The 72089-nt window shown below is 44.5% G+C and overlaps 1 protein-coding gene and 1 gene segment (V, D, J or C); one reads left to right on the top strand and one right to left on the bottom strand.

The window, feature by feature from the left end:
• Positions 1-23816: 23816 nt before the first annotated feature.
• On the bottom strand, positions 23817-59017 carry LOC144480936 (Ig heavy chain C region-like). The segment is given in 7 exon segments: positions 23817-23931; positions 24647-24729; positions 26965-27092; positions 45185-45505; positions 46205-46436; positions 47256-47569; positions 58954-59017. Coding segments are annotated over 7 exon segments (1257 nt in total).
• Positions 59018-66343: 7326 nt separating this feature from the next.
• LOC144480935 (putative G-protein coupled receptor 139) lies at positions 66344-69257 on the top strand. Its single transcript, XM_078200558.1, has 2 exons — positions 66344-66413; positions 68356-69257. Exons 1-2 carry the CDS (start codon positions 66344-66346, stop codon positions 69255-69257), a joined length of 972 nt encoding a protein of 323 aa, XP_078056684.1.
• Positions 69258-72089: the final 2832 nt, after the last annotated feature.

Here is a 72089-nt window from a genome sequence, read left to right as displayed (position 1 = left end):
TGCTTTTTGCCCCCAGGAGAGGGCAGGACACTGAATTAAGTTCAATATCGGAGCGAGTGTCTTTGTTGAAGAAAATCTGTTTGGAGGAACAAATGAGGAAACGGAAACATAATTATAACACTGATATCAAACTTGTTATTTAAAAAAATATTCTTATGAATTTTCAATGTTGCCATTCCTGTTGTTATGTAACAAATATTCGATAGATAGACCAGTTCCCATTACACAAGTTCCTAAATTATCGAACGATATTTTAGGACTAACATCTGGGCCTTCTTCTTGTCACACCAGGACTGGTCACAGTGTGGAATAAAACTTCAGCAAGAATGAGAGGGGAAAATACATTGCAATCGTTGGATAGTAGAATAAACGAGAGTTGTAAGCTCTCCCGCAATAAAAGGTCTATAACAGGAAAGAGTAAACAACTGTTCTCATTTGCAACTATCTTGTGAATTGCAACTTGTCGACAGTCCAAGTGAAGAAGTGCACCCTGCAACTACCAGCATGCACCAGCAGAGAGCAGTGTGAGGCATGAGAAATATTTAATCTGGGCGGGTCAGGTGAGTGCTTAAATGCTGTGTGAGCTGGTATCAGTGTTAAGCGCTCAGTGTAGATGGTTAAAGGAGAACCCGCCTACTGTTGTTAGTTCAACAGAAACACGGCACTAAACTGGACACGAAGAAAGCATTTACCTCCCAGTTAACTTTCATCTCCTGATTCTAAGCTGATCTCGGTGTTGCGTGTTAACGGAGAATGCTCAAGATTTGCATCGACGTTTTGTTGTTTTTCACTCTGATCTGTACGGGGGTGACCGGAGAAGCTGAGTTGCTGCAGCTCCCTCCACGGATGGTTGTCAGTGAAGCGAGAAATGTATCCATGAACTGCACCATCTCCATTACGTTTGAGATCCTGCGTTGGTACAAACAGCTCCCGAATCAGTCACCCCAGCATCTGGTGATGGCCACAAGAGGAACGGATCAACATGGGAGGATCACTGCTTCGATCGTTGAAAGCAACAAACTCAGCATCCTGACTGTGAGAGGCGTACAGGTTTCAGACGCTGCCACCTATCTTTGCGCCGTGAGGCACAGTGTTGCAAACACAGGGAGATCTCGTACAAAAACCTGCACCGTTTTCAAAACACGCTCCGCCATGCCTGAATTATCAGCAGTTTAAGAAGCGCGGTATTAAATCCCCAGGGTGAGGGGAAAGAGGAAAACATATCTTGCATCAGAAAATTTTAAAAAGATTAAAACGAAGAGAGCTGGAACTGCATTTGAAGAAATGGAAGTGATTACATGTAAGTCAGAATGAGTGGGCGGCACGTAGCACAGTAGTTACTACTGCTGCCTCACAAAACCAGGGACGCGGGTTTGATTCCCTGCTTGGGTCACTGAGTTTGCACGTTCTCCCCGTGTCTGCGTGGGATTTCTCCGGGTGCTCCGGTTTCCTTCCGCATTCTGAAAGACGTGCTGGTTAGGGTGCATTGACGCCCAACAGACGCCGGACTTTGGCGACTAGGGGAATTTCACAGTAACTTCATTGCACTGTTAATGTAGGCCTTACTTGTGACTAAGAAATTAACTTTAAGAAAGAGAAAGAGTGCAGTAAGAATACGTAAAGAGCACAGAAAATTCGGAAACAACGCAAAAAGAGGAAAAAGTCAAAAATAGCGAATGTGATGTGATGCATTTTGGCAGGAAGAAACACTTGTTAACTAAATGGAGAGGGATTGCAGAGGTCATAGATTCAGAGGGATCTGCGTGTCCTAGTGTGCGAATCATAAATGCTCTTATACAGGTTCAGCAAGTAATGAGAATATTGTCGTTCAGCTCACTTGGTGGATGTCTGGTTTTTGACGTTAAAGCGGCACTTACAGTACAGGTTCAATTCCTGTACCCGATGAGGACCTGCATGAAGTCGCCGTCATCTCAACCTTGACCCCTCTCCTGAGGTGCGGTGTGAGCCTCAGGTTAAATCGCATCCAGCCTCTGCGGCTGTGGTGACTTTACCTTTATTGTTTCTGTCTCACGGCGTGAGGGCGCCCTCTGCTGAGCACTAACTGGAACACATACTGTGGGATTTTTGTCTGGGACCAGCTATATCTGTGCCTAAGACACATAAATATACCGCCATCAGCGTGTTGCCGATCATTAGCTGGGATATCTCGGCAGTTTTATTTAATGTAGCTGAATAGCGGTCGCTGATGTCGGTGTGTCTGTACAGCTTCCCTCCCAGAATACGAAGCATGTAGTGTGGAGTCTGCCTGGGACTCTGATTGTACCAGCAGACATTAGGATTGGAATCGTTTGTCTTCAAGTTGCAGGTTATTGTGACATTACTTTCCCCTTCAGCTGTCGTGTCAGCAACTGGCTGCTCCACTGTATCTAGGTGACTTCATTATGACATGAAATAATGTTAAAAATGAAAACAATCAGTATCAGCCAAATATTTCAAAAACAAATTGTCATTAAAACGATCATTATCATTTGTCAGCAATAAAATCTGGCTTTACAGGAAAGGAAATACATAAACACATGGAAGATAGGAGCAAGAGTAGGCCGTTCGGCCCTTGGAACCTGCCCTGCTATTCACTGTGATCATGGCTGATCATACACTCAAGAACCTGATCCCGGTTCCCCCATATCCTTTGATCCCCTTCGCCCCAGGAGCTACTTACTGAGAAGTGAGATAAAGATGAGGTTCGGAGTGAGATAGTTCACCATGACCCTCCCTGAGTTTGTAACTCTGCAGTGAGAGACATCCTCTGTCAGAGACGGAAATGCAGATGCCCGTCCCACTGCACTGCTGATCCAACCAATGACAGGAGTGGAGTAGCGGCAGCAATCTGTCCAACCACACAATCGGTTCAGAGTGAGAGCAGCAAACGGAAGTTGTGGCCAGGAATACTGCAGAATCAATATTGAGTGCGGCGTGCAGTGACTCTCAGCTGCTCTCGGAACTGATGGAGCGGAAATAGCGCCGGTTGAATCTACAGAAGCCTCTAAACATCCTGCACCTGCTCGCTGTTCAGGTGTCTAACAATAAACAGGGCGGGAAGGACATGAAGCAACGACAATCATTGAAGCTCTGAGCGCCTAATGAGGCCAATCGGCCTTTCTATGCCTCCTTGGAGGAGTTCTCCAATTCATCTTTCAACATTTCATCATTCAGCATTTTCCACATAGGCAGGATTTGCTTTGCTGAAGATAGATACAATTTCCTTCTGAACGTTTCCGTTCAATATCCTGACATTATTTGAGGCAGTTTGTTTGCAGCTTTGAACAAAGTGCAGTGTAATAAATGAGTATGATCTCTCTCTGCCTTTCTTTCTCTTAAACTGGCATACATGGATCGTCGATGGTCCTGGCGGTTGAAAAAGTTTTGCGTGATCTATTGCATCAAACCTTTATAAATTGTTAGTGCTAAATTAACAGTTTTCATTCATTATTTGACAAAGGAAGAACAATATGTTTCATAAGACATTTGATCATTGAATGCCATCACCCCTAGGACTATTCCAGTGTACTTTTTCAAATATCTCGAAACAAATGTCTAACCAAATGACGATTCCGTGATCCCTAAACATTGATTTATCATAGAAACCCTACAGTACAGAACGAGGCCATTCGGCCCATCGAGTCTGCACCGACCACAATCCCACCCAGGCCCCACCCCCATATCCCCGCACATTTTACCCACTAATCCCTCTAACCTTTGCATCTCAGGACACTAAGGGGCAATTTTAGCATGGCCAATCAACCTAACCCGCACATCTTTGGACTGTGGGAGGAAACCGGAGCACCCGGAGGAAACCCACGCAGACACAAGGAGAATGTGCAAACTCCACACAGACAGTGACCCAAGCCGGGAATCGAACCCAGGTCCCTGGAGCTGTGAAGCAGCAGTGCTAACCACTGTGCTACCGTGCCGCCCACTGCTACCGTGCCGCCCACAAATTTATATACGTGTAACATTTCTTAGGCATCGCCTGAACATCAACGAACAAAGTAATTCAGTTTGACCAATTCCAATTTAAACTTCTCGAAAGAAGGTACTTGATATTCGTGCTTTGGTACGTAAATTAATAAACCTGAAATCCTCTCAGTGACACATTTGCTCCTTCTTTAGGGCCTGCTCCACAATTTTATGAGGTCATGGTTGATCCACCACATCAACCTTCTCGTACTACCTCCATATCCGCTTTTTCTCTGAATATCCACAAATATATCAACTGCTTGGAAGAAACTAAACGAATGAATAACTATCGCTCTCTGTGACACAGATAGAGCATTAAAACGATTGTTGGTCCTTTCACGCTGTTAATCTTTGAGATTTGACTCTGAGGCTACTATGTAATGTTGGGATAACAGCACCAGAGTCTCACATTGATAGAGCTGCTCCCAAACCATGACAATTGCTAAAACGATTTTACATCTAATTTAGCACCACGGAAAGTGATTATCCGGGTTAGTTGCTCTTTGTAATATTGTTTTGTTTGTATTAACAATTCACAATCCAGGTCACAGATCTGATTCTGTGGGAGGAGACAAGAGTGCCTTTGATGGTTTTCGTACGGACTGGCTGTGCCTTTGTAACAGTCTGGGGCTCAGCGCATACACGGCAGAGTCAGAGACACGGACCCTGGTGATATTTAAAGGAACTGATTTCTTGTCTTTGTCCAAATCAGCAGAAAAGCAGCCAGGAAAATTGCCAGGTCTTTCCCCCAATCCCGTGTTATATTTCTTCAGTAAATATCTCGGACTTTTCCCGGTATAGTAGATGTACCAGAAAAGAGTTAATACAGTGCTTTTTATTTGTGTAACTACAATTCAATATTCCGGTCTGTCCTTCCTGAACCTCAGGTTAATTCAGGTCGCTCCCGGGAAACTGAATCTTGGCAATTGGTTCCTGTAACAACATACAGAATGTGAGAAATCTGGCACTAAATATAACCCATGAAACACACACTGAGGAGTTGAGTTCAGGGTCACACGTCTAAAAAGAACAGTTGCATCCTCAGGGTGGAGGACTGTACAGTGAAGAAGAGTGTCAGGCAACAGTTCAAACGCAGTACAAAACCCTCAGTGAGCAATTACAGCTCGGATCAGTTTTATTTCATGCCGTTGTGCAGAAATGCTTTGATCCAGGGTCTACTCCAGCGGAAACGGACAGGTCTGTGATCACACAAATATAGTGCTATCTTTGCTCATGTTCAGGACAATGGAACAGCAGTTCAGAGAAATCTTATCACCATGACGCAATGTTTTGGTAAATGTAGCCCAGAATAATGATGTGCCGGCAGAGATAATAGCAGCTATGGGATGTGGAGTCACTATTAATATATCAACTGACAGACTGTTATTCCAGAACCATTAATTCGGGCGTACCAGAAGATACTGAGTGTCAGCCACCAATTACGGTCACAAATCACAGAATGCGTCAAAGTTTGCTGTTGCGTGTAACAGATGAAATGCACCACAGCAATTTCAATAGATATTCCCTGAATAACACGACTATTCCGATCAGACAACTCAATGGTGGGCACATGGTGTCTTGTTTAGACTTCCATAGAATTGTGTTAACAATAAAATTTATCAAATGGAAGAAAGAGACAACCAAACAGTTGAATGAGGAAATGTGGGTGGTGCATGAAAAAATGTCGTCTGTGATATATGAAGCGATGTACGTGATATAACGTTGATATTGTGTAATTTTAAATTAATTTAGTTGATTGACTTGGGGTTGGCGTTTCACTTGCATATGGATTTGGTAATGGGTAAGTCATCCATTTTGCCTGTGGCTTCAAGGATCAAGAGGAGGGATTGTGGCTGAATGGTCTTCAGACTTTAACTTTGGATATGCTTAAAGATCTTCAATCAAGCAAACCTGATTTTTGGTTAAAGTTATTTTTTCACTGTGCTGGGATTTCTTGTGGCCAATTGGGCCTGGAACATATCAAAGGACGCAAGGTGTCAGACATAAAAGGGGAGGAGTTGTTTACAAACGTTTGGAGCCAGTGTTCCTTTATGGGCATTGGAATGTAAACTGTATGCACTTAAAGGCCGAAACAAGATGGAGTCTGGAGTGACCAATACTTCTGTCCTGGCTGAACTTGATTGGTCTAATCGAATGATGCAATTGGGGTTTCTGATCAATTCATTGGCTGGTTGCGAAGGAACTTTTGGAGTTTAACTATGCCAACACAACGAGCTTATTCAAAAGGCAGTGTGAAGAACCCAGGGACCAAGCTCACAAGGAGAGACAACCTCTGGAAGAAGAGAACAAAGGATTTATTCCATGTGACCATAAAGTCCTTGCCAGATTTTAATGTGCAAGTGGAAATCAACCTTCAGTTAAGTAGCAGATGGTGAGTATTTGGTTTATGCATCGCAAGTATTTACTGTTTAAGGAGTCACAGAATAAAGGAAATTGTGCTTAAGTATTGAAAGTCGACCTTTTGTCTCAATTCGCTGCAACGGTTAATACACACAGGTTTGTACAACAATAGGAAATAAACTTTTCAATTGAAAACTATTTTAATATATCTTGACATTTCTTGCCGAATGACGACTAGTCGCCCAAATCAGGCTTGACGTATTGAGCGATGAAGATCAGTGTTCCAGGGTGAGTGCTGTAATATTCCCCGCGCTAGGACAATTGTATGGTTTAACAATATCCTGGAGGATTGCTGACATTTTCTTGTACGGTCCCTTACAGGTTTCTACCAGACTGTCTCAAGGGAAAAATGGTACTAGTCTTGTGTTTCATGGGCGGTAGAGTAAGTCATCCAGGCACATAACCTCTCAGAGGAGATGTGCACCTTGTTCCATGATTTTTAGACAATAATTATTCATTCATGCCGATCAGAAACAAGAAGATCAGTTTTAGTGTTCGGATGATTTTTTTAAACTCAATTTTTACACAATTCTTTGTGGAAACAGTTCGATGGTGTTTCTGGAATGCAATTTGTTTTCCTCTCAGAGTGTGTTTGAGAGCATGTGGAGGAGCACCACACATTGAGGCTACATCTGTTTGTACTTTGCACAACCTAGAAAAAGTTGCAACTCCGACCTACAACACAAAGTCTTTTTGTACGGGTGTGAGAGTGTTTTCCGTCACTGTGCTTCCCCACCCGAGTAGCACAATAATACACGGCAGCATCAGTCAGCTGCAGACTCGAGATGTTGAGGTTTGTGTATTTAGTCGCTGACTGCACCTCAGCATGAGAAACGTGTTTTAGCAAAGTCTGCTTTGCCATCGTCACCATAAGTATCCGTCCACAGTATAAATTCAGGCTGCGTGTTGCCGGTACCAGCATAAGGTGCGCACTGTCCATGCAGCATTGTAGGTGCAGGTTAGGGTTACAGCTTCTCCTTCTGTCCTCACATCAGAGAAAGCGATACGCTACTACCCCTAACTGAAGAAAAATAAACACGTTCAAATCAGGAAAGATAAAACTAGATGCGTTTTAATTTTAAACTGAAACCTCATTTGTAATGGAAAGAAATATGAAATGTGTCCAGTCCATTATTACCTGTCAGAAAAGGTCCCCATACGACCCAGATGCTGAATAGCTGCATTGTCGCTGTCTGCTGTCTCAAGGGGGACTTGGATATTTGAAGGTACCCGTTTTGCTGCTTTATCTCAGGATGCTCTCATCTCACCTCTTTCTGTCCCTCTGGTGAGACGACTGAGAGCGAACGGATACGCCCTGGATGGGCTGCAGAAAATTTCTGTACAGGGGGAGGGGCGGTGTTTCCGCTGTGACTTGTTGTAACCGGCATGGACAGAATCATTCTTGTATTTAGGTTTTGATGACTTAATATTATACAATTCTTTTATCGTTACCATTAGGAAGCTCGGAAACTTGTTAATTTCGTCATTTAGCACATTGATCACTCAACAAGTAAACTATCAATGGAATTCTATGTTGCGGGAATTCTTTATGGATTCATGACATGAGAGCAATGATGTCCTTTGTTCTGATAGAAGCGATTGGACAGGTATTAAAAATAACTGTTCCTTTTAGATTAGACACCATTTCGTGCTCTCTTGTTTGGACTCTTCACGTTTTAAGTTGTTAATTCCATGTTTCATTGTGTTTATAATTATTTATCGAACCTTATCGAATCTTCATGTTTTGGATTTGCCTCGAGAGACAGAGGGAGGCAAAGAGGGCACCAAGAGGGTCCACAGCCTCCAGTGGGAGGTGTAGTGTGGATTCTCATTCACAAGAACTCAACAGCATCGGAAAATGAAACTCCGTCCACACAATGGGATCACCACAGGATATGGATCACATAAAGAAACCAGCTGTAAGATGTTTCAGTTCGTCTTTAGCTTCTTCATTGATCTCTACAATCAATGGTTTGTATCTGGTTCAGATGCCAGATTCCGTCTTTCATTCACGTTTTTAATATTCCTCTCGTCATCGTCCACGTGTTGCCTCACCTCCCCTACCCGTTTCTTCGTGCCTGGAGTAATTCCTTAGGCAGCTTCATGCTTTATTCTGATATTTATTGCCCGACGTATCTGAAGCAGGTATGTTGGTTCTAACGTTTAAAATTCTATTTGTTCCTAAATTTGCCAGTTTTGTTTTGCCGAGAAAGCAACCAACTCGCTGCCCGGAGCCTGATCCACAACGAATACTGTGACTCGCCGCCATCTGGTGGGCATTCCGAGAAGGTAGAAAATCGACACAATTGATGTGTTCAGAATTTTGTCCTTTTCAGAGAGTAAAATATAGTATTATAGATACATTTTAAAGTCACCTCTTCTCCTTCTGTCTGAAATGCTGAGGACAACAGCTCTGTGACAGAACTTCCAGGGCCCAGGTCTAGAACATAGAACATAGAACATTATAGTGCAGTACAGGCCCTTCGACCCTCGATGTTGCGCCGACCAGTGAAACCCATCTAAAGCCCCTCTAATCTACACTATTTCAATATCATCCATATGTTTATCCAATAACCATTTGAATGCTCTTAATGTTGACGAGTCTACTACTGCTGCAGGCAGGGCATTCCACACCCTTACAACTCTCTGAGTAAAGAAACTACCTCTAACATCTGTCCTATGTCTCTTACCCCTCAATTTAAAGCTATGTCTCCTCGTGTTAGCCATCACATCCGAGGAAAAAGGCTCTCACCATCCACCCTATCTAATCCTCTGATCATCTTGTATGCCTCTCTTAAGTCACCTCTTAACCTTCTTCTCTCTAATGAAAACAACCTCAAGTCCCTCAGCCTTTCCTCATACGATCTTCCCACCATACCAGGCAACATCCTGGTAAATCTCCTCTGCACCCTTTCCAATGCTTCCACATCTTTCCTATAATGCGGCGACCAGAACTGTACGCAATACTCCAAGTGCGGCCGCATCAGAGTTTTGTACAGTTGCAGCATGACCTCTTGGCTCCGAAACTCAATCCCTCTACCAATAAAATCTAACACACCGTACGCCTTCTTAACAACCCTATCAACCTGAGTGCCAACTTTTCAGGGATCTATGCACGTGGACACCCAGATCCCTCTGTTCATCCACACTACCAAGTATCTTACCATTAGCCCAGTACTCTGTACTCCTGTTACTCCTTCCAAAGTGAATCACCTCACACTTTTCCACATTAAACTCCATTTGCCACCTCTCAGCCCAGCTCTGCAGCTGATCTATGTCTCTCTGTAACCTGCCACTTCCCTCCGGACTGTCTACAACTCCACCGACTTTAGTGTCATCTGGAAAAGGGTTGTCTTTGTCTGGAGGAGGTGGAGTAAACAAATTACATTCTCCACCCAAGATGCAGTCTAAATTTGAAAAACAAATCATAAGTAAAGCGCAGTAGAATTCATAATTGCAAATTGTTGAAAGCGAACTATTAGGTGATAGAAAGCTGCACGTTGTAGTTCGATACTGCCACCGCCAGAGGGCAGTGAGATACCGGGTTGGATTCAGTGTCGGGCCGAATTCCAGACTGACAACTGGGGCCACTAACAATTTCGAGAAAATGTACTTAAAAGAGCAAATGCCGCAACAGAATTATTATTTTAGCACTGATAGTAAACTTGTATTGTTTAACGAAACATATTATGATGAATTGTCAAAGTTGCTATTACTTTTGCTGTGGTGCAAATATTCTCGATCATTTTATTTTATATATTTTATTTTATATATATCATTTTATACATTCTAACATTCTAACATCATGCCGCTTGGCTCTCTGCATTCTTTGTGCAGTGTAGCGGGTAAAGTGTACTTTATATAGAAAAGTGCCCAGTCCCAAACAGTCGAGTTAGCAACATTGGGCGAATATTATCCTGGAACATTAAATACACAAACGCCGATGTGCCGAGTTGTTCAAACAATTTACGTTTTCGCCTGAGATGTCTGAGCTGCTTTGGGGAAAACTGATGAGTTACATTTTGGTTGAGCACACACAAGTGTGGGCTAGTTGGTTTAGGGGTATGATTCTTGCTTCGGGTATTTCAATCGACCAACGTGCGACAGGTCCTGGGTTTAAGTCCCGCACGAACCCTGTGATTGCTTCCTCTTGTCCATGTAAGTTATTGTGATTTGTTTATGGGGCAAACGGCGGGATTAATTTCTGCTGGCCAGCTTCGAAAAACAGTCAAAGAATTTTACAGCAAGGAAAGAGGCCCATCAGCCCTTCGGCCGCCGACTATCAGCCCTCAGGACTCGAAAGTTTAACTCTATTTCTCTTTCCACAGGTACTGCCAGACTTATTGAAATACTTCAGCAATAGAACATAGAACAGTACAGGCCCTTCGGCCCTCGATGTTGCGCCGAATAGTGGAACCAATCTAAAGCCCCTCTAATCTACACGATTCCAATATCATCCATATGTTTATCCAATAACCATTTAAATGCTCTTAATGTTGACGAGTCCACTACTGCTGCAGGCAATTGGGACTGGCATCGGGGTTTAAAAAAAAGGGCGGCATGGACAAGCTGGGCCAAAGGGCCTGTCTCCATACTGTAAACCTCTATGACTCTAAGTTCAACACTTATTCGAGGAACAGAACCTCATCTTTCCACGAGGCTCTAAATCTTTCACACCCACACTGAGTTCAACAATTTCACACTGGAAATGCTCCCCTCATTTTGTTTTCCTTTACATTACAGATTTGGGTTTGAATCTTGTTTACATTTGTTCTTTGTTTTCCGACAACAGTTGTTCATCAATCTGTACTGACAGTTTCTCCACGTATATGGTTTGCTTCTTTTTTGCTTCTGTTGCTCTTACAGTGAGCTAGCACAGTCACGACGGCCCGAATGGCCATATTCTCTGATTCAATGTTCACCTCAACCTGAGGTCATGAACAGCGAAGTCTTTCCTCATATAATCTCTCTTGGTTTCCATCCTATCAGAGCCGTCACCCTCCTGGATTTCGCTTGTTTAAATATTCCCACATTTCTAACCTTTCCCGGTGTAAATGAAAGGTCATGGAGGTAAAAGATGAGCTTTGTTTCCTGCCCATGTATGCTGCCTGACTTCCTGTTTTTTTCAGTCATTTTCCAGCTGCACAGCAGATCTGACAGGCTTTGGATAGCAGTAAGAGTATTTTTTTATATAGAAACTCTACAGTGCAGAAGGAGGCCATTCGGCCCATCGAGTCTGCACCGACCACAATCCCACCCAGGCCCTACCCCCATATATTTACCCACTAATCCCTCTAACCTACGCATCAGGACTCGAAGGGGCAATTTTTCACCTGGCCAATCAACCTAACCCGCACATCTTTGGACTGTGGGAGGAAACCGGAGCACCCGGAGGAAACCCACGCAGACACGAGGAGAATGTGCAAACTCCACACAGACAGTGACCCGAGCCGGGAATCGAACCCAGGACCCTGGAGCTTTGAAGCAGCACTGCTAACCACTGTGCTACCGTGCCGCCCTACCACTGCGCTACCGTGCCGCCCTGCTGTATCTTTTGATTCCGTGCAGCCCAAAAGTATCTTTTGATTCAATTGCTGGCTTTGCGTCGGCTCGTTGGTCTGGGGGCATGATTCGTGCTTTGGATGTTTCAAGCAACAAATGTGTGAGGCATCCCGGATTCAGAATCCGCATACATCCTTTGATGTTGTTTTTTATTGGTTAAGTCACAGGTTTTGTTCATTTATTTGTGTTGCAGGGTCCGGGATTTGTTCACATGCGGTTTGGTTTGAAGACGCGAGCGCAAACTGCTGGGAATTTATCAACACAACTCTCGCGAGAAAATGAAAACATTTTCATAAGGGTTGGCGATATAAATGGAGCCCATGATTGCAGGTTCAGACAACTGACTGGATATTTATTTTAATTCGCTCACGGATGTGGATGCCGGTGGCTAGGCCAGCATTTACTTTTCATCACTAATTGTATCTGAGAATGTGGTGATGAGCTGCCTTCTTGAACCGCTGTAGTCCACTGGTTTAGGTACAGCAACAATGCCGTGAGAGATTGAATTCCAGGATTTTGTCCCAGTGACAGTGAAGGAAACGTGAGGCATTTTCAAGATATATTCCGATCTGCGGCATGGTGGCAACAGAGCCAGGGACCTGGTTTCGATCTTAGAAAGAAATCTTAGAAACCCTACAGCACAGAAAGAGGCCATTCGGCCCATCAAGGCTGCACCGACCACAGTCGTGCCTTACTAACCTTATAGAGTTTTTTGAGAAAGTGACCAAGGAGGTGGATGGGGGCAAGGCAGTGGACGTGGTATATATGGATTTTAGTAAGGCGTTTGATAAGGTTCACCATGGTAGGCTTCTGCAGAAAATGCAGATGTATGGGATTGGGGGTGATCTAGGAAATTGGATCAGGAATTGGCTAGCGGATAGGAAACAGAGGGTGGTGGTTGATAGTAAATATTCATCATGGAGTGCGGTTACAAGTGGTGTACCTCAGGGATCTGTTTTGGGGCCACTGCTGTTTGTAATATTTATTAATGATCTGGATGAGGGTATAGTTGGGTGGATTAGCAAATTTGCTGATGACACCAAAGTCGGTGGTGTGGTAGACAGTGAGGAAGGGTGTCGTAGTTTGCAGGAAGACTTAGACAGGTTGCAAAGTTGGGCCGAGAGGTGGCGGATGGAGTTTAATGCGGAGAAGTGTGAGGTAATTCACTTTGGTAGGAATAACAGATGTGTTGAGTATAGGGCTAACGGGAGGACTTTGAATAGTGTGGAGGAGCAGAGGGATCTAGGTGTATGTGTGCATAGATCCCTGAAAGTTGGGAATCAAGTAGATAAGGTTGTTAAGAAGGCATATGGTGTCTTGGCGTTTATTGGTAGGGGGATTGAATTTAGGAGTCGTAGCGTTATGTTGCAACTGTACACAACTCTGGTGCGGCCGCACTTGGAGTACTGTGTGCAGTTCTGGTCCCCACATTACAGGAAGGATGTGGAGGCTTTGGAGAGGGTGCAGAGGAGGTTTACCAGGATGTTGCCTGGTATGGAGGGGAGATCCTATGAGGAGAGGCTGAGGGATTTGGGATTGTTTTCGCTGGAAAGGCGGCGGCTAAGAGGGGATCTTATTGAAACATATAAGATGATTAGAGGTTTAGATAGGGTGGATAGTGATAGCCTTTTTCCTCTGATGGAGAAATCCAGCACGAGGGGGCATGGCTTTAAATTGAGGGGGGGTAGTTATAGAACCGATGTCAGGGGTAGGTTCTTTACCCAGAGGGTGGTGAGGGATTGGAATGCCCTGCCAGCATCAGTAGTAAATGCGCCTAGTTTGGGGGCGTTTAAGAGATCCGTAGATAGGTTCATGGACGAAAAGAAATTGGTTTAGGTTGGAGGGTCACAGTTTTTTTTTTTTAACTGGTCGGTGCAACATCGTGGGCCGAAGGGCCTGTTCTGCGCTGTAATGTTCTATGTTCTATGTTCTAATCCCACCCAAACCCTACCCCCATATCCCTACATATTTACCCACTAATCCCTCTAACCTACGCATCCCAGGACACTAAGGGCAATTTTAGCATGACTGATCAATCTAACCCGCACATCTTTGGACTGTGGGAGGAAACCGGAGCACCCGGAGGAAACCCACGCAGACACGAGGAGAATGTGCAAACTCCACACAGACAGTGACCCAAGCCGAGAATCGAACCCAGGTCCCTGGAGCTGTGAAGCAGCAGTGCTAACCACTGTGCTACCGTGATACCGGCCATGGGAGTTCTAGCGTTCTTGTCGTGTCTGCTTGGTTTCTTCCAGGTCCTCTGTGTTCCTCCCACAGTCCAACGATGTGCAGGTCAGGTCGATTGGGCTGAGTCAGATTTTCTTTTAGAGAGTCGGTGCAGACCCAATTGGCTAAATAACTTTCTTCTACACTGTAGGGAATCAAAGTAAGTATGGCGAGTGACTTGGAAGAGAACATTCAGATGGTAGAAGTCTTGGGTTTGGAAGGTGCTGTTGAAATTGCCTTTGGTGAGTTCCTGCACACTCCTGGCTTGTGTCTTGTAGATGGTGAATAGGTTTTGGGGAGTCAGAAGGTGAGTTACTCGCTGCAGGATTTCCAGCCGCTGACCTGCTCTTGTCGATCTATCTATCTTTCCCTTAAAAAAAATCAATGAGGTAGCCTCAGCTGTTTCACTGGGCAGGGAACTCCACAGATTCATAACCCTTTGGATGAAGTAGTCCTAAATCTGCTCCCTCTTATTTTGAGGCTATGCCCCCCTAGTTCTAGTTTCACCCGCCAGTGGAAACAACCTCCCTGCTTCTATCTTATCTATCCCCTTCATAATCTTATATGTTTCCATAAGATCTCCCCTCATTTTCCTAATTCCAATGGGTATAGTCCCAGTCTACTCAGTCGCTCCTCAAAAGCCAACCCTGTCAACTCCGGAATCAACCTAGTGAATCTCCTCTGCATCCCCTCCAGTGCCAGTATATCCTTTCTCAAGTAAGGAGCCTAAGACTATACACACTATTCCAGGTGTGGCCTCACCAGCATCTTATACAGCTGCAACATAACCTTCCCGTTTTAAATCCCATCCCTCTCGCAATGAAGGACAAAATTCCATTTACCTTCATAATTACCTGCTGCACCTGCAAATAATTGTTTTGTGATTCATGCACAAGGACACCCAGATCCCTCTGCACAACAGCAGGCTTCATTTTATTTTCCATTTAAACAATAGTCCATTTTGCTGTTATTTCTAACAAATTAGATAACCTCACACTTATCAACATTGTACTCCATCTGCCAGACCCTTGCCCACTCACTTAGACTGTATGTATATCCCGTTGCAGGCTTTCAGTGTCCTCTGCACGCTTTGCTCTGCCACTCATCTTCACGTCATCTGCGAATTTTGACACACTGCACTTGGTCCCCAACTGCAAATCATCTCAGTAAATTAAAAACAATTGCGGTCCCAGCACTGATTCCCGAGGCACACCACAAGTCACTGATCGCGAACCAGAAAAAACCCATTTACCCCACTCTTTGTTTTCTGTTAGTTAACCAATCGTCTATCCATGCTAATATAGTATCAAAGTGCCAGAATCTTTGCTGAGTTGAAAATTTGATCAGAGATCAAAGGAATATATTTGCAAAGTGAGGTGCCAGCCAATCCACACTGAGTCTTGATTTCGTCATCTCCCTGAATGTTATTTTCCTATTTCTCCATGACGAAGGCAGATTTTTTTATCGAAGGTGATTCTGCTAAATCTCGTGTCTTTTCCTTAATTTCAGTTGCATGATCACTTGTGTCTGTCTTTATGACTACAGAATACTATTAGACATGTTTCCGGTGGTGATTAACTATGTTATCTGCGTCTGTAAATCCATTAAATTATGTTGTGGAATGAAAGGGCAACGAACATGTGCACGGTGTCAAAACAGGAACATCTTTTTCTTCTCATTGTGTCATGAATATTCAGCACTTCTGATGGTGATGAATGCTTTTTGAGGCCAAGGAGAGAGCAAGTAAATATCCCGGGGACGTACCAGATTCAGTCAAGGTTGGGCGAAAGGACTTAAATTTAACATCCGTCCCTCAAACCGAACGAGAAACATTTGATGCTTCTGCCCAGAGACCTTTCGCCTGTTAGGTCAATGTGATAACCACTACACTACAGAAACAACCGATTGCAGAGCCCACCAAATCAACCTGTCTGCAATGTTCAACTCCGCTGTGTTGCTGCAGGTGCTCATGTTTAGACTGAAAGCCCATGTCAACGAATACAAGAAGACCACTGTTACTTTCAACCCGATGTCTCAATTTATCATGAACTTGAAATTAGAAGAGTTCCTCCAGCAAATGTCTGAGGGAGCAATGATTTATGTTCAATCATCAATGCATCATTCTCATCTTCCATCGAATAATTTCTAACAATTCTAGTCAGTATCTGTTCCATAGAACCACAGAATCGATACAGTGCAGAAAACGCCATTCGGCCCAACGAGTCTGCACCGACCCTCTGACAGAGTATCTTAACCAGGCCCTTTCCCCCGCCCTATCCCCGTTACACCACACTTTTCCTATAGCTGATCTATGTCACCTATGGGGCAATTCATGATGGCCAATCCACCTAAACTGCGCATCTTCATTCAACATTTAATACCAATACATGTATTTAATATGTATTGAATTTAATACCGCTGGAATACACAACATTGAATTGCATACATGACTGACCAACAGAAGAAATCGAGATTCTGGGTAATACACATGCTGTGGTGCTTATTTGAGATTGACCACAGCCAGTTTTTAAACAAAGTCAAATATCTTTAAAGGAAAGAGATTTAAGAATGATTATACTTGATCCCTCTTTATTTATGGTGTGAAACATTCTGGCGCCTAAATCTCATTCATTCATTCAGGTCCGCACTGAGTCTCTATTTCCTCACCTGTCTGAGTAGTTTTTCCTATTTCTCTATTATGATGAATGGTTTTGAAAAATGGTTCTGGTCAATGTGTGCCATTTCCTCTCGTCCAGTTACAGTTTCACTTGAGCCTGTCTTTATGAGCACACACTACTGTTAGACATGTTTCAGATGGTGATTAACTATGTTAGCCTGCATCTATAAAGCCATTAAGTTCTGTTGTAGACTGAATGAATTGCGAATATGTGCGCGGTGTCAAATTGTGAACATTGTTTCCTGTCATTGCGTCCTAAAATACAGCATTTCCGATTTTCCTGAAAGCATTTGAGGCCGGGGTCAAAACGAATTGGTAACCAGGCATTGGTGAGGCCGAATTTGGAGTATTGCGTACAGTTTTGGTCACCTAGTTACAGGATGGATGTAAATAAGATTGAAAGAGTGCAGAGAAGGTTCACAAAGATGTTGCCGGGACTTGAGAAGCTGAGTTACAGAGAGAGATTGAATAGGTTGGGACTTTATTCCCTGGAGCGTAGAAGATTGAGGGGAGATTTGATAGAGGTGTATAAGATTTTGATGGGTATAGATAGAGTGAATGCAAGCAGGCTTTTTCCGCTGAGGCTAGGGGAGAAAAAAACCAGAGGGCATGGGTTAAGGGTGAAAGGAGAAAAGTTTAAAGGGAATATTAGGGGGGGGGGGGGGGGCTTCTTCACGCAGAGTGTGGTGGGACTGTGGAATGAGGTGCCGGATAAAGTGGTAAATGCGGGGTCACTTTTTACATTTAAGAAAAACTTGGACGGGTTCATGGATGAGAGGGGTGTGGAGGGATATGGTCCAAGTGCAGGTCAGTGGGACTAGGCATAAAATGGTTCGGCAGAGACAAGAAGGGCCAAAAGGCCTGTTTCTGAGCTGTAATTTTCTATGGTTCTATGGAATATAAATAAAATGGATGCAATATCGAGATTCTGATAATGTTCAGCAACAAACTTAAATCCTGCAAAAGTCGCTCATCCTTAATGTGAAAGTTTTACTAATGTTTCCAATCGGTTTCAAACCAATGACTTTTGTCGTATAAGGCGGCACGGTGGCACAGTGGTTGAACTGCTGCCGCACTGCGCCTGGGACGTGGGTTAAACTCCGGCCTCAGGTTACTGGTAGAATTTGCAAGTTTTCCCCGTGTCTGCGTGGGTTTTCTCCGGGTGCTCTGGTATAAACCATAGAAACCATAGAAACCCTACTGTGCAGAAAGAGGCCATTCGGCCCATCGAGTTTGCACCGACAACAATCCCACTCACGCCCTATCCCAGTATCCCTACATATTTACCCGCTAATCCCTCTAACCTACGGATCCTGGACACTAAGTGGCAATTTAGCTTAGCCAATCAACCTAACCCGCACATTTTTGGACTGTGGGAGGAAACCGGAGCACCCGGAGGAAACCCACGCAGACACGGGGAGAATGTGCAAACTGCGCACAGACAGTGACCCGAGCCGGGAATCGAACCCAGGCCCTGGAGCTGTGAAGCTCTTACAGTCCAAAGCTGTGCGGGTCCGGTGGTTTGGCCACGACAAGTTGCCCTTTAATGTCAGGGGGATTAATAGGGTAAATACGTGGGGTTAGGGGGATAGGGCCTGGGTAGGTCGGCTGTCAGTGCAGGCTCAATGGGCTGAATGGTGTCCATTTGCACTGTCGGGATTTTATGATGATCACTACACTACAGAAATGACTGGCTACTAGAAACCTAAAGGGACTCTCATAAATTGCGACAAATGTGCCGTCATTCAGTCGCACTTTGGATGTTTGTTTCGGACAACTCGGCTGCTGTAATTAGGAATGCGGCAGACAGACTGATTCAACAATGGTTGAAAATGTCAGACAACAATAAGAGGCCCTACGACCCATCATGTCTTTTTCAATTATTTTATAGAGAGCTAACCAATTAATGTGCCGGTGCGGGTTTGGTGGACCGAAGGGCCTGTTCATGTGCTGCACTGTTCTCTGTTCCAATCTAAATTTCCTCCGCTCATTCCATTCTTCTCAGTTTCACGTCATTGTCCACTCCCCATTTGAAGAAAGAGTTTGTGCGGAATCCATGCGCAGTTTGCTAAAATTAACAACGTTTCCCTGACCCAATGGCATGAAATATTGGATTCAGCTTCCCGATATAGTTTTTGACATAAATATTATATATTTATGCAATTAATTTCATATCGAATTGAGAGAACACGGTTATTCTGATGAAACATCTCCTCATTATTTCTCAATAATATATATATATACTCCATTTGCTTCAGAACCTGTCCAGCGAGGGTGTAACGTATCAGCGGGAAATCATTCTTTCATTTTAACAGCGTCCCGGTTAGATCAAATACTTAATGATTGCTAATTTGGGTTGAGATAATTAGTTCTCTACCGGAATCTAACAGAGGATACATTTGTGTCTTGGTGCTGATCTACCAGAATATTTGGAGGGTGCCTAAATTGGCCCGGTGTGAGGTTTCTGTATTGGACATTTCCCATTGTGTGACTTTGTACCATCGCACTGCAGAGTAACGAACGGAAGTCTCCAATCTCTGCGCTACTTTCGCGATGTCAATTGCGGAGATGTTGTCTCGTTTGAATGCCGCTGTTCAAGTGATTATCCGAATTGGAAACTGTCCTGGGTTCTGCTGACACCCTTCCAAAGAACAAAGAACAAAGAACAATACAGCACAGGAACAGGCCCTTCGGCCCTCCAAGCCCGCGCCGCTCCCCGGTCCAGGATCGAATCCTGAATCCAGGATCCCCGCCCAATTTTTCAGCCTATCTACATACTAATATCCTATCCCCGAGCTGTCCCTCACAGCTATGACGCCTTGTTCATCACAACCTATTAACTCACCCCTACCCCCCCATTCCAGACCATGTGATCTCCAGGGAGAGGCGAAAACCCAGAGTGAAAACCCCAGGGCCAATATGGGGAAAAGAAAATCTGGGAAATTCCTCTCCGACCCCCTGAGGCGATCGAAACGAGTCCAGGAGATCACACTGGCCCTGATCGGAAAATGCTTCCCAACCCTATTCATTTCCACTTCCACGAACACCATATGAATTCCCTGCCCCCGAGACAGGTTCCCAACTATCCGCAGTCTCGCTCTGTACTGGCACCAGCAAGATGATCATAGAATGAAGCCTTGAAACGAGAAACAAAGAACAATTAGCCCGCGCCGCTCCCTGGTCCAAACTAGACCACTCTTTTGTATCCCTCCATTCCCACTGCGAAAGATCTGAGAAGTGTACGGATGAGTGGGTACTCCCCAAAACATGCCTGCACTGAAAGCTAGTTAGCGCCTCTGAAGGACATTTTGGAATCTGGTTAGAGCGTGTGCTGAAATGGATGTAGAAACGAGTCAACCTGGAGGTTTATGACCAATGATGAAATAAGGCAAATCCTAAGGCATGGTGTTGTGATGAAAATTGCGCCTCTCTGCAATTCTTTTAGTCAGCTGTATTTGTAGGAAAACGCTATTTTCTTGAATACTGTTCCTGGCACTGATAAAGGGCGCTCAAGTGGTTCTGCTCCTCAGTAAATTGTACACGGAGCAAACTAGATATTTACACGTGGTTCGTATCACTGTATTATATATAAAAGTGAAGTCTTTGAAAAGTGTTTTATTCATTGCTATTAGTCCTTGCCATTACAATACAATGGATAGACTGTGAAATTTTACTCTTGTTAACCCGTGTTTTCCTTTACAGTGCGCATGGTGCAAAGTTTGGTGGGCGTGCTGTACAGTTCACCACATGTCTCTATTGACTTAACATTAACCTACATCACTGGCACTTCAGGGGAGAGTGAGCTGGACATAATAAAATTGAGTTGTGGCACTGGAAAAACTTAAACATGATATCTTTATCGTTTAATTAATTTTACAAACACGGTAATAGGATATGTCACCACATTCCTGAATTCCTCTCGAAACTTAGTCTGGGTCACAGCATAAATACAAGTGTTTGTACAACAACTCACAAGCTGCAGCATAAAGCCCATTTCCAATACAAACTCAGGAAGCCATACAGATTCATACCCCAAAACCCACATTCGCCACCATACAGAATACACCATAAACATTGTCCAAAATAATATGAAATTTGCTGAGATGACAAATAGCAAAATGATGGATTTCCTTCGGTTTTCCATCTCTGGGTCACTTGTACGCTCTCCACTGCTGTTACCTCTGAGTCTCCTTCGGGCTCTGTTGGCCACTAATACATGTCTGATGGTTAAATTGTTGAGCAGCAAAATCAGAACAAATGGGACACACGGAGTAAAGATATTATGAAGGAATTCGATTGTTGCCCAGACCTGAGATTCCATAATGCCACTTCGCACCTCACAAAACCAGGGGAAATTGATAAGCCAATATCTCGGTGACAGCATGTAATACCAGAAAATATTCTTGAAGGCACTCAGCACTGTCACCGTCCCCAAGACAACAAGTGCGATTTTCACATTGCAATATTTATCTTTCAACTTCTGCCAACAAATTGCGACAAATCTATCAAAAGTGAAACTGACAGTGAACCAGACCGAGCAGTCTGTTGCTGCATAAAGCAGGACAGCGTGAATATTGCACACATGGATAGCATATACAAAACTAAACTGTTTCCAATAAACAATAGGAATGTGCCTCAATATTAGGTCAATGATAACGACCAGTAGATCCGCTGCTGCCATGGCCACCAAATAGCAAGTGACACATTTGGAGAGACCACATTTACCCCGGCACAGGATTACAATCGTCAGCAAGTTAACTGCATGGAAGGAAAAAAAAACATTCTGTATTCATTGATCTCATACCCATAGCGAAATCAGTGCTAAAACAGCAGTAGTGTGTGAATCGGCAGTCGTAAAACAGACGGGAACAGTAATAAAGTACACAATTTCGGGAATTAACAATTGTATCGATAAAATCACCAGAAACACGAATAGCAGGGAGGAGATACTAAATGACAAGGATATTAATCGTGTTAAAACGCACCTCGTCTAATTAATAGCTGGATGCAGAGACTTACCCGGAACACCAATAACAGCCAGAGTGGGGTACAAAACCTCCTGAACTTCAATGAGAAAATTTGTTATCTGTCCGTTTAATGAAAGACTCTTCGCCATTTTCAGCATCTCTGTGCAGCGGCTGATCCCTGTTCGTGCCGGGGGTGATGGTGTCACCCACATTGAGGAATGACACATCGAAAATGTTTCCTTATTAATAGAGGAGGAAAACCCCTCTGGTGGCATAAGCGGAGATCTATGGGGACCGATGTTACTTGCAGTCACTGAACAGGCATGTTTTGTTAACCCTTTTGAAACCAAAAACATTATTTTTACAAGATGCGGAACTAAGCTCCAATATCAGAATGTAATTTCCAAACTCTTCCAGTTCAACAGATATACCGGCTCACAAACTCTTGCACATACAAGAAGCACACGAGCCGGTGGTCATAAATAGAAGAGAGGGCAGAAAGAACCAGAGAGAACCAAACATGTCAATCCGGAACAACATTGATTAGGTACCGAAATAAATCTGACCCTATTTGCTCTATCAAACACTGTAAAAACAGGCACTGGACTGATGTGATACAAGAAATGTTCCCGTCCACTCTGTCCACTCGCTCTCTTCCAGAATCAATCCCGCACACGTTTTGGATACCGAATAAAGTTTCCCCTGGACTGTCCCATAAAACATTTTAAAGGTAGATAGAGAATGAAAAAGCTACAGGTTAAATCTCTCTCTGCACTCACCAGCAAAGACTGCAGGAGTAGCTATAGCAGGGACAAATACAGCGAGATTCTCCTTCGATCAGACCCAATTTGATGTGACATTGTGAGAGGAATAGCTACTTTAAGTAAACGAAAACTATACTTGATTCTATTGAGTAACTTGCAAGATATACAATTCACATTTAATTATATATGTTAATGATTTTAACTTGCGAGGTCATTTCAACGGACAGTAAAGATTCAATGACATATTGGAGCCAAATAGATGTCAGGCCAGTTAACAGTGACAGATCTAACTCCACAAAGGACATGAATCACGCAGATGACATTGAAGGGCAAAAATATGACTGTTTCATGATTACAATTACTGAGGTTGGCTTCCTATTCCAGATATCATTCTACTAAGTTAGTGACGTTAGTACCATCGAACTCGTGATCAGGTTTGGACACTATCCCGTGCCTCACTGCACTGAAGTACACCACAACATGTTTTTTTTTAAGTTCATTCATCAGTGTCACAGGTAGCCTAACATGAACACTGCATTGAAGTTATTGAGAAAATCCCCTAGTCGCCACACTCCAGCGCCTGCTCGGGTACACTGAGGGAGAATTAAGCATGGACAGTGCACCTAACCAGCACATCTTTCGGACCGTGGGAGAAAAACAGAGCAGCCAGAAGAAATCCACGCAGACACGGGAGACCGTGCAGACACTGCACAGATGTTGACCCAATCCTGGAACCAAACCTGGGTTGTGGCGCTGTGAGGCAGCAGTGCTAACCGTTGTGCCACTGTGCCGCCCTATCTCACAATTGAACTCCTTAGCAGTGATAGTGCTGGACCTTGTCTCCTTGTTCACATATACTTGAAACCATCCGCCAGCTCTTCCATCTCTCAATGTGAAGAAGGGATAATGTAAAGAACTGTCTGCACAAAACTAGAAATTTGATAGAGGCGATTGTGATGCGGTAAAGAAGCAAAATGCTTTTTCCATCAGTTCAGCAAATAATCAAGTTCTGAAATCCCTCCAGGTGACAACGCTAAGCTGCCAAATCAGCAGTAAAGCAGGCAGAATTATGTATTGAAGTAAAATTAAAGATAGTGCTTGTGAGTCAGGAAAGAACAAAGTAATTTATCCATGCGTCTATCTATCTATCTGTTCCTCTGCTAATCGGCCTATCCGTATAATGTCACTCTATCTATCTTCTGCTCCCTCGTCAGGTAACTATTGGTAACACATGTTCCTATCCCGATGACAGGGGTACACATTGCACTCGATTTGAAACATTTGTTCCTCCACCGCACTCAGCTCCTCGACTTGGGATATTCCAAGGAGGCCACTGTTAACACAAGAGAAGCAAGAGGCAGTCTCAAAAGCTATTTGATCCAACACGATCTTCTGAACTCACGAGAACCAGGTGGAAATAAACGAGGACCATCTCAATTGGCTGAATCGCATCTCACGAGATTTGTTTGAAATTGCAGGAATATCAGTTGTCCAGAAATCCAACTGCATCGTTAGTTAATTCGGTAATGAGTTTAAATTTAAAGATCACCACACATTTGCCCATCAGCATCCAACATTCATGAGGCTGACGTGTTTCTCACCGAAACGCCTGATATTGCTGCTGTTTGGAAGCTCAAAAGCGACTGGAGTCTATTTACGCTGGAAGCCCATTCTCCCGCCTTTTCCTGGAATCTTTGATCTCCTTACCAATCAAGAACTTATCTATCTATGTCTTAAATACGCTCAATGACCTGGCCTCAATAACCTTCTGTGGCAATGAATTCCACAGATTCTCCATCCTCTAGTTGAAGAATATCCTCCATATCGTGGTTCTGAAGGATCGTCCCTTTACTCTGAATCTGTGCACTCGGATCCTAGTCTCTCCTACTAATGGAAACATATTTCCCATATCTACTCTATCCAGGCCTTTCAGTATTCTGTAAGTCTCAATAACATCCCCCTCATCCTTCTAAACTCCATCGAGTACGTGACCAGGTGAATAGGGATAAATGAATGTCCACTGACAGAGCCAACCCTTTTATAAATACCTTGATAATCTAGTGCTGATCGTTTCCCTGCAGTTTGCGCTCAGGTTCTCAAACCAAGCCCCTATGTGAACCAAACCTGCCATCTGCACCCCAAAGAAATGAACAAAACCTGTAACTTGACCAAGAGGAAAAAGCAAAGCGCTCGTCTGGGATTCGAAGCTGAGACCTCTTACACACTTTTTGTCAGAAACATTTAAAGCGAGAACCACCCCCCCAGATCGACAAACCAGCAAAAGGCGAGCCATTGAAGCTACAGATGCTCTCATTGCCATGCAAAGCCAATGAGGCATCTGTAGCGAATGTGGAAAATGCTGGAAAATCTCAGGAAGTCAGACAGCATTTGTGGACAGGGAAACAAATCTCATCTTTCATCTCTATGACCTCTGATTAAAACCGGGAAAGCAGGATTTGGCTATTGAGTTGGACAATCAGCCTTGATCATGATGAATGGCGGAGCAGGCTCGAAGAGCCGAACGGCCTCCTCCTGCTCCTATCTTCTATGTTTCTATGTTAGAAATGCCTAATGTCTGAAACAAGTGAAATTTAGGAGGGAGGAAAGATATAAACAGGAAAGAGCTCTGATAGGGTGGAACTCCGAAGGGATGAAATGAGAAAAGACTTTGCAGTTCCTGGCCTTAGGGTGAGGTAACATAGAATCAGAGAATTATTACACCACGCAATGAGGCCATTCGGCCCATTTTAACTGTGCTCGTTCTCTATTCGAACAATGGCAGGAACAAATGATGTGTCTGTCGGAGTCGTAAACAAGGAACAAATGTAATTTGTTTCAATTACACGATTCAAACCCAAATCTGTAAAGGAAACAAAATGGGGGGCAGAACTTCCAGTGTGAAATTGTTGAACTCAATCTGAGTGTGACAGCTGGAAAGAGCCCAGTGGAAAGATAAGGTGCTGTTCCTCGAGTGAATGTTGAACTTCTTCAAATTCTGCAGGAGGTCGAGGACCGGGAGGTCAACATTAAGATGCAGCTCTCCACTCAGTTCAATTCTCCACTTCGGCTCTGTGGATTCATTGGTTCATGCCCCAGCGAAGCAAACGGAAATCTTGAGCATTAATTCCACGCCAAAGAACTCCTGCGCAGACACTACCTCTGAGAAAAATTTCCAATCCAACCTCAACTCACCAAATACTCTGGCACTTTGAAACCCACTGCCTGGCAATCTATTTCTGTCCTGTATGATATTCCTGAGACTTACTTCCTATTAATTGGAACGTCGAAGTGCATAAAATGACTCTGTCTTTTGACATAAGTCAGAGAGCTGTTTTTGGCTGTGCAGTCACTCCGCCTTTGCGATTTTTGATAAAACGATGTAAAAGTGATGGGTTCCATGATCCGGTGGCTTCTTTGGTGAATGTATAAAGGTGCAAATATAACTGACAGAGGACTGGAGAAATCTACCTCTCAGGGACATGCGGGTGGTGGGAGGGTTGTGTCGGTAATTAGGTGGGGGTGGGGGAAGTAGTGGGGGGAGTGGGGGAGCTGGAGGGAGAAACTTTAACAGGGGAAATGAGAAATGTGGGGGGAAACTTGGAGAAAAAAATGGAGCAAAGTCCACATTCATTAATTTGTCGTTCAAAATGTACTGACAATTTCGCAGAGAACATCTTACGGAGAACTGTAATTTAAATGTCACAATGTGTGGATATAACAAATGAGAGATTCATTGAGAACAGATACACGTGGTCTGAGCCTCCAGCTCCCTGCACAACGGTAAAATACTAGAGAGCAACCATGGCCTCAATATTAAAGAAGAAAACATTTGAGCATAAGGAGCGAGAAATCCTATCTATTTACACGCCAACTATAACTAAAATAAAAATCCATTAACCCTACAATCAAAATTACCTCGCACATTTAAAAATACATCAGATTCATCATTCTTGTGAGCTACAGATTAAGAATCCTCACAGCTGCTCGGGAGTACAGGACTTAAATATTTTTGAAAAGACAGATATGATTTTGAAGGATCTGCACATGCAAAGTAAAAATAAAAATTTTCAGCAAGATCCCTCTTATTTCACCAAGACATCTGGCATCATAAAATCAAGGCATCTTAATTTCATAGTCATCAAGATGATATATTTATTTTTTAAATCCAGATGTTCCCACAAACACGGCAAGAAATCATCACTGCCCGAAGTTTAACTGATCACTCGACCTGTACGAGAAATAAAAGAATGAAACAAACATTTAATGACCTGTTGCAGTTATCTCAGATGATTTTTAATGAAACGTGTGAAGTTTTTTTCAAAACGAAGTTGACAGATTAAAGAGTGAGAGAGTTTCATCTTCTTACCTTCACCAGAGTGATTGCAGTTCTGTAGAAAATGCTGAAGACAAACAGAGTGATGAATGTGGCAGCGGTTGTCCAGATGTTGCCATTATCATCTTCATAGTCTTCGTTCCAAATGTATTCTGTGGAATCTATGGAGATGGGGAAGTGAAGATTAATTCGGCCATGTATAATCTTGTTGTTCTTTTACTTCCTCTCTTATTTTCCGAAAGCAATTATGTTGTTCTATATTTGAACTTTCAAATTATGCCTACTTTGAGTTAATCTCTCTCAGCAATCTTTCCCTATTCCTTGATACCACAGCGTGTTTCCCTTTATTGCCTTGCGTTAGCATCCTGGACCACACCACCAAAGCTTTTGGCACTATCACTTTACAGACCAGTAACGTTTTGTTCACAGCAAACACTGTGGCAGATGGAGTTCAATCCAGGTAAATGCGAAGTGATGCATTTTGGTAGAACTAACGTAGGGGGGAGCTATACGATAAATGGCAGAACCATAAAGGGTGTAGATACGCAGAGGGACCTGGGTGTGCAAGTCCACAGATCCTTGAAGGTGATGTCACAGGTGGAGAAAGTAGTGAATAAGGCATATGGCATGCTTGCCTTTATAGGACGGGGCATAGAGTATAAAAGCTGGGGTGTGATGTTGCAGTTGTATGGAACATTGGTTCGGCTGCATTTGGAATACTGCGCCCAGTTCTGGTCGCCACACTACCAGAAGGACACGGAGGCTTTAGAGAGAGTGCAGAGCAGGTTTACCAGGATGTTGCCTAGTATGGAAGGGCTTAGTTATGAGGAGAGATTGGGTAAACTGGGGTTGTTCTCCCTGGAAAGACGGAGGATGAGGGGTGACCTAATAGAGGTGTATAAAATTATGAAAGGCATAGATGGGTGAACGCTGGGAAGCTTTTTCCCAGGTCGGTGGTGACGTTCACGAGGGGTCATATTATCAAGGTGAGGGGGGAGGTTTAACACGGATATCAGAAGGACGTATTTTACACAGAGGGTGGTGGGGGCCTGGAATGCGCTGCCGGGCAAGGTGTTGGAGGCAGACACACTGGGAACGTTTAAGACTTATCTAGATAGCCACATGAACGGAGTGGGAATGGAGGGATACAAAAGAATGGTCTAGTTGGGACCAGGGAGCGGCGCGGGCTTGGAGGGCCGAAGGGCCTGTTGTTGTGCTGTATTGTTCTTTGTTCCTTGTTCGTTTCTTTGTCCCGAGAGAACCAAATTCTCCCCATCCCTACCTGAAATTTGCGACTGTTTATTTCCAAACAATGACCCCCTTGTTCTCGGGCTGCACTGCTGCCTCACAGCACCAGAGACATACGTTCCATTTCTGGCTTGGGTCACTGTCTGTTCAGTATCTACACGTCCTGCCTATTCTGCGTGGGTTTCCCCCGGGTGCTCCGGTTTCCTCCCACAGTCTGAAAAACATGCTGGATAGGTGCATTGGCCATGATAGATTCTCCCTAAGTGCAGCCGAGTAGGCGCTGGAGTTTGGCAACTTTTCACAGTAACTTCATTGCAGTGTTAATGTAAGCCTACTTATGACAATAATAAATAACCTATAAAACTTAAATCTCCCACAGGAGAAAGCATCCTTTCTACATCCACCATGTCAAGACACCGCAGGATTGCATATGCTTCGACCAGCTCGCCTCTTACTCTTTTAATCGCCAGTGAACACAAAGTTAGCGTACACAAACTGTCCTCAGAAGATAACCTCCATGTATTGTCTGGTGAACCATTTTTTTTTAGAAATCTTCTTGCGCATTTACATCCTTCCTTCAATAAAGAAATCAATACTCCAGAGGTGGCCCCACCAATGCCCTTTTTAATTGACGCATATGCTCCTTCCCTTTGTATTTAATTCCCCTCATGATACACGATAACACTCTACTAGCTTTTCTAATTACTCTTGTACCTGCGTACTAACAGTTTGTGATTCATGCAGGAATACAGCCACACCCCTCTGAACCTCAGAGCTCTGCAATCATTTCAGTAACATTTCGATAACATGTTTCTTTTTCCAAATGCAACAGTTTAAATTTCCACAATTGCCTACATTATATTCCATTTCAATATCCCAGTAACATAACCATTTGTAACCTCCCCATATCATTTTCGAAACTTACATTCCGACCCATCTTTGCGCCATAAACAAAGCTGGTAACAATCCGTTCATTCTCTTCATTCAAGTCAGTTACATCATTGCAAATACTTGAGGACACAGCGCTGACCCTTGTGCATACTGCTCGTCATTTCTTGCCAACTAAAAATGACCCATTCAGTGGGAATGGAGGGATACAAAAGAGTGGTCTAGTTTGGACCAGGGAGCGGCGCGGCTAATTGTTCCTTGTTTCTCGTTTCAAGGCTTCATTCTATGATCATCTTGCTGGTGCCAGTACAGAGCGAGACTGCGGATAGTTGGGAACCTGTCTCGGGGGCAGGGAATTCATATGGTGTTCGTGGAAGTGGAAATGACTCGGGTTGGGAAGCATTTTCCGATCGGGGCCATTGTGATCTCCTGGACTCGTTTCGATCGCCTCAGGGGGTCGGAGAGGAATTTCCCAGATTTTTTTTCCCCATATTGGCCCTGGGGTTTTTCACTCTGGGTTTTCGCTTCTCCCTGGAGATCACATGGTCTGGAATGGGGGGGTGGGGGTGAGTTAATAGGTTGTAATGAACAAAGCATCGTAGCTGTGAGGGACAGCTCGGTGGACAGGATATTGGTATGTAGATAGGCTGGAAAATTGGGCGGGGATCCTGGATTCAGGATTCAATCCTGGACCGGGGAGCGGCGCGGGCTTGGAGGGCCGAAGGGCCTGTTCCTGTGCTGTATTGTTCTTTGTTCTTTGTTCTTTGTTGTTCTCTTCCTTTCCTGTAAGTTGGCAATTTTCGATATGTTACCCCCCAAAATCATGAGTTTTGCTTTTACCCCTTCTTTAACCTTTGATGTGATACCTTATCAAATGCTGTCTGGGATCAAAATGCAATACATTAACCAGACCGCCTTTACCTACAAAACACCCGAATATTTGATGAAACACTATTCACCGTTCACAAAACCATGTTTACTCTGTGCGATTCCCTAGATTTGTCCGAAGTGCCCTGCTGTAACTGTTTTTAACAATAGTATCTGACATTTTCCCCGTGACAGATGTTAAACCAACCTCTCATCCATTGACTCTGTCTACGCTTGCCGCTGCCTCGGACAAGCAGCCAACATAATTAAACAACCCACGCACCGTGGACATTCTCTCTTCCACCCTCTTCCGCCAGGAAAAAGATGCAAAAGCCTGAGTTCACGTACCAACCGACTGAAGCACAGCTTCTTCCCTGCTGCCATCAGACTTTTGAATGGACCTACTTCGCACTAATTTGATCGTTCTCTATACCCTAGCTATGACTGTTACACTACGTTCTGTACACTCTCCATTCCTTCTCTATGAACGGTGTGCTTTGTCTGTATAGTATGCAAGAAACAATAATTTTCACTGTATATTTATTTGTCACAAGTAGGCTTGCATTATTATTGCAACGAAGTTACTGTGAAAATCCCCTCGTCGCCACACTCTAGTGCCTGTTTGGGTACACTGGGGGAGAATTTAGCATGGCCAATGCACCGAACCAGCACATAGAAACCCTACAGTGCAGAAGGAGGCCATTCGGCCCATCGAGTCTGCACCGACCACAATCCCACCCAGGCCCTACCCCCACATATTTTTACCCGCTAATCCCTCTAACCTACACATCCCAGGACTCTAAGGGGCAATTTTTTAACCTGGCCAATCAACCTAACCCGCACATCTTTGGACTGTGGGAGGAAACCGGAGCACCCGGAGGAAACCCACGCAGACACGGGGGAGAACGTCCAGATTCCGTACAGTGACACAAGCCGGGAATCAAATCCGGGTCCTTGGCTATGACTGTAACACTATACTGTGAGGCAGCAGTGCTAACCACAGTGCCACCGTGTCGCCTGTATACTAATACGTGACAATAATAAATCAAACCAAATCAAAAAGTCACCTCTTTAGTTTTGTGCTTTCTGCCTCATTCCCTTCTTGAGCATTCCAAGCCAGATTCTCCTTGCCAACAGCAAGCCATGAGCTGCATGGATGTTTTTCTCCTGCTTCACATCCTCTGACTGGCGAAAAATTGTCTGATCCTTGAACTGATGTTCAGTGGACCTTTGAACTGATTAGCATGACCTATCAAAACATTGCAATGAGTTCTGCTTTTGTTACTGGCCGGACCAAATATAACCAATATGATACATCTGTGTCTTGAATGCTTCAACCTCCACAGTTGTCAGGTTATAAAACAGTCAGCCACAATATAAAATGATTTCATGACATTTCATACATATGTGCTTGAAACTGTGGTATCTTGTCTTTCCCGTTAGGTGCAAAGTAATCCTGAATCAGTTTTTAATAATCTGTCGTTCTGGATATATTATGTTGCGATACCTAAGGAAGTGTATTACCTGATAATGATTTCCTTAACCATCGTTTCAGATAACTATTCAGTTGGAGACTGTGAAGAACGCGATAGAACAGTACGGTCCGAGTTCCAAACGTATGTTTCTATTTGAGAAACTTACAAAGAAAATAGTAGCAAGAGCAGCCCATTCGGCCCTTCAAGCGTGGCCCGCTATTCATTATGATCGTGGCTGAAATCTAATAATTTAAAACCTGATCCTGCCTCCCCCCTTAATCGTGATCACTATCACCCCAAGAGCTATATCTAATTCGTTCTTGAAATCATAACACGTTGTGACATCACAGAATCTCAGAATACTACAGTGCAGAAGAGGCCCTTCGGCCCATCGAGTCTGCACCGACGCATGAAATACCCTGACCTGCCTACCTAATCCCACTTGCCAACACTTGGCCAATAGCCTTGAATGTTATGGCTTGCCAAGTACTCGTCCCAGAATTTTTTAAAGGATGTGAGGCAGCCCGCCTCCACCATCCTCCCAGGCATTGCATTCCAGACCGTCACCACCCCCTGAGTAAAAAGGATTTTTTTCTCAAATCCCCCCTACACCTCCCACCCCTCACTTTAAACTTGTGTCCCCTCGCAACTGACCTTTCAGCTAAGGGGAACAGCTGCTCCCTATGTATCCTGTCCATGCCCCTCATAATCTTGAACACCTCAATCAGGTCGCCCCTTGGTCTTCTCTACTCCAACGAAAACAGCCCAAGCCTATCCAATCTCTCTTTATAACTTAAATGTTCCATCCCACGCAGCATCCTGGTGAATCTCCTCTGCACTCCCTCCAGCGCCTTCACATCCTTCCTACAATGTGGCGACGAGAACTGCACACAGTACTCTAGATGTGGCCTCACCAACGTTCTATACAACTCCATCATGATCTCTCTGATTTTCTAATCTATACCCCAATTGAGAAAGGCGAGTGTGCCATATGTCTTTTTCGCCACCCTATTTTCCTGCCTTTCCACCTTCAGAGATCTATGGAGGAGCACGCAAAGGTCCCTTTGCGCTTTCGAATTTCCCACTATATTTGCTTGTCAAATTACTCCTTCCAAATCAGTTCACACTTTTCACCTGCCGCGTGGAATCATAGAACCACAGAAACCCGACAGTTCAGGAAGAGGCCATTCGGCCCATCGAGTCTGCACCGACCACAATCCCACCCAGGCCCTACCCCATATCCCCACATATTTTACCCGCTAATCCCTCGAACCTACACATCTCAGGACACGAAGGGGCAACTTTAGCATGATGCCAATCAACCTAACCCGCACATCTTTGGACTGTGGGAGGAAACCGGAGCACCCGGAGGAAACCCACGCAGACACGAGGAGAATGTGCAAACTCCATATAGACAGTGACCCGAGCCGTGCATCGAACCCAGGTCCCTGAAGCCGTGAAGCAGCAGTGCTAACCACTGTGCTACCATGCCGCCCACTACTTACTTGTCCATTTGACCATCTCGTCGATGTCTTACTGTAACTCAACCTCACAGTTAACCACCTGGCCAATCCTTCTGTCATCGTCAAACTTACTGATCATAACCCCACATAGACATCTATGTCCTTTATATAAATGACGAACAATAGGGGCTCCAGCACGGATCCCTGTGATGCGCCACTGGTCACTGGCCTCCAGTCACTAAAACCGCCGTCTGTCACCACCCTCTGTTTTCTGCCGCGAAGCCATTATGAATCAACTTTGTCAGATCACCCTGCATCCCATGTGAATTAGTCTTCTTAATAAGTCTCCCATGTGGGACTTTGTCAAAGGTTGTGCTGAAATCCATGTAAACTACATGAACCGCCCTGCCCTCATCCACACAATTGGTTACATGTTCAGAAAATTCAATCAAATTTGTTAGGCATGAGCTCCCTCTGACAAAACCATGATGACTATTCCTGATCAAACCATGCCTCTTTAAATGGAGATACAATCTCTCCTTTAGAATCTTCTCCACTAGTTTCCCAATCACAGACCTGAGACTCATTGGTCTGTATTCCCTGTCTCCACAACCTTCCTTCGATAGTGGGAGCACATTATCTCCAGTCCTCCAGTTTTCCAGTCCTCTGGCACCTCCCCAGTGAGAAGTTTAACCCTTTGTGTGGCTTTTGCTACCAAATAAACCTGTTGGACTTTAACCTGGTGTTGTTAAACTTCTTACTGTGTTTACCCCAGTCCAACGCCGGCATCTCCACATCATGACCTCCCCGTGGCCAGGAACGAATTAAAAATTTGAGTTAGAGCTCCTGCAATTTCCTCCCTTGCCCCGCACAACAGCCTGGGGCACAATTCTTCCGGACCTGGAGATTTGCCCACTTTTAAGCCCGCCAAAACCTCCAATGCCTTGTTACTCCCGATGACAATTTTCATGAGAGCCTTACAGTCTCTCTCTCCCAGTTGCAGAACTATCTTCTCATTATCATAGGTGAAGACAGGTGCGAAATATTCGCTGAACACCCGACCACTGTCCTCTGCTCCATCCACAGATTTCCCGCTCGGACCCTAATTGGCCCTACTCTTTCCTTGGTTATTCTCTTCCCATTGATATACTTATAGAATTTATTCGGATTTTTCCTACTTTTACTAACCAGAACTTTCTCATATCCCCTCTTTGCTCTCTTAATTGATCACTTAAGCTCCATCCTGCACTTTCTGCACTGCACTAATGCCTCCACAGACTTACTTGTTAAAAGCCTTTTTTTTCCTTCTAATTGCATTCTGAATGTCTCTGGACATCCATGGTTCTCTGGATTTGTTATACCTTCCTATAACCCTCGAGGGACCATGTTGGGCCTGTACCCTCCCCATTTCATCTTTGAACACCCCCCACTGCTCTTCTGTAGATTTCCCCACAAGTAACGCATTCCAGCCTTGGCCAGATCCTGCCTAATTTTGTTAAAATCTACTCTCCCCCAATCCAAAACCCTTTTCTGCAACTTGTTAATTTCTTTGTCCATAACAAATTTGAATTGAACCATGTTGTGGACGCTATCACCAAAATGCTACCCCACCAACACATCAACCACCGGCTTCATTCCCCAGAATTAGGTCCAGCACAGCTCCTTCCCTTGTTGGATCCTGTACATATTGACCTAAGAAGTTCTCCTGTATACATTTCAGAATCTCTATTCCATCTAAGCCCTTTACATCATGGCTATCCCAGTTAATGTTGGGAAAGTTGAAATCACCTGATATTATTGCTATTATTGTTATTAATATAATAATAATTATTAGTAATATAATATTACTATAATCACGCTCTTATTATTTTTACACTTCTCGGCATTAATTATTTTCTGTGATAGTGAATTCCACAGATTCACCAATCTCTGAGTGAAGAAATTTCTCCTCACCTCAGACCCAAAAGGTTTACCTCTTCTCCGTGAACTATGACCCCCTAGTTATGACTCAACCAACATCGGGTACATTCTTTCTGAACCAACCCTGTGTAATCCTGCCATATACGTTTTAATGAGATCCTTTCTCACTCTTCGAAACGCCAATGAATATAATGCTAACCCACTTAGTCTCTCCTCATATGGCAGTCCTGTCATCACAGGAATCAGCCTGGTAAACTTCGACTGTACTCCTTGGATTAGAAAAACATCCTTCCTCAGATAAGGACAGCAAAACTGAACGCAATACTCAAGGGGTGGTATCACCAACACCCTACAGATTGCAGGAAAACACTATACACAAATCCTCTTGCTCTGAAGGCCAACATACCACTTGCAATCTTTACTGCCTGTTGTTCCCGCGCACTTACTTTCAGTGACTGATGCACGAGGACTGCAAGGTCCCGCTGTGTATCCAACTCTCTCAATTTACACGCATTCAAATAATAATCTACCTTCATAATTTTGAAACTGAAATGGATAACCTCATTTTCGTCCTCATTATACTGCATCTGACATGCATATTCTCACTCATTCAGCCTGTCCAAATCACGCTGCTGAATTTCTGCATTCTCCTCACAGCTCCCTTCCCAACGACAGACTTTAGCTTAACGTCTGTAGTTGGGAAAATGCTGGAATCCATCATCAAAGAAGAAATAGCAGGCCATCTGGATAAGAATGGTTCGATCAAGCAGACGCAGCATGGATTCATGAGAGGAAAGTCGTGTTTGACGAACTTACTGGATTTTTATGAAGATGTGACTCGTGCGATTGACGTAGCGGAACCGGTAGATGTGGTGTTTTTGGATTTCCAAAAGGCATTCGATAAGGTGGCTCACAAAAGGTTGCTGCAGAAGATTGGGGCACACGGAGTTGGGAGTAGGGTGTTAGCGTGGATTGGGGATTGGTATCCAACAGGAAGCAGAGAGTTGGAATAAATGGGTGCTTTTGTCGTTGGCAGATGGAGACGAGTGGCGTGCCGCACGGATCGGTACTGGGGCCTCAACTGTTTACTATTTACATAGATGATCTGGAGGAGGGGACTGAGTGTAGGGTAACGAAGTTTGCTGACGACACGAAGATAAGTGGGAAAGTGAATTGCGTGGAGGAAGCGGACGGTCTGCAGAGAGATTTGAATGGGCTGAGTGAGTGGGCGAGGATCTGGCAGATGGTGTATAACGTTGGCAAATGCGAGGTTATTCACTTTGGAAGAAATATTAGCAAATTGGATTATTATTTAAATGGAAAAAATTACAACATGCTACTGTGCAAAGGGACCTGGGGGTCCTTGTGCATGAGTCGCAAAAACTCAGTCTGCAAGGACAACAGGTGATCAAGAAGGCAAATGGGATGTTGGCATTTATCGCGAGGGGGGTAGAATGTGAAAGCAGAGATGTCTTGCTGCATCTGTAAAAGGCATTGGTGAGGCCGCAGCTGGAATACTGTGTGCAATTTTGGTCCCCTTACTTGCGAACGGATATATTGGCCTTGGAGGGAGTGCAGAGAAGGTTCACCAGATTGATACCGGAGACGAGGGGTGTAGATTATGAGGAGAGACTGAGCAGATTAGGTTTGTACTCGTTGGAGTTTAGAAGGCTGAGGGGTGATCTTATAGAGGCATATAAGATAATGAAGGGGCTGGATAGTGTAGAAGTGGAGTGATTCTTTCCACTTAGAAAGGAAACCAAAACTAGAGGGCACAGGCTCAATATAAAGAGTGGTCAGTTCAGGGCAGAGTTGAGGAGGAACTTCTTCTCTCAGAGGATGGTGAATCTCTGGAATTCTCTGCCCACTGAAGTGGTGGAGGCTACCTCGGTGAACATGTTTAAGTCATGGATCGATGGATTTCTGATCGCTAGGGGAATTAAGGGTTATGGGGAGCAGGCGGGTAAGTGAAAGTGATTCACTTCAGATCAGCCATGATCTTATTGAATGGCGGGGCAGGCTCGAGGGGCGAGATGGTCTCCTCCTGCTCCTATTTCTTATGTTCTGATGTTAAACCAACTTTGTGTCATCTGCAAAGTTGGAGGTAATGCATTTAGTTGCCCTCGTCCAAATCATTATTATATAATGTGAACAATTGGTGCCCCAGCACAGATCCCTGCAGCACCCAATCATGAATGCCTGCCAATCGGACAAAGACTAATTTTTCCAAGTTTTTGCTTCCTGTCTGATAAACAACTTCCTACCTATCTCAAGACAATACTCCACGTGCTTGATCTTTTTATAGTTCTGTTATGTGAGGCCTTGTCGAAAGCCTAATGCAAGTCTCAATAAACGACATCCATAAATTCTCACTGGTCAACTCCACGAGTTACATCTTCAAATAATTCCAGTTGATTTGTCAAGCACGATGAGGGGGGATCGTATTGAAACTTACAGGATACTGAGAGGCCTGGATTGAGTGGACATGGAGAGGATGTTTCCACGTGTAGGAAAAACTAGAACCAGAGAGCTCAACCTCAGGCTAAAGGGACGATCCTTTAAAAAGAGATTTGGAGGAATTTCTTCAGTCAGAGAGTGGTGAATCTGTGGAACTCCTTGCCGCAGAAGGCTGTGGAGGCCAGGTCATTGAGTTTCTTTAAGACAGAGATACATAGGTTCTTGACTAATAAGGGAATCATGTGTTATGGGGGGAAGGCAGGAGAATGGGGTTGATAAAAATATCAGCCATGATTGAATGGCGGAGCAGACTCGCTGGGCCGAATGGCTTAATTCTGCTCCTAGTCTAATGGTCTTATGGGTGTTCTGGTTTCCTCCCACTGTCCGAAAAACGTGCTGGATAGGTGCATTGGCCATGCTAAATTATCCCTCAGTGTACCCGAACAGGTGCTGAAGTGTGGTGCCTTGGGGATTTTCCGAGTAACTTCATTGCCATGTTAATGTAAGCCGACTTGTGACATTAATAAATAAACTTAAGTGTCCTGCAATCGCTCTCAGACATCCTTGACACCAGCACTCGGGAGGCAACATACCATCCTGGAATTTTTTTTGGCGTTGCAGAACCGTCTATCTATTAATGGAGCTACTTGTCATATCATTAACTAAAGCAATTTTAGCTGTTATTTGTGTCTTTCGGATCAGTTAGCGCCAACTTTGGCGAATGTTGCTGTCAATGAAATACGTTTCAATTATTCTTTTATCCATAGCGTGGTGTTGTTTTTTGTTCCTTGTTTCCTCCATAGATATCTTGATTAATTGGGCATGTGGGCTGACGAATAGCAGATGGAGTTTAATTTAAATAAATGCGAGGTGATGCATTTTGGTCGATTGAACCAGGGCAGGACTTACTTAGTCAATGGTAGGGCGTTGGGGAGAGTTATAGCACCAAGAGGTCTGGGGGTACAGGTTCATAGCTCCTAGAAAGTGGAGTCACAGGTGGACAGAGTGGTGAAGAAGGCATGTGGCATGCTTGGTTTCATCTGTCGAACATTGAATACGGGAGTTGGGTGTCTTGTTGAAGTTGTACAAGACATTGTGTAAGGCCACACTTGAATACTGTGTACAGTTCTGGTCACCCTATTATAGAAATGATATTATTAAACTAGAAAGAGTGCAGAAAAGATTTACTATGATGCTACCGGGACTTGATTGTTTGAGTTATAAGGAGAGGCTGAATAGACTGGGACTTTCTATCTGGAGCGTAGGAGGTTCAGGGGTGATCTTGTAGAGGTCTGTAAAATAATGAGGGGCATTGATCAGTTAGTCAATATCTTTTCCCAAAGGGAGTGGAGTCTAAAACTAGAGAGCATTAGTTTAAAGTGAGAGGGGAGGGATACAAAAGTGTCCAGAGGGGCAATTTTTTCACACAGATGTGGTGAGTGTCTGGAACAAGCTGCCAGAGATAGTAATAGAGGCGGGTACGATTCTATCTTTTCAAAAACGTTTAGACAGTTACATGGGTAAGATGGGTCTAGAGGGATATGGGCCAAACGCAGGCAATTGGGACTAGCTTAGGAGGTAAAAAAGGGGCGGCATGGACAAGTTGGGCCGAAGGGCCTGTTTCCATGCAGTAAACCTCTATGACTCTATGACTCCATATATATTTGTACCGCTTACTTTGCATTATTCTGTACTTGCATGTGTATGAGTGCTGATGTGCATATCCATGCATCTGCATCTGTGTGTGCACCTTGAGATTATCTACCAACGAACATACCTGAGTCCATGTTACACCTCTGACTGCGGTGTTTGTCGTTATTGCATTATTGTGTGTTTCTGTATTGGTATGCATGATTTTGACCTAACATCTGTATTCATGTTTGTTTCTCTGTCCTGGTGTACTTATATCTGTGTTTATGCATGCATTCGTGATTCCATGTCTGTAGTTAATGTTTTGTCCGCATGCATGTTTTTATTCATGTGCAAATATATTTACGTGGCAATGTCCCTTTGCGCTATGCATGCTTATGTGCTTTTCGGCATGTCTGTTAATGTTTGTGGATATGCGTGTGTTTATTCATGGGTTATGAGGAGAGACTAAGTCGGTTAGGATTATATTCATTGGAGTTTAGAAGAGTGAGAGGGAGTCTCATAGAAACTTTCAAAATTCTAACAGGGTTGGACCGGGTAGATTCAGAAAGAATGTGCCCGATAGTGTGGAGTCCAGAACTGGGGTCGTTGTTTGGGGACTTCTCGGACTGAGATGAGGAGAAATGTGTTCACCGGAGAGGGGTGAATCTGTAGAATTCACTACCACAGAATGTAGTTGAGGCTAGAACGTTGTTTGATTTCAAGAAGAAATTAGATATAGCTCTTAGGGCTAAAGAGATCAAAGGATACGAGGAGAGGGCGGGATCAGGATATTGAATGTGCTGATCAGACATAAGCAAAACGAATGGTGGAGCAGGCTCGAAGGGCCGAATGACCTACTCCTGCTTCTATCTCCAAGTTGCTATGTTTCTACGAAATATGTGTCTCTGTGTGTTCTTGCTAATGTCGACTTATCTTTCTCCACATATGTGTGTTCATTTCCAGGATAACATTTCTCTTCATGGCTATATTTTGTGAGAGAATGCAAATGCATTCCTTAATGCTTGCCTTTCTGTGTTCGTGTGTGTGTATATGTGTGTATATGTGTGTGTGTGTGTGTGTGTGTGTGTGTGTGTGTGTGTGTGTGTGTGTGTGTGCTTGTGCGTGTGTGTGTGTGTGTATGCTGGTGATGGCTTTGTATCTGCCTTTCTCTTTGTATGTATGCGTGCATTTGTGTGTGTTTGTGTGGTATATATGTTTGTATGCGCATATGCATACATGCATGCACATGTGTGTCTGTTTCATCTTTGCTCTAGGTTTCATCAAAAACTGTGCCTGATGCTGGTGGCGTGCATAGTAGGGAACATTATTCCCAACTCTTTGCAAAAATATGATATGAGAGAGAGGCAATGTGGTATCTGCTAGCATAACGCAAAAAGATCAACAGGATCAGCTTTAGAAATAAGTCACAGAGCTGTGAAGGATCCCAATAGGCAGTGGCGGATTAACTACCACCCGGGCCCCTAGGCTGAGCTTTAGCAAGGCCCCCTGACCGTGCCCCCTGCACCCTGCCCCACCCTTCGTTGAATAGAATAAAATGACGTTAGGTGACGTCAGAAAACTTACATCGTTGTACTATGTGTAATGTCCTACATGTATAATATCATAAAGTTATATGAATCAATTACAGCCCTTTTATTCATTTATTTTTCATTTTCTTTACATTTGTACTTTAAAAAGCTTCAGTGTTTTTTGGTTTACGAAAGTGTCGATAACAGCATGTAAATCAACAGATCGAAGCATGTCTGATTCAATGTGCATAAGTGCCAGATGACTAAGTTTCTCATCGCTCATTGTTGAGCGCAAATAGATTTTGATCCTCTTCAGTGCCGAAAATGAACACTCAACTGAACAGTTAGTGATCATTAAGGACAGATAAATTCTAAAGCAAATGTATGTATTTGGATACACCTCGTGCAGTCGATCTCTTGCCAGATCCCGGGCCCCCCTCCCTTCCGGGCCCCTAGGCTTAAGCCTACTCAGCCAAATCCGCCACTGCCAATAGGATTGATTATTAGAATTCAATCTGTTGAAATGTGATTAACTGTGACAAGACTTTTAGCAAAATACTACGATGCATAGAATCTATATAATATATATATATATGTGTAGAAGGTCATTCGCATGTGCAATAGTTGGAGCCTTCGGCCGGATAGTGAGTTGTAAACCGAAAATGTAACGAGTCAGTGATAATGTGCTGTGTTAATGATTGTCCTTTCACCTCCCTCTAGTGGAGAGTGCGAGTGTAACATAGAAACATCGAAGATCGGAGCAGGAGGGGGCCATTTGGCCCTTCGAGCCTGCTCTGCCAGTCATCACGACTGGCTGATCGTCCAGCTCAATAGCCTAATCCTGCTTTCTCCCCACAGCCTTTGATCCCATTCGTCCCAAGTGCTGCATCCCGCCGCCTCTTGAATACAGTCAATGTTTTGGCATCAACTACTCCATGTGGTAATGAATTTCATAGGCTCACCACTCTTTGCGTGAAAAAATGACGTCTCATCTCCGTCCTAAATGGTCAGCTCCGAATCCTGAGACTGTGACCCCTGGTTCTGGACTCCTCCACCACTGGGAACATCCTCCCTGCATCTACCCTTTCTCGTCCTGTTATAATTTTATAAGGCTCTATGCGAGCCCACCCCCTTCCCCCATTCGTCTGAAGTCCAGCGAAAACAACACTAACCCAGCCAAGCTCTTCTCATACATCAGTCCCGCCAACCATGGAATCAGCCTGGTAAACCTTCACTGCACTCCCTCGAGAGCAAGAACATACTCACGCTGAAAACGAGACCAAAATTGCACACAATATTCCACGTGTGGCCTCAACAAGGCCACGTATAATTGCAGCAACATATCCCTGCTGCTGTACTCGAAACCTCTTGCTATTTACCACACCACAGATTTTCGTGCCGTCTGTGAACTTCCCTCCCATCCCTCCCACATTCACGTCCAGATCATACTTGTACACGACAAACGGAAATGGGCCCAGCACCGATTCTGATGCACACCACTGGACACAGTTTTCCAGTCACCAAAGCAACGTTTGACCATGATTCCAAATATTGATTTCCAAATATTGATTGGAACCTTTATAGGTCGAATAGTTCGGATGCGGCAGTTTTTGTACAGTGTGTGCAGGAGGGTTTCCTGACACAATATGTGGATAGGCCGACAAGAGGTGGGGCCACGTTGGATTTGGTACTGGGAAATGAACCGGGCCAAGTGTTAGATTTGGTTGTGGGAGAGCACTTTGGAGATAGCGACCACAATTCGGTGTCTTTCGTCATTGCAATGGAGAGGGATAGGGCCGTACGGCAGGGCAAGGTTTATAATTGGGGGAGGGGTAATTATGATGCGATTAGGCAAGAATTAGGGAGCATAAGATGGGAACAGATACTGTCAGGGAAAGGCACAAATGAAAAGTGGAGCTTGTTCAAGGAACAAATACTACGTGTCCTTGATAGGTATGTCCCTGTCAGGCAGGGAGGAAATGGCCGAGTGAGGGAACCATGGTTCACAAAAGAGGTTGAATGTCTTGTCAAGAGGAAGAAGAAAGCGTATGAAAGAATGAGAAAACAAGGTTCAGTTGGGTCCATTGAAGGTAGCAAGTTAGCAAGGAATGAGTTGAAACAAGGGCTTGGGAGAGCTAGGAGGGGGCATGATAAGTCCTTGGTGGGTCGGATCAAGGAAAACCCCAAGGCTTTTTACCCTTATGTGAGGAATCAAAGAATGACCAGGGTGAGGTTAGGGCCAGCCAAGAACAGTAGTGGGAACTTGTGCATGGAGTCAGAAGAGATAGGAGAGGCGATGAATGAATACTTTTCCTTAGTGTTCACCAAGGAGAGGGACCATGTTTCTGAGGATGAGAGTGTGATACAGGCTGATAGGTTGGAGGAGGCAGATGTTCTCAGGGAAGATGTATTAGCAATTTTGAAAAACCTGAAGGTCGATAAGTCCCCTGGGCCAGATGAAATATATCCTAGGATTCTTTGGGAGGCAAGGGATGAGATTGCAGAGCCTTTGGCTTTGATCTTTGGGTCCTCACTGTCCACGGGGATAGTGCCAGAGGACTGGAGAGTGGCGAATATTGTTCCTCTGTTCAAGAAAGGAAATAGGAATGACCCTGGTAATTAAAGGCCGGTTAGTCTTACTTCGGTGGTGGGTAAGTTAATGGAAAAGGTCCTGAGGGATAGGATTCACGACCATTTAGAAAGATGCAGCTTAATCTGGGATAGTCAACATGGATTCGTGAAGGGTAAGTCTTGCCTCACAAATTTGATTGAATTTTTTGAGGAGGTAACTAAGTGTGTCGATGAAGGTAGAGCAGTTGATGTCATATACATGGATTTCAGTAAGGTGTTTGATAAGGTCCCCCATGATCGGCTCCTGAAGAAAGTAAGGAGGTGTGGGATAGAGGGAAATTTGGCCGATTGGATAGGTAACTGGCTGTCTGATCGAAGACAGAGGGTGGTGGTGGATGGAAATTTTTCAAGACTGGAGACCAGTTACCAGCGGTGTACCACAAGGATCAGTGCTGGGCTCTCTGCTATTTGTGATTTTTATAAATGACTTGGAGGAGGGGACTGAAGGGTGGGTCAGTAAATTTGTGGATGACACCAAGATTGGTGGAGTAGTGGATGAGGTGGAGGGCTGTTATAGCCGGCAAAGAGACATTGATAGGATGCAGAGCTGAGCCGAAAAATGGCAGGTGGAGTTTAACCCTGCTAAGTGCGAGGTGATTAATTTTGGTAGGACAAATTTGAATGCGGATTAAAGGGTCAAAGGTAGGGCTCTGAGGAATGTGGAGGAACAGAGAGATCTTGGGGTTCATATCGATAGATCTCTGAAGGTTGCCACTCCAGTGGATAGAGCCGTGAAGAAGGCCTATAGTGTGATAGCGTTTATTAACAGGGGGTTTGGGTTCGAGGGCCGTGGGGATATGCTGCAACTGTACAGGACCTTGGTGAGACCACATTTGGAATATTGTGTGCAGTTCTGGTCACCTCACTATAAGAAGGATGTGGAAGCACTGGAAAGAGTGCAAAGGAGATTTATCAGGATGCTGCCTCGTTTGGAGGGTACGTCTTATGAGGAAAGGTTGAGGGAGCTCGGGCTTTTCTCTTTAGAGCGGAGGAGGATGAGAGGAGACTTAATAGAGGTTTATAAGATGATGAGGGGGATAGATAGAGTGGACGTTCAGTGACTATTTACTCGGGTGGATGTAGCTGTTACTAGGGGGCATAACTATAAGGTTCGTGGTAGAAGGAATAGGAGGGATGTGCGGGGTGGGTTCTTTACTCAGAGAGTGGTTGGATTGTGGAATGGACTGCCTGCTGTGATAGTGGTGTCGGACACTTTAGGAACTTTCAAGCGGTTATTGGATAGGCACATGGAGCACACTAGAATGATAGGGAGTGGGATAGCTTGATCTTGCTTTCGGAAAAGATTCGGCACAACACCGTGGGCCGAAGGGCCTGTACTGTGCTGTACTTTTCTATGTTCTATGTCCATGACATTCTGCCTCCTGCCACAAAGCCATTTTTTGTCAAATTTGCCAGCTTTCCTTGGATCCCATGTACTCTTAACTCCTTAATCGGTTTCCCATGCGGACCTTCTCAGATGCCTCCTGAAGTCCAGGTAGACATCAGCTGGAATGACCTCACCTATACACCTAGTCACCTCCTCGAAAAACTCAATCAAATTTCTTAGACATGACTTCCCCTGGCAAAGTCATGGTGACGATCATCGATTAATCTTTGCCTCTCCAAATCGAGATTAAGTCTTTCCCTTACACTTCTTTTCCAATTATTTCCCCACCACTGATATTTGACTCACTGGCTTGTAATGACTTGTTTCGTCACGACTTCATTAGTTGAATAATGGTGCCACATTAGCTGTCCTCCAGTCCTTTGGCAAGTCCTCTGTGGCCAGAGAGCATTCAAAGAGGCGCGTCAGAGCCCCTGTATTTTCTTCCCTCGCCTCACAAAGCAGCCGGGGACACAACTCATTTGGACCTGAATATTTATAATATTCTTAAACTTGCTAGAACCGGTAGTACATCCTCCTTCGCAACACCAACTGTATAATCTTCCTCCCTGCTTTCTCGAGTCCTTTCGTCAACAGATTTCCGCAAAGTTAATTGAGCGGCGGTGTAATTTACTCGGGGTTGAATGAAAGGCTTTATTACTTTTTATTTCGGAACTGAAATGTAAAGGACAGTTTCTCATTGATATGAATTAACGGTGTCGACCAGTGTTGGGGAAATTTTCACAAAACTAGGTTTACCGCTGGATTTATTAGCCGTTCTGGTAATGATCTTCAAGGGGATGGCTTCATGTGCCACCACACATGAGTAAGAAGCGCCGCCGTCCCACTCGTCTGCTACAATGGATAACAGGCTGTGCATGAAGAAGAAGCTGCTGCCATTCTCCGCCATCACCTCGGTATTCTTGCAGTTCCCAGAATTCACCGCATTGCCATTGACCGTCCACTTGACGAAGATCTCTCGCGGGGAGAAACCTCTCACTGAGGAGTTGAATTTCTGAGCGGAGACCTCTTCCACCGAGGGCAGGGGGACAGAGACGCACGGCTCCCGAGGATTGTTAGCTGCAGAAAATGGAGAATAACCATAATTAAACTGGAGAATTCCAGAGTCAGTGTTCCAGAGACCACTGGTCAGAAGTGAGAGGAATGTGTTTGTTTTAGATTTTGATGTTTTTCATTTTCCATGTTGGATCTGCCCGGTTTCGCAGCTCAGAGAGAACTGAACACAATCCTTTTCTCTGAGAACTTAGGGGATTGCACTAGAAAGTTGCAGTAAGTTTACTGCACAGAAGCAGACCATTTGGCCCAACTGTTGTGTGTTGGCGTTTAATCTCCACACCAATCTTCTCCTACCTTTCTCCATTAAAATGCATAGTTTTCAATGAATTGATCACTAATCTCCTTATCAATTTCCTTCTTAAAATATACAGATCAAGAGCTTTTCGTTAGTGGAATAATCAATCAGAGAGCACGAGAAAGGTATTGAATACTGAATGCCGACCCTTACGTTTACACTGGAAAAAGGCACAGTGACTCATTTATCGTTGAAATCTCTTGACTAACCTGTTTTCGTGTGGATGGACTTCCTTAAAGGAAATAGAATGGTTCTATTGGTCCAAGTTCAGGTCAGTGGGACTAGGCAAAACATGGTTCGGCACAGACAAGAAGGGCCAAAAGGCCTGTTTCTGAACTGTAATTTTCTATGGTTCTATGGAATCGGCAGATCCTGATGGCTCACCACGCATTCAAACACAGCCCCACTCAGCCAGGCTTGTGTTGAGATATTTAAGTAGCTAACCACGCTGTCAAGATCCTCTCCTGGCTGGTAGGAAATTTCTGATTTCAAATTCTTCTTCTCTTGGACCCAAGACACATTGACTCCATAACGAGCATTAGAAATGATGCAGCTCAAGGTTACTGTCGCCCTCCAGTAAGATCTGTTCTGTTGGTGGAGGCAGCAGAGTGACACTGGGTTCACTGCACCCGGAACGATCTATGAAACAAAAATCGAAATTAGTCAAAGTCCCATCTTCATGCACCAGGACGTCAAAACTTAACCTTCACTCTCTAAAGGACACCAATCTTTCACTACCGTCCTTAATATTCCATGAATGAAGCTACAGTTCCAGAAGCTGCTCTTACCTTTGAGAGGAACACTGTCTGGAGATGATCACTACACCTCAGGCGCGGGATAGGGTTAAGATGGATAACCTCAACTGGCCTAAGAATTGAAACCACAATTTTGGTGTTAACCCCACCTCACAAACCAGCTGTCCAGCCAAGTGAGCTAACCAACCGTCCAGCATGCGATACGTCATGGAAAATCAGCTTGGTCTCTCAAAGCTATTCTCACTGTTAAAGTTGTTCAGCCCCGGTATCATTGCAATGAATCAGCACAGCAGCGTTCGCAATACAAATATACCATTCCTGATCTCAGGAATGCATTACTTAACCCTAATTTATATATAAAATGGACGAAGTTCGCAATACTTTGCCCCTCAGCTGTTACCTGTAAAAAAATGCCTGACACACACAGTCTCTCCAAATACTACTAGCTGTCTGAGGGTTAAGATGATATCAAGTCCAGCCTTCTCACTCTGTGACCTGGATGTAGAGTGAAACATTCTTTGGTGATGTGATGAAACCTGACTGGTGAGCAATCCTAATACGGTATTTCAATCAGAATGGCAACAGACTACATGGCGGAGAATTAGAAGTTGTTTTGTGCTTTGTACTAACTTCAATGCATTCATGATTTTGATTAACATCGGAGTGCAAAATGATTTGTTGTTTATCTGTTTGTGTCCCTCACCCCAAGTTCCGGTGATGTTCTGACTTTGGGTGAGCCCTTGATGAGTGACCTGGCAGGTAAAGACCGCTTTGTTGAACCATTCCCAGCGGAGACTGTCAGCCGACTGCTCGCCGAGAAGTTCCCCTTCACTTCCCAGGCAGGAGATGTGACAATTCCTGAATCCATCGGCTGTCCATTCTTTAGCCACTTCACCGTCACTGACTTCGGATAGAAATCGATGATTGAACAGGCGATGGTTGCAAATTTGCTGCTTGTGCTTTCTTCATTGAAACTCACGGTGAGGAGAACGGTTCGAGGTGTGTCATCTTTCGGACCTTCAAGAAACACGTGTGAGACATTACTTGTCGAATAAATTGATAACAAATAAAATGACTTAATATATTTTTAGCAGAATAGCTGTCGACTGCAGCATTAAATCTATTGTTTGGCTGAGTGGGAAGAGAGTTGGTGAATGGAATTCAATCCTCGAAAGTGTGAGATGATGCATTTCGCGGGGGGGAGGGGGAGTGGGGGGGGCGGGGGACTAGGGGATACTCAATAAACGGGAAGAAGGGATAGAAGAAATGAGAGACCTTCAATTGTATATCTACAGGTCTTGACGGTCGCAGGCCAAGTGGACAAGTTGGTCAATAAGGCATACGTAATGCTGTTCTTCATTGGGTGAGGTATTAAATGCAAAACAGTAGTGTACTGCTGAAACTGTATGAAACACTGGTTAGGCCACAGCTGGAGCCTCATAGACAGTTCTGGTCAGCATACTAAAGGAAAGTCATAATTGTTCTGGAGAGAGTTCAGGGGAGATTTACAAAAATGTTCTCAGGGTTTGAAAATTACAGCTGTGAAGGGAGATTACAAGGTGTTTTTTTTTCCTGAGAAAAGAGGACGGGAAAGGATGATCCAACTATTTTGTACCAAATTGTGAGCGGCATAGACAGGATAGATTCGAATAATTTGTTTCCCCGAGCTGTGGGGCCAATTACCAGGGGACATCGAACTAAAACGTCTGGTAGGATTGGAGAGGATATGTGGCAAATCTGTTTCAACCAGAGTCTGGTGGGCGCCTGGGATTCCCCGCCTAAGTTGGCGATTGAGAATGACACGTTGACTTATTTAAAAGGTACCTGGATCTGCAAGGCTACAGACTAAGTGCTGGAAAAATTTTTTAAATGGCTGAGCAGTTTCATTTTTCTCTATGTTTATTGGTGCAGGCGTGATTTGCTGAATAGTCTCTTCTTGCATTGTATTCAAAACCTTTCCCAATAAATGAAAGCAGCCCTTCTGCCGCGTCATGAATTATCTATGGTTCTAAGATACTTTGCGGTCAATAGGCATGAATTTGGATTCTTCAGGAACAAGACATTGTTCTACATATGTTATAACCAAGGCCTCATTTCGCGTTTCTGGTTCGCATAGGTTAAGACCATAAGGAATAGTAACAGGAGTAGACCAGTCGACCCTTCCACCGTGCTCCGCCATTCAATATGATCATGGCTGATCCACTATTCCTCCCGTTCACTTTCTTGCCCTTTCCTGTAACCTTTACGATTCAAAAATCTATCCATCTCAGCCTTAAATATACACAAGAACTCTACCCCCACAGCTCTCAGTGGAAAGGAGTTCCAAAGACTCACAACACACTGAAGATATAAATTCCTCCTCATCTCAGTCTTAAATTCGCACCCCTTTATTCTCAGGTTTTGCTCTCTGGTCATGGACTCTCCCATGAGCCTAAATGCATCTTCTCTGCATTTACCCCGTCAAGGCTTTTAAGAATCCTACATGTTTCAATGAGATCACAAAGAACAAAGAACAAAGAAAATTACAGCACTGCAACAGGCCCCTCTGCCCTCCAAGCCTGCATCGACCATACTGCCCAACTGAAATAAAACCCCCTACCCTTCCGCGGAACATATCCCTCTATTCCCATCCTATTCATGTATTTGTCCAGATGCCCCTTAAAACTCACTATCGTATCTGTTTTCACCACCTCCCCCGGCAGCGAGTTCCAGGCACCCACCACCGGCTGCGTAAAAAACTTGCCTCGTACATCTCCTTTACACCTTGCCCCTCGCACCTTAAAACTATGCCCCCCCCCAGTAATTGACTCTTCTACCCTGGGAAAAAGCCTCTCATTCTTCTAATTTCCAATGTGTTGATTCCCACCACAGAAACCCTACAGTGCAGAAAGAGGCCATTCGGCCCATCGAGTCTGCACCGACAACAATCCCACCCAGGCCCTATCCCCATATCCCTACATATTTACCCGCTAATCCCTCTAACCCTCATATTTACCCGCTAATCCCTCTAACCTACGCATCCCGGGACACTAAGGGGCAATTGAGTTTGGCCAATCAACCTAACTCGCACATCTTTGGACTGTGGGAGGAAACCGGAGCACCCAGTGGAAACCCACGCAGACACGGGGAGAATGTGTATACTCCGCACAGACAGTGACCCGAGCCGGGACTCGAACCCAGGGTCCCTGGAGCTGTGAAGCAGCAGTGCTAACCACTGTGCTACTGTGCCGCCCCATGTTTAACTTTTCCTCAAAGGACAATACCTCCATACCAGGGATCATCGAACTTTCTCTGAACTGCTTCCAATGACCAAAATTGCCCACAGTGCTCCAGATGTGATGTCAACAGTACCTTGTACATTTTCAGCAAGACCTCCCTACATTTATACACCAACCCCCATGAAATAAAGGCCAACATACCAATGGCCTTCCTGATTACCTGCTGCACCTGTATGGTAACTTTCTGTGTTTTGAGCACCAGTACCCCCAATTCCCTTTTAGTTGCAGCTTTCTGGAGTTTGTGAGAGAGAGAATGTGTTTGAAAGATAGTGTGTCAGACAGAAAGAATGTGTGTCTAAAGAGACAGTATGTGAGAGAAAGTACACGTGTGAGAGAGAGAGTGCATGTGATTGTTCATGAAAGACAGAATGCGCGTGACAGAATGTGTGTAGTCGAGTTAACGTGAGAAAGAGGTTGCTTCTGTTTGTGAAAGGAAGTGTCTGCATGTGTGAGAAAGAGATAGAAATTGAAGGAGAGTAAGAGAATGTGTCTCTGAGAGAAAGAGACAGAATTCGTTTGTGAGAGAGCTGGTGTGCGTGGGTGAGAGTGAGACATAGAGAGATAAAAAGAGAAAGATAGAGAGAAAGATAGTGTGTGTTTGAGAGAGAATCTGTGTATTTGAGAGCGTTTGCGTATGTGATAGAGTACATTTGTGTATGTGAGAGAACTTGTGAGATAATGTGTATGTGTGAGATCAGAGAAACTGTTTGTGTGAGAGCGTGTGTGTCTGAGAGAGTCTACGTGGGTGATAGAGAATGAGCGTGAAAGTTGTGTGCGATGGAAAGAATGTTTGTGTGAGAGGCTGTGTGTGAGGGTGTGTATGTATGTTCGTGAGTGACAGAGAGAGCGTGTGAAAGAATGTGTGTGACAATGTGCGTGTGAGAGAGAGAGTTCCAGAGAGACAGAGAGAGTGAGGTTGCGAATGTGTCTGCGAGATTAAGTTTATGCATGTGCAAATCTCCGTGTAAGAGAGAGCGAATGTGTGTGAGAGGTATTTGCGTGCATGAGAAAGAGGGTACAGAAAGTGTAAGTGTGTGAGTCTGCAGTGTGCAACTATGTGCATTCATGTGAGAGAGAGAGAGTGTGATGTGTGTAAGTGTCTGTCTGGCTCACTTTTCAAGTCTTCCTATTCTAAATTACTCTCACGCTCCACACGCATTCTCACCCACTCTCACAGTGAGTGGCGGTGAGTAAATGAGTAGATTATGGCCCGTGGGCCAAGGGGTAGGACAGATATTTAAATCTTTCACGTAAATATATTTCAATAACATTGCACTGAGTTGTGACAGAGATGGGTAATTGGACCGCACTCCAGCTTTTGCCAGACCGTGAAATTTTAAAAAACAATTTAATATTTTCAGACACATTAGCTCAATAGGACGATTATTTGGAGCGAGAGTCACACCAATAGTCATTTAAGTTGTCAAAATAACTGGCAGCTTCCTATCAACTCTGAACAGACCATGCTCTCTGGAGCATCACCGTCACTTCCAGAGACTGTTTGTTCTGAAACTGTGCTCAAGTTCACCTCACACGCTTTCAATGACTTTCTGATGATCAAAATTCTTGAACATAATTACTTCATCGAAATAAACGTGCGCATTTTTCAGAAAGATTGTTAAAATCAACTAACGTGCGTCATTTCACACAAGCAGCGGAATAATTTATTGTCAGGTTCTGGAACTCACAGTTAGTTAGTGCGATGCTGATTCAGTTTGGTTAACCTCTGCGGGGAAAATGTCCTGCGGGCCTTTTAAGATATCGAGTAAAACTCCCTCTCATACCCTGGCAAATCCATGTCAAATGTTGGAAGGGTGGATTTAAAAGTAATAATTGCAAAAAACACCGGATCAGGTGCATTCTGTCAGACACACGCACTCTCTCTCACACTACCACATTGAAAAGGTCAAGGACTGCTCGAGTACGGAATAAGAGTGAATAAATATCTCAATGCATTGCCTAACCAAACATTCACAAGAGAGATACATCAATCAAATCTGCTTCTACAGTCTGTCTGTCGTTTCTGAATTGTTCTTTCTGATGGTCACAATCTGAGTGAGAAATGGAATTTCTGAGGCACCTGGCCAAACATCAAGTCAAACTTTTGCATGCCTCGCAGATGCAAGTTTAGTGAAAAATAAATCCATTTTTACTCCCTGCAATACAGGAGAACGAACCAGAAGGTTTACAAACAAGCTGGAAAATTCCTGCTCACAACACAATGGCCACTGGCACAAAACAGGACACAAAGGGTAAAACAATCGAGTTCCCAGCAGATGGATCTGTTCAATCTGTCAATTTCATTCGATCTGTTTGATTCTAGTTGATCAATGATCAACTTATGACAACAATAATTCCATAACCTCTTTAAAATTTACCGATCCTGTTTCGACTATCAGCTATTACTTGCAGTATGCATGAAATATAGAAAACTGAACAAAATGCAGTTTCGCTAAAATAATGACCAGATCGAATATAACAGATTGGGGGTAGCTTAATGTCCGTAATAGAGATTCAGTGTCAAGGTAATAATTAAACAACCCAGGAAATACTTACATTGAAACTGATTAAATGCAATCAGCAAAGTAATCAAGGACGAAACACCTTATGGAGCTGAGCAAATAGATGCATTGTTTTCTAAATTCATTTCAGGTGCCGTTAAAAATTCTCTAAAGCCTTTGTTATTTTGCTCGCCGGCATAATCCTCAATTGTGGGAGGTCATTTATATTGATTTGTTAGCATTAATATTATATTGCAAGATTTGCTAATCGTTAGTGAGTTTTCTTGGCAATTAGCTGCACTCTATACTGAAATGGTTAAAAACTGTTTTCAATAATCCAAAACATGGTTCTACTTAGAACTTGCTGAAATAATTGGGGTTTAGGTAAATCACCCTGACACTGAATCAATGTTAAACAACAAACTTTAAGTGACTGGATGGAAACATTCAGACATGTATATGACTTTTACTTAAATATAATCACATTTTATTTTTACTTTGTATTCCAGCTGCCCTATTTTAACCCACAAAAGTTATCCCCATATCCCCACATATTTACCCACTAATCCCTCTAACCTATGCATCCCGGGACACTAGGGACAATTTAGAATGGCCAATCAACCTAGCCTGAACATCCTTGGACTGTGGGAGGAACCCGGAGCACCCGGAGGAAACCCACGCAGACACAGGGAGAATGTGCAAACTACACACAGACAGTGACCCGAGCTGGTATTCAAACCCAGGTCCCTGGAGCTGTGAAGTAGTAGTGCTAACCACTGTGCTACCGTGCCGCCCATCGTTTGCTATCGTTTGATCCCGCGAATTGTTGTATTTGGCTAATGCCAACCACTTGTCAATCCCCAGTCGAGGTGGCCACCGGCAGGTGTGTGGACAGAATCTCTACTTTTGGAAAATTGTGGATCAGGCCCACAGAAATGACGGAGGACCCTGAAGCACAGGGCATATTAGCCAAACACACGTAGGCATTCGCCAGTCACAAGCATGACTGTGGCCGAATAACAGGGGAGGTAATCATAGAAGGTCCTGACCCTAAACCCCAAAGACAGTACAGCTTCCCTAAGCAAGCCGAAGGGGAAGTGGCCAATGTGATTAGCAGTTTATTAAAACAAGCTTCCACTAACAACTCCCCCATATGGCCGGTAAGGAAACCGGACGGTTCATGGAGACTCACAATTGATTATCGAGCCCTAAATCAGACCACCCCAATCACAGCCACCACAGAGGCGATTGGCCCAGAGGCCATGATGAAACAAGCCCTACACGCAAAGCTTTTCACACTGTTGGACATCAGTAACGGCTTCTGGTCAATTCCCTTAGATCACCACTGTCAATACAAGTTTGCCTTCACATTCCAGGGACAACAGTTCACCTGGACGTGTTTACCACAACGTTTTCATAACTCCCCCTCCATATTTCACCAACGCTTAGCGAAGGGCTTGGAGGGATTCCCAAACCAGAATGTTTGGTACAATACGTAGATGATCTCCTCTTACAGACTGAAACAAGAGGGGAACATCTCAAATGATTGGATGAACCGCCCAACCTCCTCACTACATTAGGATTAAAGGTAAATCCCAAGAAAACCCAGATCATGAGACGACAGGTCTCTTACTTGGGTACAGTAGTGACTGAGGGAAAGCACGAGATAGAAAGGAAGCGAATCGAGTCTGTAACACACCTTCCCTTACCAAAGAACGTGAGCTCGTTGCGCTCCTTTCTAGGCTTGGTGGGGTACTGCCGGAACTACATAGACGGTTTCGCCACTAAAGCCGCTCCCCTGTCCGAACTTTTACGAAAATACATCCCATGGGTCTGGACTGCGCGACACGCACAAGCAGTTTCAGACTTCAAACACCCTTGCACAAACCCCTGCCTTACAGGTAACCAATCCTGAACTCCCTTTTGCCCTTGAAGTAGCAGCCACTGACAGCACACTAGCTACCGTGCTCCTCCAAGAACGGCACGGATGACTCAGCCCAATCGCTTATGCTTCCCGCATACCAACTCCAGTGGAACGAAATTTTTCAATGTGCGAAACCCACTTATGGTCAGTTTTCTGGGCAGTGCACCGCTTTAACTACAAAGTCGGCTCGAACCCTCTCGCTATGCGTGAGGTGAATGCGTGGCTTGAGAGCTGGTGCATGGGGTAGGGATTTAGATCTTTGGATCATTGGGATATTTTCTGGGGAAGGGGCCGCCTGTTCAAGAGGGATGGGTTATACCTGAACTGGCGGGGGACTAACATCCTGGCGGGGAGATTTGCTAGAGCCACTCGGGAGGGTTTAAACTAGTTTGGCAGGGGGGTGGGATCCAAAGCATTAAGGAGACAGAAGAAAAATTTGAGGACAGCACAGAAATTAAAGAGAGCACATTAAGCAGTAAAGGCAGTGTCAGTAATCCGAGTACCAGACAGATCAGGCAAAAGAAAGACAGAGAGCAAGGGAAGTCCAGCTTAAACTGCGTTTATTTCAATGCAAGAGGCCTGACGGGCAAGGCAGATGAAGTCAGGTCATGGCTAAGGGAGGGACAGGACTGGCAGTTCAATGTTCCAGTGTACAGATGCCAGAAGAAAGATAGAACATGAGGTAAGAGAGGAGGGGGAGTTGCATTTTTGATTAGGGAAAATATCATGGCCGTACTGAGAGGGGATATATCCGAGGGTTCGGCCACTGAGTCTATATGGGTAGAACTGAGAAATAAGAAAGGGGAAATCACTTTGACAGGGTTGTACTATCGGCCCCCAAATAGTCGGCGGGAAACTGAGGAGTAAAAATGTAAGGAGATTACAGATAGCTCCCAGAAAAATAGGATGATAACAGTAGGAGATTTTAACTTTCCCAACATTGACTGGGACATAGTATTAGAGGGTTGGATGGAGAGAAATTTGTTGAGTGTATTCAGAAGGAATTTCTCATTCAGGATATGGATGGCCCGACTAGAGAGGGGGCAAACCTTGACCTCCTCTTGGGAAATAAGGAAGGGCAGGTGACAGACTTGTGAGTCAGGGATCACTTTGGGACCAGTGACCATAATTCCATTAGTTTTAAGATAGCCATGGAGAATGATAGGTCTGGCACAAAAGTTAAAATTCTAAATTGGGGCAAGGCCAATTTTGATGGTATCAGGCAGGAGCTTTCAAAAGTTAATTCGGGGAGTCTGTGAGAAGGCAAAGGGATGTCTGGTAAGTGGGAGGCTTTCAAAAGTGTGTTAACTAAGGTTCAGGGTAAGCACATTCCTCTTAGAGTGAAGGGCAAGTTGAGAAAAGCATGAAAGTTAGGGAACTTGGGGAAATAAATAGTGATGTCTAGAGGAGTGTACATATCACTGAGAAAGAGGTTGCAAGTCTTAAAGTGCATCAAGGTAGATAAATTCCCGGGACCTGATGAAGTGTATCCCAGGACATTGTGGGAGGCGAGGGAAGAAATTGCGAGCCCCCGGCAGAGATATTTGGATCATCGATAGTCACGGGTGAGGTGCCTGAAGATTGGAGAGTGGCAGATGTTGACCGTTGTTTAAGAAGGGCTGCAGGAAAAAGCCTGGGAACTACAGGCCAGTGAGCCTCACATCTGTGGTGGTAAGTTGTCGGAAGGTATTTTGAGAGACAGGATCTACAGGCACTTAGAGATGCAACGACTGATTAGAGACAGTCAGCATGGCTTTGTGAGTGGAAAATCATGTCTCACAAATTTGATTGAGTTTTTTTGAAGGGGTAACCAGGAAAGTAACCAGGGCAGTGCAGTTGATGTTGTCTACATGGACTTTAGCAAGGCCTTTGACAAGGTACTTCATGGTAGGTTGTTGCATAAGGTTAAATTCCATGGGATCCAGGGTGAGGTCTCTAAATGGATACAAAATTGCCTTCTTGACAGAAGCCAGAGGGTGGCTTTAGAGGGTTGTTTTTCAAACGGGATGCCTGTGAGCAGCAGTGTGCCTCAGGGATGAACGCTGTTATTTGTCATCGATATTAATGATTTGGATGAGAATATAGGATGCATGGTTAGTAAGTTTGCAGATGACACGAAGATTGGTGGCACAGTGAAGAAAGTTATCTACGATTGCAACGTGATCTAGATCAATTGGGCCACTGGGCTGACGAATGGCAGATGGAGTTTAATTTAGATAAATCCGAGGTGATGCATTTTGGTAGATTGAACCAGGGCAGGACTTACTCAGTTAATGGTAAGGCATTGGGGAGAGTTACAGAACAAAGAGATCCAGGGGGACATGTTCATAGCTCATTGAAAGTGGAGTCACAGGTGGACAGAGTTGTGAAGAAGGCATTCAGAATGCTTGGTTTCATTGGTCAGAATATTGAATACAGGAGTTGGAACGTCTTGTTGAAGTTGTACAAGACATTGTACACTTGGGAATACTGTGTACAGTTGTGGTCACCCTATTTAGAAAAGATATTACTAAACTAGAAAAAGTGCAGAAGAGATTTACTAGGATGCTACCGGGACTTGATGGATTGAGTTATAAGGAGAGGTTGGATAGGCTGGGACTTTTTTCTCTGGAGTGTAGAAGGCTGAGGGGTGACCTTATAGAGGTCGATGAAATAATGAGGGGCATAGATCAGCTAGATAGTCAATATCTTTTGCCAAAGGTAGGGGGGTCTAAAACTAGAGGGCATAGGTTTAAGGTGAGAGGGGAGAGATACAGAAGTGTGCAGAGGGGCATTTTTTTCACACAGAGGTGGTGAGTGCCTGGAACAAGCTGCCACAGGTAGTAGTAGAGGCGGGTACAATTTTATCTTTTAGAAAGCACTTAGAAAGTTACATGGGTAAGATGGGTATAGAGGGATATGGGCCAAATGCGGGCAACTGGGATTAGCTGAGGGGTTTAAAAAAAGAGCGGCTTGGACAAGTTGAGCCGAAGGGCCTGTTTCCATGCTCTACACTTCTACAGCTCTATGACTGTATTTACACAATACACCCCCGTACAACTACTGCTTCACGGTCGAATTAAACATGGGAATGTTAGTCAAAACCGGAAAGCACAGTGGAGACTCATGTTACAGGATCGAAGGATTGCGGTCAAACAGACCTGGTCCCGACATTCCTGTCAGACAACCTAACCTACGGGGTGGGAGGGGGGGTCGGGGGGAGGGGGGGTGGGCGAGCGCCATGAATGTCAGGTTCCAGCTATAAAAGACCCCAAGGGACCATTTTTGCCAAATAAAAGGGGGGGGGGGGGGGAGCCAGAGGAATCAGCCACACCCAGGCTCAGGACAGTTAAAAAATCTTTGTAGATTGGTCATCCATGGTGGAAGAGGGAAACAGGAGGTCAGGATGTGGGATATATGTGGAAGACCAAAAAGGCAAGCCCCTGAGGGAGATAGCCTTAAAACGTCCAGCACACATGAGTGCACAGGCTGCAGAACTGGCAGCGATAGCATATGTAGTCAGCCACCCTGACCTGTTCCCCACACCCGCAGACATACACTCCAATAGCATGTATGTCTGCAACAGTTTAACTGACTTCATGCCCCTATGGGAAGCAAGAGGATTCGTATTGGCAGATGGGAAACCTCTGCCATCAGCCCCACTGTTAAGATTTATTTTCCAGGCTGCCCAAAACCAGGAATATGGCATAATTAAAGTAAAGGCCCAACACCGCACCTCCCTACTTGGAAACATAAGGGCGGATGAATTAGCCAAACAGATTGCTCGAGAGGGGGAATTTTGGCAACCAATAGTTACAGAGCGAATTGATGCCGTAACTGTTAGCCAGACCATGGTCGAAGACCCAAAGCAAGCCCAGATCAGTGACCAGGACCTGAAATAAATTCAGGAAAGGGCAAACCCCGCCTCCTTTGAAAAATGGCGAGTCGCAATATCGGTACAGGATGGGCCTGTCCTTAAGGACGACCGATAGTGGTCCCAACCAGGGACCGTAACCAAATCATTTTCCAAAACCACGATGTCCAGGGCCATCAAGGGGCAGGAACCACAAGTGAGCGAATCAAAGAATTGTGCTGGTGGCCAAACCTAGAACAGGACGTGCGGCATTACGTGGATAATTGTATCATCTGCGCACAGAACAATCCTGATAAACATTCCCGCAAAGGGGAACTGAGGCACACTTGCCCTGTGGAAGGTCCCTGAACAAATCCCAAGATTGACTATATTGGTCCCGTACCGCCCGGAGTGGGAGGTTACAAATATATTCTGGTCATTGTAGACACTTTTAGTAAATGAGTGGAAGCTTTTCCAACCCGCACGAACACAGCCAAGGTCACGGCTGATATCCTAGTGTAGCACATAGTCACTCGCTGGGGCCTTCCCCGCAGCATCGACTCGGACCAGGGCACTCACTTCACTGCCCAAGTAATGCAAAGGGTAATGGAATTGGTGGGGATAAAGCAACAATTCCACATTGCTTACCACCCCAAATCTAGGGGTATAGTAGAGAGGATGAACCGTAGCCTCAAAGATATGATCCGGAAGACCGTTCAGCAGAACAATCCCTCCTGAAACAAACTCCTCCCCTTCATATTAATGACAGTGTGCAATTCCGTATCTAGTTCCACCGGATTCACCCCCCGCCACCCCTTCATTTGTCCTCATGATCGGGCAACCTATGCGAGGAATTGAACCTTTACTTGCGTTGGATCTGTCCGGGCCCGAAATCACGACCCTCACCCACGAGAATGCCGCGAGAGCCATCCTGGAAAACATACAGGCCGCACAACGGGCTACAGCCGTTAAGATAGGCAAACGGAAGCAGCAAGGTAAGGCCTACTTTGATGGTCAGGTAAAACACATCGAATAGGAGGTTGGGCAACAGGCAATGCTCAGAGTCTTCCAGCCTGATACGATCTTGTCCCCCAAATATGCCAGACCTTATCTAGTGGTAGATAAGGCCAACCCTTTGGTAGACAAGGTCATGGGAGACCACAAGAAAGCCGGGTTGGTACCATATGAACCAAATGAAGGCATTCGGTTCCCATCAAAATTTTCACCAACACCACGTCACTCGGAGACGTCTTTGAGCCACAAAGGAGCCCCAACCCTCACCCCATACCACCGGACCCAAATCAGGTTCACAACCTGTACCCCAGGTTATCGACCCCCACCCGGTATCCCCAGGACCAGCACACGCATCCTCGGTTCCAGCCCCATTCTACAGGGCTTCAGGAATAAAACCCCGGCCCAGGGGACACCGGCGAAAAGAATGGGGCACCCGCAAACCTTACCCCCTATGGCGCCCCTGGTACTGGGACTCCCAGAGCCGTTTGACCCAGCGCTCACTACCGGAGGTGGTAACGCAGTGGGTACCCGGCAGCCAAAGCCCGCCCAAGTAGGTTCCCTCCACTAAGGAAGAATCAGGACATCACAGTCCAAATTGTAAATAGCTTTATCTGTCCACTCCACACATCACACAATTGAAAACGGTTTCTTATCTGCCCACATTGCACTGTGCCATAATCTTCCAACACACCACAGTTTGGTTGTGGATGAAGAATCTATTGTTTATACTGTGCAATTGTCCTCCAACAACAAGGACACATGCCACATGCCCAACATTTTATTTTCACGCTCTGCAAACTCCTCACCCCACTGAGCCCCATTAAACACTGATTGCCGACCAACTCTTCGTATGACACTATTGGGCCTTTAGTATTCATTTCCTTATATCTTTGTTTTTTTTTAAGAAAAGAGGGGAGTCTTACCACATTCTAGTAATGAAAAGGAAAAGAGAATCAGGTATTAATAAGAATTAACAGGTGCTACCTTGATCTCCCCCAGAATGAACTTCATACTTCTCTGGTATCTGGGACACCTCGTCTCAGACCGAACCACAGACGCCACACCAACTGAAGACCAGAAAATCAACTTCCAATACCCCCGATATATGTGGTTCACCCCACCTGTTGCAGGCAAATGTGAGGATGGCATCCTCTGGGTACACCCCAATAAGAGCATTACCTATGGGTGTAACAACCAAAGAGTGTTGTACAGGAAAGATAATGGGAACTCTGATTACTGCTCCCTAAGGACGGCCCCCATTAGTGATTGATGGGCGTACACTAACCATGTGTGAATGGAGTTAGCCTGTGTAGCCAATGGCCCAGAAAAAGTGCTGGAATTAGGAAAGAAGTGCCCTGGTAAGGTTATTCAGAACGAGTACATATACTATGAAATTAAGAATGGGTTAAGACCAACTGTTAGCACACCCATCCCCACTTGTCCCGAAACCACCCCAGGGCCTCAAAACGGGTTGATACTAAAACATACAGGGAAAATATTATTCAACACACACACTACGAATTGGGACCAGTCGTGGTGGATTTAGCCAGAACACAATTACTAGACTGGTGCCCCTCCCCTTCGTTTTGTATATACCCTATTGATGTATTGTTTCCTTTATTGCTTTTTAAAATTATTTTCATAGAAATCATACAGTACAGAAAGAGGCCATTCGGCCCATCAAGTCTGCACCGATCACAATCCCACCCAGGCCCTACCCCCACATCCCTACATATTTACCCACTAATCCCTCTAACCTACGCATCTCAGGACACTAAGGGGCAATTTTAGCATGGCCAATTAACCTAACCCGCACATCTTTGGACTGTGGGAGGAAACCGGAGCACCCGGAGGAAACCCACGCAGACACGAGGAGAACGTGCAAACTCCACACAGACAGTGACCCAAGCCGGGAATCGAACCCAGGTCCCTGGAGCTGTGAAGCAGCAGTGCTAACCACTGTGCTACCGTGCCGCCCTTTATTTTATTTAAATTTGTTGGTACTACTGTGGGTTAGGGATGATACTATCAACTCCGGATTCGGGGTACTTGCTGATTGAGATGGTTTGGTAAGGATTGTGTGATCCAGTGAGCGTTAGCGAACTGGAGCAAGAGGAGGGAGCGTGGTAATATAATCAGAACATAGTTTTAAGGCTGATTAAATTGGATATCCTAAATTAAAGAATTGGGCATATTAAAATCAAACACAGTCAAACCTCGGGCAAGCCAATTGTACAAATACACAAACATGTCTGGGCTTGGCCCATCAATCACCTGTCAAAGATCATTGCACTCTACTGAGACCCAGCAGGAGATCATCACACCCCATTGAAATGCACTGGCCTATTGTTAGAAGTCCTGTTGGACTTTAACCTGGTGTTGTTAAAACTCTTACTCTATTGTTAGAAGCCCAGATCGGGCCAGACTTTCTGTCACCTATAGTTCCTGCAGCTATCCTATCTGGCAACAGGCTACATGGAAGCAACAGCATGGAGATGGACACGTCCCGGTGTCCTGTCAGGCAGACATCAGGAAACCTACTGGGTATTGGAACCTCCTCCTGGGGCCTCATTGGCCGGAAACCAGAGAAGCTTCTGGAAAGACAGGCAGGCAGGGGGATAAAGGTACACATTTCAGACACCAGCAGCGAAGACTCGACGAGGGAGGCTCCCTTGACCATCCGGAAGACTGACCAAAGAAGGAAGGAAGGAAGAAGCTGCCATCAAGACTCACCTTCGTGATGACGGACCAGAGGGACTCAGAGAATCGAGCCTGCAGTTTAACCAAACCATCTTTGCGGGTAGTATACTTGAATCTGGTGTATCATCTTGTTATATGTGGGTAATTTAAGGGTTAATAGTGTTGTTATTAATAAACTTATTGAACCTTTACTGGTGTTTGTCCTTTGTTCATCTTGCAAATAAGGGTAACCGGGATAAAACCTTGGAGTAAGCAAACAGGTCGAAAGTATCCGAGAATTAACAGGTACAACACAGGATATCCGCAATACCCTAACAAATGTCCACCCAAACACATGATTCTCATTATAATGTCTGTTGTTTACAATTTTCTTTTGTGCGGCTCATATCCTCCGGATTAATTACAGCCCATTGATTCACCTTGGAGAAAAATACCGGCTTGTCTCCCATTTTATACAACCATGTTCCTGTCGACCGATTTTGCACCCCAGTATGGATTTTCAAAGAAAAGTCAAAGTTTTAGGCACGATTTGCTCAGAAATTAAACCACGTGATGGAATCTACAATGAAATATCAGCCTTTGTTGTTTTACCAGGCACTGATTATTACTGTATTTGACTATGACACTGGACTCTGCCTTTGTTCGTGTTTCACCAGATTATTGTTGCCCTAGTCTCAGCCTCCTGGATTACAGACCTTCCTGTATGGGTTTAACACGGTCCTGTCGTTTTTATATATTCTGCTGATTCCTTTCTGCTTGACTTACAGGCGCAGTTTTACCAATAATATTTTACCACACCTTGATCATTATCTCAAAAATTTCTGCATCTTTTGATAATCGTATTAGTTTCTGATTGCACAGATTTTCTTCAGGCCCTCGCTGTTATTATACTAGGCTCTGGTCCCTTAATTATCACACCAGACTCTGTCTCATTCCCAGTTTCTCAAGGCCTGTGTCTGATCGTTCTGGTCCGCGGTTTCCCGGCTAATATAGAGCAAACATAGCCGAATGATCATTGAGGAAGCTTTTAACTCTGGTTGTGTAATGATTGAACTTGGCACACTTGTTCCTGCCTCTGTTCAGATAACACGGGACCCTTTCACAGTTGTCAATACACAATCGCTTTGCTTCTCATTACACCAGAACCTGCTAAAATGTGGATTACTCTGCAACAATTCATTGTTTATACTTCAGTTGGTTTTGCTCCTGTTAACATTCCACTAGATCATTTCGCTGTTGATATTCCACTTGATTCTGCATCTATTAACTTTAAGACAGACCATGTCATTGTTTATATTACATTAGGCCTAACATATTAACGCATTAGACACGTATCTTCATTAAATTGACCCTGTCACTGCTATACTGTGCTAAGTCATATCCACTTAGAGTCATAGAGTCATAGAGGTTTACAACATGGAAACAGGTCCTTCGGCCCAACCTGTCCATGCCGCCCTTTCTTTTTTAAAACCCCTAAGCTAATCCCAAATACCCGCATTTGGCTCATATCCCTCTATACCCATCATACCCATGTAACTATCTAAATGCTTTTTAAAAGACAAAATTGCACCCGCCTCTGCTACTACCTCTGGCAGCTTGTTCCAGACACTCACCACCCTCTGTGTGAAAGAAATGCCCCTCTGGACACTTTTCTATCTTTCTCCTCTCACCTTAAACCTATGCCCTCTAGTTTTAGACACCCCTACCTTCGGGAAAACATATTGACTATCTAGCTGATCTGTGCCCCTCATTACTTTATAGACCCCTATAAGATCACCCCTCAGACACCTACGCTCCAGGGAAAAACGTCCCAGTCTATCCAGTCTCTCCTTATAACTCAATCCATCAAGTCCCAGCAGAGTTCTAGTAAATCTTTTCTGCACTCTTTCTAGTTTAATAATATCCTTTCTATAATAGGGTGACCAGAATTGCACACAGTATTCCAAGTGTGGCCTTACCAATGTCTTGTACAACTTCAACAAGACGTTCCAACTCCTGTATTCAATGTTCTGACCGATGAAACCAAGCAGGCCGAATGCCTTCTTCACAACTCTGTCCACCCGTGACTCCACTTTCAAGGAGCTATGAACATGTACCCCTAGATCTCTTTGTTCTGCAACTCTGCCTAATGCCCTACCATTAACTGAGTAAGTCCTGCCCTGGTTCAATCTACCAAAATGCATCTCCTCGCATTTGTCGAAATTAAATTCCATCTGCCATTCGTCAGCCCACTGGCCCAATTGATCAAGATCCCGTTGCAATCGGAGAAAACTTTCTTCACTGTCCACTATGCTACCAATGTTAGTGTTATCTGCAAACTTACTGGCCATGCCTCCTATATTCTCATCCGAATCATTAATATAAATGACAAATAACAGTGGACCCAGCACTGATCCCTGAGTCACACCGCTGGTCACAGGCCTCCAGTTTGAAGAAAAACTCTCAACAATCATCCTCTGGCTTCTGTCAAGAAGCAAATTTTGTATCCATTTAGATACCTCACCCAGGATCCCGTGAGATTTAACCTTATGCAACAGCCTACCATGCGGTACATTGTCAAAGGCCTTGCTAAAGTCCATGTAGACAACATCAACTGCACTGCCCTCATCTACCTTCTTGATTACCCCTTCAAAAAACTCAATCAAATTTGTGAGACATGATTTCCCACTCACAAAGCCATGCTGACTGTCCCTAATCAGTCCTTGCGTCTCTAAATGCCTGTATATACCGTCTCTCACTTGACGAGAAAATATCTGTGCATTTTCCTGGACCATGCCTCACGAGGTGATGTCTATGTTCCGATTTGACAACAACAGAATTACCCCATTAAAGCCTGCCTGAGTTTATGTTGTTCTAGAACCTAACTGAATTGTTACTCAAACAGATCATTGTTACTTTTATATTACATCGCTCCTGTCACGTTCACATTTCAATCGACTGTCTCAGTTGTTAAAGTGCAGGAACATTTATCTTTCTACATTGCATGAACCGTCTCCATTGCCTGTGAGCTTCATTCTCTATTTTTCAGTTATTTTTCAGTAATTAATTCGCCCGAAGACTCCCTATTTATATCGCATCATTCGTCAATTGTTACGGAATCAGAAACTCTGAACCCGAGTGCTTGGCTGTCCTTCTTGTACTTGTGGTTTTGTGCGATAAACGTACAGTTCTGCATTGCACTATTGCCCTGAATTTCCATGTGACTGTCAGACTATCCAGCTACTCCTTATGACTTTGGAGAGAGCGCAGAGAAGGTTTACCAGGATGTTGCCTGGTATGGAGGGTCTTAGCTATGAGGAGAGATTGGGTAGACTGGGGTTGTTCTCCTTGGAAAGACGGAGAATGAGGGGAGATCTAATAGAGGTATACAAGATTATGAAGGGTATGGATAGGGTGAACAGTGGGAAGCTTTTTCCCAGGTCGGAGGTGACGATCACGAGGGGTCACGGGCTCAAGCTGAGAGGGGCGAAGTATAACTCAGACATCAGAGGGACGTTTTTTACACAGAGGGTGGTGGGGGCCTGGAATGCGCTGCCAAGTAGAGTGGTGGAGGCAGGCACGCTGACATCGTTTAAGACTTACCTGGATAGTCACATGAGCAGCCTGGGAATGGAGGGATACAAACGATTGGTCTAGTTGGACCAAGGAGCGGCACAGGCTTGGAGGGCCGAAGGGCCTGTTTCCTGTGCTGTACTGTTCTTTGTTATTTGTTCTTTGACTCAAACCATTAAGTCCCGGGGACATCCTGGTAAATCTTTTCTGCACTCTTTCTAATTTAATAATATTCTTTCTATAATATTGTGAACAGAACTGTACACAGTATTCCATGTATAGCCTGACTAAAGTCTTCTACAACTTCAACAACACGTCCCAACTCCTGTATTCAATGTTCTGACCAATGAAATCAAGCATGCCGTATGCCTTCTTCAGAATTCTGCCCACTTATGACTCCACTTTCAAGGAGCTACGAACCTATACTCCGAGATCTCTCCGTTCTATAACTCCCCCCAACACCCCACCATTAACTGCATTAACTGAATAAGTCCTTCCACCAAAATGCATCACCTCGACTTAATCTTCATTAAATTCCATCTACCATTTTCAACCCACTGGCCCAATTGATCAAGATCCAGCTACAATCCGAGATAACCTTCTTCAATGTCCACTATGCCACCAATCTTGGTGTCATCTGTAAACTTACTAACCATGCCTCTTAAATTCTCATCCAAATCATTTATCTAAATGACAAAAAAACAGTGGACCCAGCACCGATGCCTGAGGCACACCGCTGGTCACAGGCCTCCAGTTTGAAAAACAACCCTCTACAACCACACTGTGTCTCCTGCCATCAAGCCAATTTTGTAACCATTTGGCTGCCTCACCCTGACTTAATCTGTTTGTTCGCAGAACCGTAACAAAGGTGTATGTTGTAAATTAATTATCCCTCTGGAGATTCTCACGAGGAATAAATGAGGGGCGTTTTGAAATTGATGCAGCAATACAGAGTCGAGCTCCTGGATTTCTTTTAGCTCCTGAAAGAGGATGCACGGACCAGTGAATGGCCTCTTCTTTGCTGTTTGCTATCCAATTCTTGCTGCTATTGGTGCCCCAGGTAAGTACTGGATAACAAACAAGTAATTATTCTCTCTTTTGTAAGTGTTCATAAATTTTGTATTTTCCCTTTTAGGATTGTGCTCAATGTTTTGCTTGCGTGAGGAAATTCAACCAGGCAAATATACAGACGTAAGTTACATATGACAGCGTGTTATGGTGAACTAAAGTGCATTAATCATACTTCCGTTGTGGGGCATTACAAGACACTACTGCAATTATTTTGCTGCAATTTAGAGAAATAGTTTGTAATCACTGGAATATGAATTGTAGTATCGGGTATTGCGTGAATCAAAATCTGTTTTATATTTTAACATTAATTTTCATGCCAATGTAATCAAATGCAATCTAGTGTGTTAGCGTCATGTGGAACGATGGTGTATTATGGTGCAGCAAAGTACTTTTTCGTGCATAGATATTATTCGTGTCAGAAAGGTATCAGTGTAAGCATTATATATTAGTTGAGATGCAGAGATGTATTCAGTGATTACACTAATGAACAGTGCGTCCACTGGAAAAATGCAATAGTGACAGTATATTGGATTGTCCCAACTTTCATTTTTATAGAAACATAGAAGATAGGAGCAGGAGGAGGCCATTTGACCCTTCGAGACTGCTGCACCATTCGTTGCGATCATGGCTGATCATCCAACTCAATAGCCAAATCCTCCTTTTCCCGCGTAACCTTTGATCCCATTCGCCCCACGTGCTACATCCAGCCGCCTCTTGAATACATTATTTTATTTTATTGTACGTATTTTGCTCAAACATACGTTCATTGCTTTTATTCACTTACGAGATGTGGGCATCGCTGATTGGGCCAACATATATTGCGCATTCCTAATGCCCTTGAGAAGGTGGTGATGAATTGTCCTCTTTTCTCCTCCGCTGCTGTCCTTGAGGTGTAGATCCACTCACAGTGCTGTTAGGAAGAGAGTTCCAAGAATTTGACCCAGTGACAGTGAAGGAACATGATATATCTTCGGAATTAATGATGGAAACGTTTTAAATCTATAACTGGGGATTCAAGAATTTTAAGCTATTATTTATTTTGTCTTTGACTGGTAGGTTTTGTACATTTTGAATGATTACGTTTTGAGCAATTAGCGAATGCTGCTGTCCCTGGCAAGGCCAACATTTTTTTGTTCATCTGTCATTTTCACTTGAAAAAGCTAAGTTATACTTGTCCCTTCAGAAATTCTATTACATATGGTGAGGATACTTCCCATGAGCTTTAACAAACGAATTCATGACCAATTGGCTCAGTAAATTTTCACGCAAGGTTTGATCAAAGAGGTAGGTGATAATGAACGTCCAAAAGAAGGAAGAACAAACAGAAATTCTGAGGGAAGGAATTCCAGAGATGAAGTCCTCAAGAGCTCAAGACATAACTGCTACTAATGAACGATTAGTACCATGGATGCTCATCAGAGCAGAATTATAGTTCAACTGAGAGCTTAGGTCGTTGTAGAACGTTACAGCGCGGGGGGGGGGGGGGGGGGGCGGGGGGGGAGGGGGGGGGGGGGGAGAAAGAGCAGGAAATTGAAACATCGAATGTTTCGATTGTTAAAACCCAGACATTGCCGGAATGGGACTCAACATATGGGATCAGTGAGCATAGTAATGATGGAGGGACGCGACTTGATCTGAAATAAAAGTCACGGGCAGCAAATATTTCGAATGATCTTCAACTGCACAGCTAGCTCCTCGGATTAATTCAGTGACCAGATAGCCGAGTTTGTGGTGGGGACTGATTCTAATCGTGTCAGTATTGACACGTTTGATCCAGCATTGGATGTAGAAAAAAGACGATAGCTTTGGAAGATTTGTAATATGGGGGTGGCAAAGGAACTTCTCAGGAAGGATTCAGTATCTGATTAGATGAGGCAGAAGTTGGTGTTTCGAGTTCCCTCGGTGAATCTCTCTCCTTTAATTTCTCACAGCCAACTTGTTGGCGATTATAATCTTATCCCGAGGACGGTGCGGACTCTCCCGGTGCATCACCTACTACCTGGTGGCGATAGCGGTGAGCGATTTCCTGGTCATCATCACTGCCGTCATCCTCAATCGGATTGGCCGCATCTACTTTGCTAACAGTGTCTTGTCCACCACCCCAGCGTGTGCAGTGAGCATTGTGCTGGTCTTTGCGACCCGGGATGGGTCAGTATGGCTGACAGTAGCTTTCACCATCGACCGTTTTGTCGCTATCTGCTGCCAGAGCCTGAAGACCAGATATTGTACCGAGAAAACAGCATTGCGGGTTATAGGAATAGTCTGTGCCCTAAGCTGTGCCAAGAACGCCCCTTTGTACTTTGTCTGCCAGCCTTTGTACATCCTGGACGGTGTGCCCTGGTTCTGTGACCGCAGATCCACCTACTTCACAATGCCCGCCTGGAAGGCCTATGACTGGGTGGACCGCATCTTAACTCCCTTTTTTCCATTTTTCCTTATTCTGCTGCTCAACGTTCTGACTGTGAGACACATCTTAGCGGCCAGCAGAGCCCGCAGGAGGCTTCGGGGCTCGGAGAGTCACGGGGACCCCGAGATGGCCAACCGCAAGAGGTCCATTATCCTCCTCTTCACTATTGCGCTCAGCTTCCTCCTCCTCTGGGTCACCTATGTCGTACACTTCCTCTATGTGCGGATTAAAGGCAAGGGCTACTTTAACAGTTCAGATTTCAAAGACCCTCAGTACATCCTCCAGGAGACAGCCAACATGCTCCAGGTGGTCAGTTCCTGCAACAACGTCTTCATCTATGCGGTGGCCCAGACCAAGTTCCGAGAGGAGATGAAGAATGTGTTGACCTGGCCCGTCACCAGGTTCACTCGCTGCCTTAAGCACTAAATAAAAATAGAGCACAACATTCTCGTGTTATTTTACTTTCATCAGAGGGGCTCCTTGTATCTAGTTCTCTCTCTCTTTCTCTCTCTCTCGACTTACCTACCTGTCTGTCTGTCTGGCCAATTAATAGATTGGGAATATGTACAAATCCTTTACAATCAACCTTTCTTTCACTATGTCCATCTAGATATGCGAGAAGTGGGGTTTCTTTGTCGATCAATTTACATGCAATGTTGTAATTAAAAAATACCAATGCAATGTATCAGACAATATAGCTTCACGACGTTGTAACTGTCGACACTGACATTTGAATGGTGAGATGTAATACATTTGAATGTCATCTGTACTTCTAAAAGTCTTGACATGGGAGAAGTTTAACAATGCAGCGGGAGACACTGCAGTAGCCAATATGTTATGCAACTGGACCCTCTCTATTCCTCAGTGCCTTCTCTGCACACAATTATGCACATGAGCGTCCTAGGTGCTATTGTCATCTGCAGCGATGCTGTTGGGTTTCATTACTTTGTCGAAGGACAATACGCAGCGTCCTGCAGTCTCAGTTCCCTAATGCCTACAGTTGATGAAATCCGCACCCTCTGTCAGCGTTTGCCTGTACCAGGCTATGATACTCTGAGAAGCAAAGGGAAGCCCGCAATCCAATTCAACCCACTTCCCTTCCTGAGACAAAAACGACTCTGAGCTCTCATCCTCACATTGAACGGCTGTGAACTCGAAATTACTCAGGCCAAATGGAACAATTAAGAGATTGACAAAGTATGTAAACTCACAAAATGTTAACATGAGTTTCTGGGGTTCCAGGTCGTGATGAAGATGGAAGGACGGCGGATCCATCAGTGTCTGATTTCCACTGTAAATTGCGACGGAGGGTATTTTTTTAGCAGTTTACTCTTTTGTTTATAATTCAAATGGTCATCACCGGCTTAGACTCAGCGAACCTAAAAGTATCAGTTGCTTTTTCCCTTCTCTCTGACCGTTTTAGCCACTTGCTCACCTAATTTTAAATAATATTCACTTCATATCTCCTTCCTTCACCCCCCCCCCCCCAGTTTATATTCACCATTATATCGTCGTGATCTCTATTCATTGTGATTTTATTTAATATGTTGAATGGGAACCACCTTTACTGACTGTCCTTTATGTTTAATCGCACGTTGCGTGCTTCAGTCGGATGGTTTCGCCGCCTGCTGGTGGCTTTGCGGAACTGCAGCTTATCCCACGCTGAAGATTTTATGCTTCTCTGTCTGTCCAACAGGAAACGATTTTGTTAAAAATCGGAACCATCATAGAGTTAGTGATATGCTACTTAAAATTCACACTGAGCCAGCCATAAGCCACGAATCGGCAGTCAGACGCGTTTTGCATTGCAGCACTAACAAAACACAGTGGCATTTCATAGAAGTTGACCCGACACTTCACAAAGAATTTTCATCATCAAACTCAGTCCCGATGTACGTTTTTTTAAATTTAATCATTCGTGGGGCATGGGCGTCGCTGGCTGGCCAGCATTTATTGCCCATCTCCAGTTGCCCTTGAGAAGGTGGTGATAATCTGCCTTCTTAAGGAAAGGCACTAATAAAAAGTGGAACTTTTTCAAGGAACAAATACTGGGTGTCCTTGATAGGTATGTCCCTGTCAGGCAGGGGGGAAATGGCCGAGTGAGGGAACCATGGTTCACGAAAGAGGTGGAATGTCTTGTGAAAAGGAAGAGGGAAGCTTATGTAGGGATGAGGAAACAAGATTCAGATGGCTCGATTGAGGGTTACAAGTTAGCAAGGAACGAGCTGGAAAAGAGGCTTAGGAGAGTTAGGAGGGGACACGAGAAGTCCTTGACGGGTCGGATCAAGGAAAACCCCAAGGCTTTTTACTCTTATGTGAAGAATAAAAGAATGACCAGGGTGAGGTTAGGGCCGGTCAAGGACAGTACTGGGAACTTGTGTATGGAGTCAATAGAGATAGGCGAGGTGATGAATGAATACTTTTCTTCAGTGTTCACCAAGGAGAGGGGCCATGGTTTTGAGGAAGAGAAGGTGTTACAGGCTAATAGGCTGGAGGAAATAGATGTTCAGAGGGAGGATGTCCTGGCAGTTTTGAATAAACTGAAGGTCGATAAGTCCCCTGGGCCTGATGAAATATATCCTAGGATTCTTTGGGAAGCAAGGGATGAGATTGCAGAGCCTTTGGCTTTGATCTTTGGGTCCTCACTGTCCACGGGGATGGTGCCAGAGGACTGGAGAATGGCGAGTGTTGTTCCTCTGTTTAAGAAAGGGAATAGAAATGACCCTGGTAATGAGAGACCGGTTAATCTTACTTCGGTGGTTGGTAAATTGATGGAAAAGGCCCATGGGGATGGGATTTACGACCATTTAGAAAGATGCGGATTAATCTGGGATAGTCAGCACGGATTCGTGAAGGGCAAGTCGTGACTCACAAATTTTATTGACTTTTTTGAGGAGGTAACTAAGTGTGTTGATGAAGGTAGGGCAGTTGATGTCATATACATGGATTTTAGTAAGGCGTTTGATAAGGTCCCCCATGGTCGGCTTATGATGAAAGTAAGGAGGTGTGGGATAGAGGGAACGTTGGCCGATTGGATAGGTAACTGGCTATCTGATCGAAGACAGAGGGTGGTGGTGGATGGAAACTTTTCGGATTGGAGGCAGGTTGCTAGCAGAGTGCCACAGGGATCAGTGCTTGGTCCTCTGCTCTTTGTGATTTTTATTAATGACTTAGAGGAGGGGGCTGAAGGGTGGATCAGTAAATTTGCTGATGACACCAAGATTGGTGGAGTAGTGGATGAGGTGGAGGGCTGTTGTA

Source organism: Mustelus asterias, chromosome 30 (genome assembly GCF_964213995.1).
Source record: "Mustelus asterias chromosome 30, sMusAst1.hap1.1, whole genome shotgun sequence".
Lineage (NCBI taxonomy): Eukaryota > Metazoa > Chordata > Chondrichthyes > Carcharhiniformes > Triakidae > Mustelus > Mustelus asterias.
This window is presented reverse-complemented; position numbering and strand designations above follow the sequence as displayed.

Bases quoted from the DNA above. Each gene is read 5' to 3' on its own strand.
- LOC144480935 (XM_078200558.1), top strand. From the start codon at position 66,344: ATGCACGGACCAGTGAATGGCCTCTTCTTTGCTGTTTGCTATCCAATT. The intron at 66,414-68,355 runs GTAAGTACTGGA...AATTTCTCACAG, and splicing joins TGCTGCTATTGGTGCCCCAG to CCAACTTGTTGGCGATTATA.